Below are 63,011 nucleotides of genomic sequence, written 5' to 3' on the forward strand. Positions count from 1 at the left end.
GTACATCTTTATAGTCTAATTAAAATCAGACCTCTCTAGACCATTTCGACACCTACGCTTTCTCAGCTTAGGTTGCAAAGCGGTCTTGAGGGGTCGGAGTTTACTTTGATTGGCATCTTCACAGCCTTCTCCATTTGTACATGTCTCTGTGACATTTCTTCATTTACTATGAGATAAAAAGCACAAAGAAAATTGCAAGATTAACAAGAGGCCCATGGGCCTTAACGGTCACCTGATATATTTATACAGGTTCAGAGGATTTGGAGAAGAAGTCGAAAATGTAAATTGTTTACGGACGCACGACGGACGACGACGGACAAAAGGCGATCGCAATAGGTCACTTGAGACTTTGTCTCAGGTGACCTAAAAATCGAATTCCACTCCATTGCACACAAATTAGGGATTCCAAAATGCGAAGTCTTGGTGTCCTGAGCCACATAAACACTACGACTACTACTAATAATAATTCGAGGTTCTTACATAGGTTGTCTCAAAGCGGTTCACACAGTATTATCCATTGTTATAGGGCCTTTGCAACCAGCCAATACCTTTCTCAACTCCCTCGGGAGCATACAGGCCGGTGCTGCCATTTCGGTGCTCACAGCTAGCATTCAACAATTCTAGCACTGCCCAACCACGTACTCATTCATAGCTAAGTAGACTGGAACAAGCGGAGTAAAGTATCTTGCTCAAGGATACAACACAGTGCCGTGACGTGTCTCGAACCCGCAACCCTTCGGTCACGAGCCCGGCTATATACTAAAACATACACAGTAGAAACTGTCGATACCGTTTTATTCCAATACAAAACCATCACGATCAGCACAATAGTTAAACAGCATTAACACATTTCAATTAACAATTTTTGTTATTAAAACACAAGCTGTATCTAGATATCACAATAACACTTTGACTTAATCCAGGAATATGTAGTTCTGCTTGTGTTAAATTGAACCAGTACGCCCTATATATTAACTCATCTTTTCAACATCGTATACTCATTTTGTCATTCATACACATGAATATTTAAATAGTTTTATTCTTCAGAAAATTGTAATTTCCTTAACTCATCCACCCCTGAAATTTCATAATGAACTATTCCAACCTTTGAATTGGAAGAGTTTAAATATGTCTTCAGGGGTGAATGAGTAAATCTGATTTAAAGACTGCCACAGGAGTCCAAAAGTCTGTCAATAATTAATAATAATAGTAATTTAAAAATCCTACAATACTATTTTTGATATTACTATTACTATGAATTGACAAAATTTCAGACCACTGTAAAACTACAGATGAGTATGAAACTAATAAATAAATATATTTATTGAAATATCAAACATTTAGCCATTAATGGTATAATTCTATCAATACAATGGATCACTTTATTTACCAACTGTAGCCATGTCCAAGGTGACACAAATGCTAATTGATATTGCTGAACACCTAAATTGTATTATTCCATTTTCATCAATTCATGGTTTCTAATTATAAATGCTCACCACTTGTAAAATGTAAGTATCACATACGTTTTAAATTGTGAATGAAGAAACATAAGTCAAAGGGTGCTATGTTTAAGTTTGCACATTCCTCAGTTCAGGATTCGTTTTTAAAGTACCTGTACAGTAAAACCTCATTATAATGCCTTCATTTCATTTGAAACCTCGTTTACCGCTAACATATTTCCAACAAGAGTGAAAAATGCAAGTTGAAATAACTTGTTTCATAATTGTTGTAAAAATAAATAAAGTATATAAATATATTTCTTAAGAACTCCCACATGCATTTCCCTGAATTAACTGCCGAATCCCTTTATAACGCCAAAATGTCTCTGGACAAATGGTGGCAGTATAATGAGGTTTTACTGTAATGGAACCAGTTAGTCAACAGATTGTTCTCCAACTTCTCTGCCAATAAACAGATGGTGGGAGAGCTGGAACAACTTCTCTGCCAATAAATAGATGGTGCGAGAGCTGGAACAACTTCTCTGCCAATAAACAGATGGTGCGAGAGCTGGAACAACTTCTCTGCCAATAAACAGATGGTGCGAGAGCTGGAACAACTTCTCTGCCAATAAACTGATGGTGCGAGAGCTGGAACAACTTCTCTGCCAATAAACAGATGGTGCGAGAGCTGGAACAACTTCTCTGCCAATAAACAGATGGTGCGAGAGCTGGAACAACTTCTCTGCCAATAAACTGATGGTGCGAGAGCTGGAACAACTTCTCTGCCAATAAACAGATGGTGCGAGAGCTGGAACAACTTCTCTGCCAATAAACAGATGGTGCGAGAGCTGGAACAACTTCTCTGCCAATAAACAGATGGTGCGAGAGCTGGAACAACTTCTCTGCCAATAAACAGATGGTGCGAGAGCTGGAACAACTTCTCTGCCAATAAACAGATGGTGCGAGAGCTGGAACAACTTCTCTGCCAATAAACAGATGGTGCGAGAGCTGGAACAACTTCTCTGCCAATAAACAGATGGTGCGAGAGCTGGAACAACTTCTCTGCCAATAAACAGATGGTGCGAGAGCTGGAACAACTTCTCTGCCAATAAACAGATGGTGCGAGAGCTGGAACAACTTCTCTGCCAATAAACAGATGGTGCGAGAGCTGGAACAACTTCTCTGCCAATAAACTGATGGTGCGAGAGCTGGAACAACTTCTCTGCCAATAAACAGATGGTGCGAGAGCTGGAACAACTTCTCTGCCAATAAACAGATGGTGCGAGAGCTGGAACAACTTCTCTGCCAATAAACAGATGGTGCGAGAGCTGGAACAACTTCTCTGCCAATAAACAGATGGTGCGAGAGCTGGAACAACTTCTCTGCCAATAAACAGATGGTGCGAGAGCTGGAACAACTTCTCTGCCAATAAACTGATGGTGCGAGAGCTGGAACAACTTCTCTGCCAATAAACTGATGGTGCGAGAGCTGGAACAACTTCTCTGCCAATAAACAGATGGAAGGAGAGCTGGAACAACTTCTCTGCCAATAAACAGATGGTGCGAGAGCTAATAAACTGGGACCTTTCTAGTAGAAACAAAGTAACATATATACATGCAGACTGTTTGATGGAGCTTCACTATAGCTAACTACACTGAAAAAATAATATTGATGTCAAGCTGCTTCAACAATCGTTTTTATAAAGAATACACTGAATTGTAGACATAGCTCTATATTTTATAAGTGATAAAATCAACCTCAATATGTATCATATTTTGTTCCATTTTCCGGGGACAATTATTCTATAACAGAAACCCAGCATAAATTTTGTCCCATTTTCCCCAAGACAATTATTCTATAACAGAAACCCAGTATATGTTTTGTCCCATTTTCCTGGAACAATTATTCTATAACAGAAACACAGTATATATTTTGTCCCATTCCCAGGACTATTATTCTTATACATAAACACAGTAGATATTTTGTCCCATTCCCAGGACTATTATTCTTATACAGAAATTTAACACAGTATAAATTTTGCCCTGTTTCCAAGAACTATTATTCTATAATAGACAGACAGTATATATATATATTTCAGTCACAGCTCCACCGACAGTAGTCTGCAATGTTTGTAAACAAAAAACACATGTGGGGTATACATTACGTCATTCACTTTTGATGACGTCACAATTACCGATGAAGCATTTTAATGACGTCACAATTGAACACATGCTAATCGGCATGAGGCTATTTCCCCCTAGGGGGTGACAAGCTGATTATTCCCGACTAAAACGGGAGACACACCTGTGAAGGGTGGGAGAAAATGTCGTCGAACTTGATCATCTGATTTGATCATCAACAGTAACCTATATGACATAAACCTTTTAGTCAGCGTTACATGTATATTCAGCTGGTTAGATAACTTATCAGTTTACCTAACTCTGATGTACCTCTATCAGTACATTTGATAACCATCTAGACAATAACTTACTAGTTGGTATCAAAAAATTTAAATACAGCTTTACAATTCCATTTGGCTATTGTGATTACAAACGTATTGAGCTAGTCTTGCTCAGTTTGTCATTTATCAACTCAAATAACATTTATGTGATGGAACAACGTGTAGTTACCAAATGATGAAATGCTTTTCATTCATAACGTTTATACCTCATCTCCAAAATTCCAAAGGCTCCACTCCTGATATACCTGTCTTCTCTATATGAGCAGAACCCATGGATTTTGAAGATGAGGTTACTTACAATCCATCATTGTAACATATTTTCGAAGATTCTCTGGCCTCTAATACAGAACAAGAGGCCCAAGGGCCTTAGCGGTCACCTGAGTTATATCATAGATACTGGTAGCTTTATTTTATTGTTTAGATGTGATGTGGAAATCAGCATGTAAACTAAGTGAAATACAATACTTGTCATGTCATCAATGGATAAGAATTTGAAAATATTGGTAAATGTTCCCTTTGGGGCCCCGCTCTAGCCCCTGGGGATGGGGCAGGAATCCTAATTTTACAAAGTAAAACTCTCATTTACCCAAGATGATTCTGACTAAGTTTGAGCAATTTTCTGCTGAAAATGGATAAAATATATACCGAAAAGTGTTATTTCCCTATATAAACTATATTAAACGTTAACCCCTCCCCAAGGGAGAACGGATAGCTCGGGGTCCTGATATTTTCAATTTAAATAAAGCCCCTGATGATCTTTCTTTCCACGTAAAGAAAATCACTGTAGTACCTCTGAGTCTGGAGAAGAAGATTTTTGAAATATTGATTAATTTTCCCTTTGGGGCCCCGCCCTGGCCCCAGGGGTCGGGGTAGGAATCTCAATTTTACAATTTGAAACCATCTACCTCCAAGGATAATTCTCACCAAGTAAAAATAATTTCCTACAGAAAGTTGTCAAAATATACCCAAAAGTGTTATTTCCCTATATAAACTATAGTAAACTTTACCCCCTCCCCAAGGGAGAACGGATAGCTCGGGGGTCCTGAAATTTACAATTTAAGTAAAGCCCCTGATGATCTTTCTTTCCACGTAGAGAAAATCACTGTAGTACCTCTGAGTCTGGAGAAGAAGATTTTTGAAATATTGATTAATTTTCCCTTTGGGGCCCCGCCCTGGCCCCAGGGGTCGGGGTAGGAATCTCAATTTTACAATTTGAAACCATCTACCTCCAAGGATAATTCTCACCAAGTAAAAATAATTTCCTACAGAAAGTTGTCAAAATATACCCAAAAGTGTTATTTCCCTATATAAACTATAGTAAACTTTACCCCCTCCCCAAGGGAGAACGGATAGCTCGGGGGTCCTGAAATTTACAATTTAAGTAAAGCCCCTGATGATCTTTCTTTCCACGTAGAGAAAATCACTGTAGTACCTCTGAGTCTGGAGAAGAAGATTTTTGAAATATTGATTAATTTTCCCTTTGGGGCCCCGCCCTGGCCCCAGGGGTCGGGGTAGGAATCTCAATTTTACAATTTGAAACCATCTACCTCCAAGGATAATTCTCACCAAGTAAAAATAATTTCCTACAGAAAGTTGTCAAAATATACCCAAAAGTGTTATTTCCCTATATAAACTATAGTAAACTTTACCCCCTCCCCAAGGGAGAACGGATAGCTCGGGGGTCCTGAAATTTACAATTTAAGTAAAGCCCCTGATGATCTTTCTTTCCACGTAGAGAAAATCACTGTAGTACCTCTGAGTCTGGAGAAGAAGATTTTTGAAATATTGATTAATTTTCCCTTTGGGGCCCCGCCCTGGCCCCAGGGGTCGGGGTAGGAATCTCAATTTTACAATTTGAAACCATCTACCTCCAAGGATAATTCTCACCAAGTAAAAATAATTTCCTACAGAAAGTTGTCAAAATATACCCAAAAGTGTTATTTCCCTATATAAACTATAGTAAACTTTACCCCCTCCCCAAGGGAGAACGGATAGCTCGGGGGTCCTGAAATTTACAATTTAAGTAAAGCCCCTGATGATCTTTCTTTCCACGTAGAGAAAATCACTGTAGTACCTCTGAGTCTGGAGAAGAAGATTTTTGAAATATTGATTAATTTTCCCTTTGGGGCCCCGCCCTGGCCCCAGGGGTCGGGGTAGGAATCTCAATTTTACAATTTGAAACCATCTACCTCCAAGGATAATTCTCACCAAGTAAAAATAATTTCCTACAGAAAGTTGTCAAAATATACCCAAAAGTGTTATTTCCCTATATAAACTATAGTAAACTTTACCCCCTCCCCAAGGGAGAACGGATAGCTCGGGGGTCCTGAAATTTACAATTTAAGTAAAGCCCCTGATGATCTTTCTTTCCACGTAGAGAAAATCACTGTAGTACCTCTGAGTCTGGAGAAGAAGATTTTTGAAATATTGATTAATTTTCCCTTTGGGGCCCCGCCCTGGCCCCAGGGGTCGGGGTAGGAATCTCAATTTTACAATTTGAAACCATCTACCTCCAAGGATAATTCTCACCAAGTAAAAATAATTTCCTACAGAAAGTTGTCAAAATATACCCAAAAGTGTTATTTCCCTATATAAACTATAGTAAACTTTACCCCCTCCCCAAGGGAGAACGGATAGCTCGGGGGTCCTGAAATTTACAATTTAAGTAAAGCCCCTGATGATCTTTCTTTCCACGTAGAGAAAATCACTGTAGTACCTCTGAGTCTGGAGAAGAAGATTTTTGAAATATTGATTAATTTTCCCTTTGGGGCCCCGCCCTGGCCCCAGGGGTCGGGGTAGGAATCTCAATTTTACAATTTGAAACCATCTACCTCCAAGGATAATTCTCACCAAGTAAAAATAATTTCCTACAGAAAGTTGTCAAAATATACCCAAAAGTGTTATTTCCCTATATAAACTATAGTAAACTTTACCCCCTCCCCAAGGGAGAACGGATAGCTCGGGGGTCCTGAAATTTACAATTTAAGTAAAGCCCCTGATGATCTTTCTTTCCACGTAGAGAAAATCACTGTAGTACCTCTGAGTCTGGAGAAGAAGATTTTTGAAATATTGATTAATTTTCCCTTTGGGGCCCCGCCCTGGCCCCAGGGGTGGGGGTAGGAATCCCAATTTTACAATTTTGAAGCCTCATCTACCAAGGATGATTCTGACCAAGTTTGAAAAAAATCCATCCACTGGTTCTTGAGAAGAAGTTGAAAATGTAAAAGTTTACGCACGACGCACGACGGACGACGGACGACGATGGACGAAAAGCGATTGGAATAGGTCACTTGAGCAAAGCTCAGGTGACCTAAAAATACGCTAAAATTCTTTTTGGTCCTCAAATGTCCAGCAAAATGTTAAAAACTGATACAGTATTTTAACCAACAACTTTAATATTTTAACCAACAACTTTAATACTTAAACAATTCTAGTTAAGATATTCTGAAGCAATACAGAACATGATTTTCATAGCTCTCTTTCTATTGTATGGCACATTCTGAAATTAAGACAAGATAATTTGGCCCGAGGATGAAAAGAAAACTTCAAAATGTGTATTACACAGAACTACAACACATTGATTTCTGGCCCAAGGCGAGGTTGTTCAAAACAAATTTTCAAAAAGTTACTTTTACGATGTACACCTATTTGCAAATTTATGAACATTTTTGTATTCTATATGTCTTCACATGATCAATTTAAAATCCCTATGTAAATAGTTCAACTTTTAAACTTAATTTGTTTGAAATGATCAGCTTAACAAACTGTTGGATGAAGATTTTGAAATGAAATATTTCAGAAAAAAAAATCTAACCCCCCCCCCCCCCCCCCCCCCAGATAATATTATAAGTAGTAAAAACTGCATATTAAATCATAATTCTTACCGACGCATGCAAATTATAAAACTGCAGAAATGTTGTTTCAACCCTTTCATCACTGTAGATCATAATGGACACATCCAGATCAATGCATGGTAGAGTCTACTAAAGTTACATAGGGGTGAAAGGGTTAAATGGGTTTACATTCAGACCCAGTTGTATAAAGTACTTCTCAATGTCTGCGAAAATGATGATTATAGGTTGATTATTTAGAAATCAAGTAGGTGTGGTACGCTGTAGTCCACGAGTGTTGGACCTTGGTGTAGGTGTGGTACGCTGTAGTCCACGAGTGTTGGACCTTGGTGTAGGTGTGGTACGCTGTAGTCCACGAGTGTTGGACCTTGGTGTTGGTGTGGTACGCTGTAGTCCACGAGTGTTGGACCTTGGTGTTGGTGTGGTACGCTGTAGTCCACGAGTGTTGGACCTTGGTGTTGGTGTGGTACGCTGTAGTCCACGAGTGTTGGACCTTGGTGTTGGTGTGGTACGCTGTAGTCCACGAGTGTTGGACCTTGGTGTTGGTGTGGTACGCTGTAGTCCACGAGTGTTGGACCTTGGTGTTGGTGTGGTACGCTGTAGTCCACGAGTGTTGGACCTTGGTGTTGGTGTGGTACGCTGTAGTCCACGAGTGTTGGACCTTGGTGTTGGTGTGGTACGCTGTAGTCCACGAGTGTTGGACCTTGGTGTTGGTGTGGTACGCTGTAGTCCACGAGTGTTGGACCTTGGTGTTGGTGTGGTACGCTGTAGTCCACGAGTGTTGGACCTTGGTGTTGGTGTGGTACGCTGTAGTCCACGAGTGTTGGACCTTGGTGTTGGTGTGGTACGCTGTAGTCCACGAGTGTTGGACCTTGGTGTTGGTGTGGTACGCTGTAGTCCACGAGTGTTGGACCTTGGTGTTGGTGTGGTACGCTGTAGTCCACGAGTGTTGGACCTTGGTGTTGGTGTGGTACGCTGTAGTCCACGAGTGTTGGACCTTGGTGTAGGTGTGGTACGCTGTAGTCCACGAGTGTTGGACCTTGGTGTGGACTACATTACATTTATGATGGATACCAAGAGAAACAAAGTCATGTAACATAAATATATGCATGTACATTTGTCTTTTCATGATAGTAAATAGTACTGAAAAAACACTGTACCTTGTTATTATATTACCTACACGATGAATAACCATACGTCAATAGGCATAATGTATGACCAAATACCATACATATTTACACATGAATAAATGATGAATTTTCATAAATTTTACATATATACAATGACAGATAACCCATAAGGGTTTATGCATGCATGTTCATGCATGTTCATGCACAAATACACGGAAAAATTACCATTGACGTTTTAAAACATACATAATATCGGTATGGAGCTAAAAGCAAATTATAAACAAAGTCAACGAAGCAAAGAATATAGGTCACAGTGACCTTTTTTTTAAAATATATATATTGGTGTTATGGTTTAGACCGATTTGGATTTCCACCTTTTTGGCCCCAAGCATCACTGATGAATCAAAAAGATGAAACAGCTCCAATTCATTTATGGTATACTGTACCTATATACATGAATATCCAAATCGGTAATCATATCCAAATTTCTGAGGGTGCCATCACCTGTGTGTGTTAAATACTTCTCAATCCAGATGTATCAACATATAATGTTTGATTACATGTACCGTTCAACTTCTAGTATTGGAGTAATGGTGCTAAAAGCAAAGTCTAACCAAAGTCAGCAATGGAGAAGATATAGGTCACAGTGACCTACATTTGGTATATTGATGTAGTACCCAAGAATATGCATCTCAAAATGAACTTAAATAACTGTCTGACTTCTGGCATTAGAGAATGGAGCTAATGCAGTGTTTAACCGAGATATGTTACGGACGGACATAAGTACAGACCGAAGGAAAAGGTGAACCATCCATTATATGGTGAGAGCCTAAAAAGTCTGTCTGTGTGGTACCTTGATATGCATACAACAATACTATTCTTTACATATCGTATTTATATACAAGGAACTCCATGTTAATGTAACACGATTGGTATACAACAATAGTGTATACAATTTCATGAAGCAGATATACAAGGTACATAAATTGTTTTTAAGGACGCATAACATTGAAACAAGAAAAACCTATACACATAAAATTAATGCACTTTTCATTTAAATAAATCCAATATTGATTAGATATAATCATAAGAGCACTACATTTTGGATTTAACCCTTTCATCATAATATACTCATCCAGATCAATGCATGGTAGGGTCAATTGAAGTTACATAGGGTTGAAAGGGTTAATTTAGCTGGCTGTCATACAAGCACTAGTAGAGTGGGTATATGGTTAGACAGATGTACTCTTCTAAGAATATTCCCCCTCCCCACCGAACCAATACAGTGGAACCCCTTAACTTGGAAACTATTTTACCTGGAATAAACAAATATCACAATCACAGGGACTAGACACGATATAATATCATTCATTGTGTTGATTAAGAGCGCTATTAGAATTTAGGTGACTGGTATTAATAAATAGAAATCAGTTAAAAGATTATGGATAATAAAACAAATATTGAATTTGGTATCGTCAAACCCCATTTAAAATTTACATATCAAATTACCACGATGATAATCTATACATGATTTAATATGAAATATTAATATTTGGCTGTAGAGTCAATATCATTCAAACATCTTTCTTACACTCTGACCCACTAATAAATTACCAATGTTCAACAGACCATATTATCCTGACCAGAAAATGTAAAAAAAAAAAACCCCAAAAAAATAAAAAATATCGTGACAATTAAATGTCAATGGCACTAAACATTTAATATTTCTTTATATGATCCTGCATCTATTATAAAAAAATTTAAACTGTTTTCCATGACATCCCACAATATAAACAACGATCTGTCATACAAAATGGTTAGCTTAAGGAGTTGTTAATTAAAACATTTGGAGAAAATTAAAGTTTCTTTTTGTCTTCAAATGACAATACAAATTGCTAAAACAATTTAATTCAGTATTAAATTTCAATATATGTATTTTCCCTTAATTATTTCAAATAAAAAGTTTTGTGTTATTTTGTCTACAAGACAAATATTTTGTTTATTTCATCTTTATCATTTCTCTTAAATGTCCGGCATGGTATGGTTTTCTTTTTGGAAATGATTTATCAAAGCTATAATCATGCTGAAAAAAATTAGTTTCCAACACTTTGTGACAATTTTTGGCAGTGGTACGGGGATCCTATATATCAAATATATTTGGAAAAAAAATGAAGTTTAAATATTCATTATGACCAAAATGTATTATATTAGTAGCTACAACTACCTGCTATCTTCCAGTAAATTAAATATACAAGCTTACCGTTGTATTAACATAGCTTGTAGTAGTAAGTGTATGACACGTCACAGGCACAGAAGGGGTTAATACAGTGGATGTACAGTGGAATAAACAAAACAAATCTAAACTTGTCTGCCGTTTAGAAGTAACCTAAAGTATCGTCACAGATCCACCGGACAAAGCAATCTATTTTAACCCTTTCACCACTGTAGACCATAATGGACTCATCCATATCAATGCATGGTAGAGTCTACTAAAGTTACATAGGGGTGGGTGAAAGGGCTTAAGACAGTCATCCATTTGGTAAAAACATAAAGGATTTATTAAAGTTTTAAGGTTTTATAAGTTACAGTGGAATATCATCAACCTTTAGTTTTTCTTTTCTTTTTTTCTCAGAAACTCAATGTCTGGATTAATGGCCTTTCACCTAGCCAGAGTTTCCTCTGAATGAAAATGAAAATATCTTTTCTCTGGCCCCGACACCAGACTTAGTCATTTTGACAGATAGATGAAAATATCTTTTCTCTGGCCCCGACACCAGATTTAGACATTTTGACAGACAGATAAAAATATCTTTTCTCTGGCCCCGACACCAGACTTAGACATTTTGACAGACAGATAAAAATATCTTTTCTCTGGCCACGACACTAGATTTAGACATTTTGACCGATACCTAGATGAAAATATCTTTTCTCTGGCCCCGACACCAGATTTAGACATTTTGACAGATAGATAGAAATATCTTTTCTCTGGCCCCGACGCCAGACTTATACATTTTGACCGATACCTAGATGAAGATATCAAAGTCTGTTGTCAGGGCCAAAGGAAGCTTGGGCTACGTCCCACCATATTTGGAATGCATTGGTCGGTTATATAGCTTAAAGTACACTGAGACAGAACAATAATAATGCTTTATAGTTATGGCTGATAACAGGCCCTCTACTATGACTGTTGTCAATGTCTTTTAATTGACCCCAAAGTAATTAAATGGCCCCAGTACAGATCTCTTGGTCAGTGTTAAAGCGTAACCAGCACACATGAGACAGGCATTCTTTCCCAGCTTGATCTGGTACACATTTATACAATGTAGGGGAAGTAACACACACAGAACGTAACCTTAGACCTGTGTCCCACTCCTGTAGCCAGGTTGGAATGTGAAAAGTGGCGCAAAAAGCATTCCACGATAAACGAACTGTAAGAAGAGCTAAAACTGCACAATTTCGGATTTTTCTGCCAAATGATGAAAATAACACATCCTTTTTTCATGTGTCCACTAAATTATATAACGTACAGTATCATAAATTATACATGTGAATCAACTTTTATAAATAAACAATGCAAACTAACGATTGTCAGCTTTTTTTATGTTCCTTTTGGGGGTCATTTTGAATCCCTGTATATGTAAATTTATTTACAAATTTTAACATTTTTTGGACTGGATTGAAGTTATATTAAGTTGTTGTTACTGTAATCAGACTTTTAACTAAACTGGGCCCTCGCATAAACCATAGGAATGCTACAGTCTCTTATAAAGAATTCTCAGTGTTCATAATTTCAGAATGTTTTTCAGAGACAGAATTATTTCTCTTATGACTAACACACTACTTGATGTTTCAAATTATAAATGTGTTCTGATTATAAATAACTTTGTTACAATTCACTGTAGACCGGACATAAAGGATGATCATACACCTGTGTATAAACTTGTACAGTGACGTGGTGGTGGTGTTAAATCTAACTGCCGTCGTCATAACACTTTTTCATACTGCTGGAGTACAACAATCTGTAATGAAAAAATTAAATAAAAAATTTAGAAAATATTTGTAAAATATACATATTAATTTGTTCTGCTTTGATAGAGCTAAATGCAAAGTCTAACCAAAGAAATTAAGCTTAGAACAAAGTATGTCATAAGTCAGTAAAATAGCAAACATAAGTCACAGTGTGGTATATGTACTCCACATGTTGGTATTGATAATTTGTGGACTTAACAGTATAAAAGTCTAAGTTGCCATACAGACAGACATTAATACTAATACAGAAAACTCCCAACCCAAGGGGTAAGCTTCTTTAATGTCTAGCCAAAGGCTTTGTCGAGGACTAGACCTTTAATAATTTTACCCAATGGTTGAAATTTAGACCTTAAATAATCTTAACCCGAGAATTTCATGAAATGAAAATGCTGATTACATCATTTCCAGCAGATTGGAGTTATCTCTGGTGATCTGCTATTGTTGACATGACATCTTACATTCAATTGTTATGATATGGAAAGTCATAAAGTTATTTTTTGCTGCCGAGACAAAAAGTGGAAATAATCTTTAAACAAAAGCATTATTGTACATGTAATGTATATATATGGCAACATATATATAATAGATATATAGCAGCTAAACAAAAGCCTAAACATATCAGTGGTCTTCAATTTTCACCATTCATAAAATGTTGATTACTATGTAATAACGAATGTGTCTGTACATTTGAAAAATAATCAAGAATTGAGTTAAGAGATGCTTCTGTACTGACAGAGATATATTCACAAGAGGTGGTACACAGCTATCACAAGAGGTGGTACACCGCTATCACAAGAGGTGGTACACAATTATCACAAGAGGTGGTACACTGCTATCACAAGAGGTGGTACACAGTTATCACAAGAGGTGGTACACAGCTATCACGCGAGGTGGTACACAGCTATCACAAGAGGTGGTACACAGTTATCACAAGAGGTGGTACACAACTATCACATGGTACACTGCTATCACAAGAGGTGGTACACAGCTATCACGCGAGGTGGTACACCGCTATCACAAGAGGTGGTACACAGCTATCACAAGAGGTGGTACACTGCCATCACAAGAGGTGGTACACAGCGATTACAAAAGGTAGTACACCGCTATCTCAAGAGGTGGTACACAGCTATCACAAGAGGGGGTACACAGTTATCACAAGAGGTGGTGCACAGCTATCACAAGAGGTGGTACACTGTTATCATAAGAGGTGGTAGACTGCTATCATAAGAGGTGGTACACTGCTATCACAAGAGGGGGTACACTGCTATCACAAGAGGTGGAACACAGCTATCACGCGAGGTGGTACACCGCTATCACAAGAGGAGGTACACAGAGATTACAAAAGGTGGTACACCGCTATAACAAGAGGTGGTACACAGCTATCACGCGAGGTGGTACACAGCTATCACAAGAGGGGGTACACTGTTATCATAAGAGGTGGTACTCTGTTATCATAAGAGGTGGTCCACCGCTATCACAAGAGGTGGTACACAGCGATTACAAAAGGTAGTACACCGCTATCTCAAGAGGTGGTACACAATTATCACAAGAGGTAGTACACTGCTATCACAAGAGGTGGTACGCTGCTATCACAAGAGGTGGTACACTGCTATCACCAGAGGTGGTACACAGCTATCACGCGAGGTGGTACACAGCTATCACAAGAGGTGGGACACTGCTATCACAAGAGGTGGTACCCCGCTATCAGGAGAGGTGGTACACGGATATCACAAGAGGTGGTACACAGGTATCACGAGAGGTGGTACATCGCTATCACAAGAGGAGGTACACAGAGATTACAAAAGGTGGTACACCGCTATAACAAGAGGTGGTACACAGCTATCACAAGAGCTGATACACAGCTATCACAAGAGGTGGTAGATGCTTCTGTACTGACAGAGATATATTCACAAGAGGTGGTACACAGCTATCAAAAGAGGTGGTACACAGTTATCACGAGAGGTGGTACATCGCTATCACAAGAGGAGGTACACAGAGATTACAAAAGGTGGTACACCGCTATCACAAGAGGAGGTACACAGCTATCACAAGAGGTGGGACACTGCTATCACAAGAGGTGGTACGCTGCTATCACAAGAGGTGGTACACTGCCATCACAAGAGGTGGTACACAGCTATCAAAAGAGGTGGTACACAGTTATCACGAGAGGTGGTACATCGCTATCACAAGAGGAGGTACACAGCTATCACAAGAGGTGGGACACTGCTATCACAAGAGGTGGTACCCTGCTATCACAAGAGGTGGTACACGGCTATCACAAGAGGCACAAGAGGTGGTACACAGCTATCACGCGAGGTGGTACACCGGTATCACAAGAGGTGGTACACAGCTAACACAAGAGGTGGTACACAGTTATCACAAGAGGGGGTACACAGCTATCACAAGAGGTGGGACACTGCTATCACAAGAGGTGGTACCCCGCTATCAGGAGAGGTGGTACACGGATATCACAAGAGGTGGTACACAGTTATCACAAGAGGCGGTACACTGCTATCACAAGAGGTGGGACACTGCTATCACAAGAGGTGGTACACGGCTATCACAAGAGGCACAAGAGGTGGTACACAGCTATCAAAAGAGGTGGTACACAGTTATCACAAGAGGTGGTACACTGCTACCACCTCTTGTGATAGCAGTGTACTACCTCTTGTGATAATTGTGTACCACCTCTTGTGATAGCGGCGTACCACCTTTTGTGATAGCTGTGTACCACCTCTTATGATAGCCGTGTACCACCTCTTATGATAGCAGTGTCCCACCTCTTGTGATAGCAGTGTACCACAAGAGGTGGTACACTGCTATCATAAGAGGTGGTACACTGCTATCACAAGAGGCGGTACACCGCTATCACAAGAGGTGGGACACAGCTATCACAAGAGGTGGTACCCCGCTATCTCGAGAGGTGGTACACGGATATCACAAGAGGTGGTACACAGGTATCACGAGAGGTGGTACATCGCTATCACAAGAGGAGGTACACAGCTATCACAAGAGGTGGTAAACAGCTATCACAAGAGGTGGTCCACCGCTATCACAAGAGGTGGTACACTGCCATCACAAGAGGTGGTACACAGCGATTACAAACGGTGGTACACCGCTATCACAAGAGGTGGGACACAGCTATCACAAGAGGTGGTACACAGTTATCACAAGAGGTAGTACACAGCTAGACTACTGGTATAGGGTTTTGTCTCCTAAAAGTCACTTATCCTACTATGTTTGTAAAATGGTCATAATTGACACCAGGAAACTGTTGGCATTTAAATTAATACAATGTAATAAGTCTGAAAACCCCTGTTCTAAATACTGTATATGTGAAATGTTTTTGCCCCGTCAAATTTAGCTTTTCAACAGTAAAATCTGTTTATGCCTAATATTAAATTCACCTTTCACCTTTAATTACTACGTATATTATGTTGTTTACATATGGTTGCTATAACGATAAATTCGCCCTCATTAATTAAGGCTGACAAAATAGGCGGACATTTCTCAGTATACTGTTCTTAGTTTGTATGTAATGCCTACCTTATCTTTGAGTTGCTGGCACTTCTGGAGGGCAAGAGTAAACAACATCACCGCTTCATTTAACCACTGTATAGTACACTCAACCTGAAACATTTCATAAACCAACCGCATGAGGTTTAAGTTGATGATTAAGTTGGGGAATGATTATTTTTCTCCCACGTCCAACACAAGTGGTAGTTTCATAAAATGCAATTGTTTATTTCATAGTTTCAATTCCCCCTGTCTTTACCCTATAGAGTAAGACAGAGATATCTTTCCCTGACCGCAAGTGTGGATATCTCTGTCAAATGGGGAGAAAAGGCCTACCAAGGTACTTAAATGTTCAACACGATAGCACCATCGCCTGGGTGCAATAAAATAAAGTCTTGGCAAATGAGGACAGAAAAATCAGTGATCTACTGATGATACTGATGATTTGGTTTACATTTACATCACTGTAGTTTAAAACTTTGTAATATTTACATGACAAAACATTCCATCACGGAGAAAATCAGGGAAGTTGATGGGTGGTACATGATGGCGGATAGTGTACTCCAAGTAAGTCTCCTGGAGGACTGGACACTTGTGTCTGGAAAACTCACCTGATTCCTGGACGTGATGTCCATTCGCTGCTGACCGTTCAAATGAAGGTGATACAAAGCCAGGACCAACTTTGAGGAATGAACATAGAAACTAAGCGCTACATCACTTGGCACATGAGGGTACAACATTTGCTGAAACATAAAACAATCCATAACGGTTTTTCGTAATCCCATGGTCAATTTCACAGATCTAGTTTTCAATGGTTTCAGGTATTGAATGCAGCATCAGTTTCCTGGTTGAAAAGTGAACACCATAATTTTGTATCAAGCTTTCAGCAGTTCATATTTTTTTTTTACATATTAACTTAAATTATGTTCAACACTTTTCTTTTTCTTTTACTATATATGAAGCATATAATTTGTTATTTTCTTTTCATTTCAGAACATTTTTTGTATAGGTCTTTACATACAAAAGGAATTGGGCAACAGGCAAAGCCTATAAAAGCCCTCTCCTAAAATGTATAATTTGTTATTTCAACCTTAGGACATACTATACGTACTTACCATGTAATATATATGTGTTTCATACGTGTGGTTTTCATATTATTATTCAAGTTATATACCACTTACCATATTTACATTATTTACAAGCTCATCTATAGATTTTCGTTTGGGAAACGCTAAGCAGGATCGGCCCTGGGTAAGGTTCTTCATCACTTCATCCAGGATCTGCAAAAGTAACAAGCATTTTTGTCATATATACTGTCCAATATCCAACCTAATTGAAGAAGCAGAAAAAGCAGCAAGCAATGGTATGATGAAAACAGTATATGAAGTAACAAGAACAATTTGCAATGAAAAACGAAAACCACCTCAAGTCATCAAAGACAAGACAGGAAATCCATTATCTAGCCATGATGAGAAACAGGAAAGTTGGAAAGAACACTTTGAATAAGTTTTAAACAGACTGGACCAGACATTCCACTTGACATCAATCTTAACTATGAAATTGAAGAAAGACAGATAGATACTGGTCCTATCAGGAAAGAGGAAATTACAAAAGCATTGAAAAGATTAAAAAATGGGAAATCAGGAGGTGTAGATGGTATAACAGCTGAGATCCTAAAAGCAGATACAATAACAACTACCAAATATTTGCTTAAGTTTTTCAACATGATATGGATAGGAGAGGAAATACCAAAGGAGTGGAGTAAAGGTCTTATTGTTAAAATACTTAAGAAAGGAGATAGAACAGTATGTGACATAACACTACTATCTGTGCCTAGTAAGGTATTCACCAAAATCATCATACAAAGGACCCAGGAAGGAATAGATGAAGAGCTAAGACAAGAACAAGCTGGCTGCAGAAGGGGGAAGAGCAACTCTTCACTTTACGAAACATCATTGAACAATGTTCTGAATGGAATCATCCTTTATACATACATTTTGTAGACTTCGAGAAGGCGTTTGATTCCATCCACAGGGAAAGCTTATGGTCCACCATGAAAGCATATCACATCCCAGACAAACTCATCACAGTAATAAAACTCTTTTATGACACATTCAAATGTTCAGTCATAGACGAAGGGATACAATCTGATTGGTTCAAAGTTAAAACAGGAGTAAAGCAAGGCTGCACGTTGTCTGACTTCTTATTTCTGTTAGCCATTGACTATGTCATGAAGCAAACAATAAAAGAACATGAACAGGAAAACAATGGAAATTTATCACCAAATTAGAAGACCTTGATTTTGCAGATGATCTTGCACTACTATCTTCCAAATTCCAACATATACAGCTGAAACAAACAAACTTCAAGAAAATGCCAGCAAGATAGGATTGAAGGTAAATACTTCCAAGACTAAAGTAATGCTGATGAACACCACTGATAACAACCCAGTGAAGTTAAATGAAAAAGACCTAGAAGATGTTGATACCTTTACTTACCTAGGAGGAATAGTAACAACAAAAGGTGGCTGTGACAATGATATAGACAACAGGTTCAAGAAAGCGAAAGGCCAATTCAGGAGGTTAACCCTTTCACCCCTATGTAACTTTAGTAGACTCTACAATGCATTGATATGGAGGGGTCCATTATGGTCTACAGTGGTGAAAGGGTTAAGGAAAATATGGAGATCATCAGTACTGTCATTCAAAACAAAGGTCAGGCTATTTAACAGCCTGGTTATATCGGTTCTACTGTATGGATGTGAAACCTGGAAGACAACAGAACAAGACAAAAAGAAATTGAACACCTTCCAAACTAGATGTCTGACACAAATTTTGAAAATAAGATGGCCCAACATCATATCAAATGAAAACCTTCACATCAGAGCTGGAACAAAGAAACTTAGTGATGATATTATGGAACGTCGTTGGAGATGGATTGGCCATGTACTAAGAATGGACACTAACAGCATATGTTCAGTGGCACTGACATGGAAACCAGAGGGAAAAGGGAAGGTAGGACGTCCCAAAACCACCTGGAGACGGACTGTTGAGACAGAAAGAACAACACTTGGATGGAACAGCTGGGCTACAGCAAGGACAACAGCTAAAGACCGTGTCAAATGGAAAAAATGTAACAGGGCCTTAAATGCCGACCGGCATGAAGAGGATAGGTGAGGGGTGAGACTGTCCAATATCAACCAGAAATTATAAACTGCTTTGTTGAAAATATGTCTCTACTAGCTAAGAGAGTGAATTTGCATTCTTCCTCCTCCAATCGGTTGCATATTTATCAAGATATCTTTAATGGTTAACAAGAGGCCCAATGCATCGCTCACCTGGTATTAATCTCACACTTGTAACCTTAAAAGTGATCTAAAATAAAGCTAAAGGCAAAATATCAGTATTTATGACTATAAGTCATTCAAAAGAACCTTTTAAAAGATTTGAAAACATTTCACCTCTGTGACCTTGAAAAACAAATTTTATAGCTTCATCTCAGGTCTCAGGATACAACTTGCAAAATATCACCACCCTATCCTTTGTTTATTTAGATTATGTCATTTAAATGTTTATACATATTTGACCAAATGTGACCTTGAAAGTGTGCTAAGGTCATTCAAATGAAAAAGATTGATAACCCTTCATCCAGGCATGCCACTGGCTAAATATCAATATTCCTGGCCTCATGGTTATTCACAAGAAGGTTTTTTAAAGATTTTAAACAAATTTGAACCCTGTGACCTTGAATATAAGCCAAGGTCATTCACTTTAACAAACTTGGTAGCCCTTGATCTCATTATGCTTCTGACCAGATATCAACATGCTGTGCATTTTGGTTATTCAGAAGAAGTCATTTAAAGTAAAACTTTGATCTTGAGATGAATTACAGTATAATGCACATTGAGACTTGAAACTACTGTGAATATTTGTGCATTGTGCGCACTCGTGTAAAATGCGCAGGTTTTTTTTTGTGGGTGGGGGTGGGGGTGGGGGGAGTTTTTACGCTGAACTAAAAGCACCAACCAGGTAGGTAAGTAGAAGCATGAAACAAATAACCACCAACATCATCAATCATCAGTGAATTCTGTGTCTGATAATTTCAAAATAAAAATATGTCGAACTTTCTTCAGACATCATGGCCATCCAAGAGTGGTGCTATAATGATTGGATACGATTATTTGATTGGCAGAGACAGGTTTAGAGGTGAGCTACATAACTTATCTCCTCAATAGCATCTAGACCTTGTGATAGAAGTAGAGCTGGCATAAAGACAATGAGGCAGTAACTATCAATACCACTGGTCATCTAGACCTTACAGCTGGATCAGGGTTAGTGCTACAATAGAATGGTATGCAGTACTTTAACCTACCAATATCACTTCCTTGGCACTTTTGTATGTGTGGTCCCTATCTTGGCCCTCTACCTGTAGTCTGGCAGTGTACAGGAAGTTGCTGGCATCCTGGATCTGACAAATATGAAACATACACTAGTTTTAGAATCATTGCTACCATAGTTATATTATAGCTGAACCTAAACTTCATTGTCAATCACTCATCAACCATATATAAGTCCAATTGACAATACAATTCTTACTGACCATAACACAATCACTCACCTACAAAATATAATTCCCACAGACCGTACAATTCTAACTGACCACATCACAATCCTTACTTTAAGGAAACGACTGATATATAGGCTTAGCCTGTCGTCTCATCCCTTACATTTCTTGTTATCTGTTCATTTGTATAATTGTAATTTTAATGTATTACCAATAAGATATTTTGAATTGAATCCTTACTGGCCATCTCATTCCTCATTGACATACAGTCCACAATTCTCAGTGATAAATTTGGACTGTGATACTTCTGACTCACCTGTTGTAGTTTCCACACCCTCTCCTGTCCAAATCCTGTCCTAAACTGACTGTGATCTTTTCCTTGCTTGTGTTTGAAGGTTATATCCTAGTAAAAAAATCGTGATTTTTTACCATAGTGACAGTTGATCGAATATTTTTTTACACTTGGTACAATTTTGATTTCATAGTTATTCTGATATATTTTGCAAAAAACACACTATGCTGGGACAGACAAAGACATCTTGTGACCCCTGGCCATCACCTGCCATTTTTTTCTTTCCTTGTACTAACTGGTTCAATTTATACAGACTTTTAACCCTTTCACCCCTATGTAACTTTAGTAGACTTCACCATGCATTGATCTGGATGAGTCCATTATGGTCTACAGTGGTAAAAGGTTTAAATAAATATATTGTAGACCCCATTATTATCAAGTGCCTATACCCTCATATAGTCATATCTGGAATAGACTCAAAGTATAGTGATAGTTGATACTGGGTATGTTAAATTTTTGATTCATATATTTTGGTATATTAAAGCAAAAAATAATATTTCATTGTAAAAATAACACATTATTATTCACAGTAAATTGAATTTTCTATACAGTGAAAATAACAACAAACTAATGTGATGTGAATGGAAAAGTTGACATAATCAAATGATATGTCTCAATGTCGTTTGAGATATTACAGACAGTACAGATAATATTTTTGGTCCTTAAAACAATATTTCATTTTCATATCTCAGAATTCATTGTGCTTTGCATTTAAGAAGACAACAATTATTATTCCCTCTAAATGATGAAATATTTCTATTTTGTTGTTGTTGTTGTTGAAAATACTCAGGAATATACCCTAAAGTGTTTATTAAATTCAAACACATAAATAAAAAAAATCTGTGAGTATTTTTTATATGTTGTTGAATTCAATTTGAACAAGGTTGCTGATCTGTATACAGGTGAATTGTATGGTACGTATATACTTACTGCATCACATATACTGTCTCCGAGTAATGTTATCACACACTTCACCTGGTTGATGCCTCCACTGGAACAACACATTGTTAACAAAAAATATTAACTCTTAATATCGACATGAAAATGAAGCAAAATTTGATAAAGAACTGGGGATAACGATAAAAAAACATGTTTGTATAATTTCTTAAGTCTATATATATTGTCAAAATAAATTGTCTAATTTCCCAGGAATCTGACCCTTTATCAAGATTAAAGCATCAGGATAAAGCAGGTCTATATATACCTTGTCTTCCAGTTTCCAGTATAAAGCAGAAGACAGACAAGAAAACCCCTGATTCTGTAGGAGGCCCTACATTAGGCACTGCATTTAATCATGCAGTTCAATAGAGCAGGTCTATTCTTTCCCACAACCTGTACAGGTCTGGATTGGATAAATAAAAGGGCCCAAATACATCAATATGGACCTGATCATGTCTCCTCAATTTCTTTTTTCTTGCAAAGACTTGGTATAACTTACTTTGGACTTGACATGAGGATTCTCTGAGAATGAACCAGGCTGTGATCTCCTGTAACAAATTAAAGGTTAATAAATAAATTGGACCACCTCATTGCAGTCAGTTGATACATGTACATGTTATTAACAACATACCTCAATACAGGTCAATACACTGTACAATAACACTAGGACCAGACAACAACTGGCCATGGTAGATTATATACTAAAACAATGAAGTCCAGGGCCTGTATCCATGAAACCATTCTTATGCTCAAGCATGGATTCTGTGTTCAAGCCAACTTTCGTGTAACTTGCTTAAATTAGGTGTCATAATCAAAATCTCAAGTGTTACCATTGAAAACAGTATTTGGCTTGAGTCTCACCAAATTTCTTCCATATCATTGACAAAATGTGATTTTATCTATTTATTTTTCACATTAATAAGAAATTGAGTTTGATCATAGAATCTGAGTTCGAGCATGGAACGGTTTCTTGAATACGGGCCCTGGTTGTGAGATTCTTAGAAATCATGTTCCTGATGTTACTAAATATATATGTCAGAACACTTCTCTTCAGTAATAAATTGTCTTATGTTATTAAACCAGGGAAGAACGTACTTAGTCTAGTAGTTGTCCTGAATAATGATGTTCGATTACATTTTCTTTCTGCATTTTCCCCCCTAAATCAAAATGAGGTGGGAAGGGGTGGGGTTGGATCTCTGACACTTCTATGTTTAGATTTTCCTATGATGTATTGACGACTCAAACAATAATGCCGATCCATACATTTGGTATGATTGAACTAACATAAATTGATGCGGTTCATGCATGCATGGAAAAACATGGACGGATCATACAATGATGGAGAGAAGAACAGACAGCTAAATTGTTATACATATAGAGCTTGTTCTTCTTTAAAACTTTGGAACTGAGAAATACAAATTTGTTCAGAAATTCTGAAATTTTAAGTAAGAATAATATACATAACAAACAAGAGTCAACAATTGTATCGTCAACATAAGGCGTTTCAAAAAAATTGTTTAACAGTATATAAGCATTATATCTGAAAATAGCAGAAGATCCTTAGTAAACCCAATTTTTCTGATTTTGTTTTAGCTACCGTAACTAAAGGCAGAATAAAACAGAAAATCCTATCGCCCTCATTTTCGCGTTGATATGCAATTAGATTTTCAAATAATGACTTAAGATAATTAAGTTGGAAGTTTTACTTTCAGATTTGAATCATATTCATACAAAATAGTACAAAAAATGCACAGAAAGCAAAATCTGAAAAGTGAACAACAAAACAACAAACCCCAACATACAAAATTCTACGACCAAACAGATTTTTCTAAAAAATAAACACACAGAAAGCATTAAATTATAACTGTAAAGCACAATCCCGAAACAGCACAAAACTACACAATATCAGAGGAAAACAGAAACATTTCCATCAGTGAGGTCTCTTCATGTACAGGTATGAAAACAAACAGCTAGGGTAAAAAAAGAAATGTGCAAAACTCATTCCCATATCCCTAGTTTATGAAAATGTTCTCAGGTGACCACAAAATGAACTTTCATGATTATTTAGATCTAGTTATAATATATAATTTCGAAATAGTGCTGATGAAAAAAATCTCAAATATTAAAAAGCATACAATTCAACATAGCCCTCATTTTCTCGCACCTCAGACAGGGATATCCCACGTGATACCCAGTGATATATTTTCTATTTCCTCGGATCTGTCTGGCATCGTTACATGACATTTCGCGGAATTTTCACAAAGCAATGTATTCATTCGCGCAATAAAGGGTTGAAATTGACAATCCACGTTATTGATATTCTGTTATATGTATTATTTTGATGTTGTAAGATTCCTGTTGTTGTAGAAAAAATATAATCTTCACTGTGAAATATATGTACGTTAATGTCTTATTTGCAAAGACAGACTTAATTTTAACGCAGAAGCATTCAGATGTATCTTTAGTAGTGAATAGGGCATACTTATTTGAGGCCCCAGACAAGATTCTTGTTGACTTCAGCAAAATTGAAAAGTTTTTCAAACTAAATGGTGCGAGAAAAAACACAATTACTTGTAACTGAGCAAGATCAGGTTATCTCAGTCTCTGGCTAAGATTCTGTAACATCCCAACCTCGGCTTACGCCTCAGTTGGGATTATGTTAAAGAATTTAAGCCCTCAACTGAGATAACCCGATCTCGCTCAGTTACAGGTAATTGATTTTATAATTCTTTGCCACCATGCTTAGGTTTGGAATACAAAGACGAAGAAAAACACCCAGCATAGACCTTGCTAATAACATTACCAGTGGTTTCATTAATGTTGTTTTTCTAACAAAATAAGTAAGCAAAAATACAATTTTGTTACATATTCCTATGTACATGTGTAACCAAATTAACCATTTCTTTGAGACGCCACTTTTCAAAAGGCTGCTATATAGCTATCACTGATTACAATTATTACCCTGTCTAATCTGACACCTTGTGGAACACAGTATATTGGTCAACTTAGACAGGTTTTCAAAATACACAGGTCTTACTTGGTAGTTTTCATAAGAAATGGGAATAACATTATATATCAGAATAATCAGGAGTCAGATATAACAGTATGTCAGAATACTCAGGGGTCAAATCAGACAGGTTTCACTTTATAACAATTTTACAACATTAAAGGAAACCTACCACTTATATAATTTCAGCACCTTATTTAGTGAATCCAAGTACAGCGGAATTTTCTAATGTTTTGTCTGGGAGCCAGGGAGCCATAAGTGTGAGTAAGTCTTAAGCCTCTTACGTTTCCAAATATGTTTTTAAAATCAATTTTGCATAATCAGAAAACCTGTGAAAAGCAGACATTCAACTGCATGCTAGTGATTTACATATAAACTGAACATCCATCTATATAGGTCTATCTGCAAAAGTTTCAGTGTAAAATAAACATGTGTTTTCTAAAAAACCTGTTTCTAAATGTAAAGTAATATAAACTTTATTTATTTTACAACAATTATGAAACAAGTTATTTCAACTTATATTATTCGCCCTTGTTGTAAAGAATGTTAGGGCGTGGGGGTCTGAATGTGGGAGGAAACCGGAGTACCCGGAGAAAACCACATTTGCGGGCAGGTGACACTATACCTTTTCACGTAATCAGGGAATCGAACCCTGGTCGCCTTAGTGAAAGGCAAGTGCTTTATCCACTGCGCCACCCGATCACATAAAAATAAAGTATTGGCTGTAAGTGTGTTCTGCTTGGACAGGGTCGTATGTGGGAAATTTGACATACAAAGGTGCATTCCAATATAATAGTGGGATGTATGAAAGTACAACAAAATATGTGGGCGGTGAGATGAATGGTGATATCACATCTGTGTCAGGAGTACAACGATACCGGATACTTATTTACTAAGTGTAGTGTATATGGGTGCAGGCAATAATCAATGTACAAAAGAAATTGTTATATTTTGTTGAAATTGGCTATCATTCTTGGAATGGTATAAAGGAGGAGGATTTTTTTTCTGAGGATTTCTTTTAAATTCTTTTCATATTTTTCATTTAATGGTGGGTACTTGGAAGTCTTGGAAAAAAGAGAATGGAAATATAAATGGGAGGATAAACATAACAACATTAAAAAAATAAATAAAAAATGTCAGACTCGCAAAATAAATAGGCACAATAGGTGAGGCAGTACAGTAGAGATGAAAGTAAAGATTTTACCACCATCTTGTTGATTTCGAGTTATCTGCTCCTGATTCTCAAACGAAAAATCTGCATGAATTCATATAAAAAAAATCTGTAGCGATGATATTTTAATCAATGAATAAGAACATAAATGAATCCATTACACTTTACGGTAAACCCAACACCACACAGTAACTTAGAAAGGTTTGTGTAGGTTTGCTAAACAATGTTACAACTTTAAATACAATGTTCTTGACTTGACATGACTTGACGTGCCCAATAAAATAAGTACAGTAATCAAATATATGAATTTGCTTATAATATATACTTAAAAAAAAAACCACCCAGCAACTATCCATCTCTGATCTAGCTGTCAAATTCATGAGAAAACATACATGTGTATAAAATGTATATATATATATACAAAAACCTCTTATGATAAAATCTGTTAGTCAAGAATATATGTAGTTATTAATATCAATTTAATAAATTAACATTTTTTTTTTAAATATAAAGACATCATACCTGGACTTGCTTTTATCAGAAACCTTCGACAGCATTCCTAGAAAAAAATAATATATAAAAATATAACTAATTTGAATTTGTGAAATTAATGATAATTAGTTTAGTTTACATCATCTTGTAAAAAATAGCTTTTTCTACAAAAATCATGAAAAAGGAAATATCTAAATAGTACCTGTATATATGCAGAAAGTATATGGCAGAAAGTATATATATATACGTAACAAGCTGACAAACAATTTTTACAAGCAGCAGCATTTGTCTGGAAGTATGCTGTATATCAATGATTAAATAATATTTTGAAAAGCATCTGATTTTTTTTTTAGATGATCACATATTTTGGAAAAGTATGAACAGCATGAACCATTAACTTGTGTTAATAGTGATGTCATTTTCAACGAACTTCCAGGTATTAACCTCCCCTTAAAAAAAATCAATGTACTGGTAAACAAATCAAAAATACTTCTAGTTCCTAATTTTCTAAAATATCTGATAAAACATTCTTTTGATTTAAAACACATACAACAGAAAGTGGATCATCCAAACTTCAAACTTTCAAATTATTTGAACCAGAGTTGTTTTTCATGATAATATCTTGTGCTTCAACACTATATGACTGGTTATGTGGATCATCCGAACTTCAAACTTTCAAATTATTTGAACCAGGGTTGTTTTTCATGATAATATCTTGTGCTTCAACACTGTGACTGGTTATGTCAACGACTGCTTATCTCGACCTTTTTCTAGTTTTGGATAGTCAACTTTCTGTTGTATATATATTTCACATCTCTGAATATTAAAATAACAATATTCTCACCACAAGTGTCTCGTGAACTTCCTCCAGAACTTGATGCACCTGCTCTTGGAGGAGCCATTCCAGTTCTTTTCTCTGAAACAAGTCAATACCACCTATGATTGTCACTAATAAATATTCAAATAGAGGTAATCATTAATATACAATGAACAACAGTAATTAACCAAGTGTCCAAGGATCAATATTTACTCGCTATACATATATATAAGGGTCAGATACAAGTTGATGTATCAGATATGGTTCCAACTGGCTGTAATGCACAGATGATGTCATTGTCTAGCTGAGTTTAATGTTGTTGGATTATAAAATAATATTCTGACATAATGTATGTTTAAATTTTTATTCTGGGTAAATTGACAATGCAATTATTCCATTGGACTGGAGTCTGCAGTACGATTTCTTTTAATTGGCTTATGAGTATTGACGTCATCAGAAATTTTGTCATTGTTTCGTGTCGCGATAATTCTAGTTATCAAGCTCTGATCCGTACAAAATTTCTTATATTGACCATCATCCTTTTGGCAAGTTAGAGTATTTGTAGGTGATAATTTCACCTTAAACAGGGTGTATACTTTCATTCGGAAAATGATGTTCTATGTGAATTGGTATATATATATCAGAATTAATTAACTCATTGTGCAGCCAGCTTTAATCAATTTCTTGTACAATGCTCTATTAGATCCTCTTGGAACATGTCGAGTCAAATAAATTAAGGAATATGTCATATAAAATTCTGTAGATTAAACAATAGCTAATGAGCACTTGCAAAAACACTGTACATGTAAATATTTTTGAAGTCTGAAATTCTGTCAAAAATTAATAATAACTAATTAATATGCTTAATCTATTTTTTAAGCATGTTATAGTCTTTTTATGCTTTTACTGTTATTATTATTTTTTTACAGATTTTCAGACTCCTGTGGTATTTATAATCTAATTCTGTGGTTTAATCACATTTAAACTAGCAGTGAATGCAACTTTTGAAAGGAACTGAGAAAAGAATTGTTACTATTCATCAAGTTATTTGTTTTGAAAATTATGTTCTGTTATCAGTTAAAAGTTATTGTAACAGGAGAAAGAGAAATGCAACAGCCACACTGGGGTTCAAACCCCTAACCATCTAAACTCTAGACGGACACTCTAACCAATTTATATAAGCTTCCTGGTCGCCGGTGATCGACCCAGTCCAGTTCCGCTACATTCCTCCTCCTTCAACAAATTCTTTGATCCTGAAGACACACAAGACCCTATTACCACCCTCCGTGGGTATATTTTGTTTGGCGCCAAATTTGTTACAGGAGAAAGGGAAATGCAACGGCAAGACCAGGGTTCGAACCCGGGGCCCTCCGAACTCGAGACAACCGCTCTAACCAATTGAGCTTCATTGTACCTGGTAGGCGGGGATTGACCCAGTCCAGTTACGCTATGTAGTTATAACAGAAATCAATGTCACCAGAAAATAATAATTCCTTACACACTAGAATTATTGCTAGATCAATATAACCACGGAATTATCTAAGTCCGTGATATAACCTTTTTTTTTTTTAAATGGTATTTTATCAGAAAGACAATCAATCAGTTATATTATAATTTTTGTTAACACGCATCAGAGAGATACATATCGATTCACTAAATAAAATACCTGTCTGATATTAAGTGAGTTGACAATGAGTGAATGACGGAATGTGATGACATGTAGATCTACTGTACACATGTACAATAAATACACATGTAAATAGCAGGTGCGTGTCGTGTCATATGATTAAATAAAGGTTTCGAGTTTCTTAGGTACGGAAATACGCCTACCAATACACATACAATAAAAATGGTTTTCAATTTATTGAATGATACAAAGACGTTCACAAATATCAACTTACCAGCACCTCGATTTCTTCAGCATTTTCTTCCATCTCAAAATTTCATGTTTTCGTCTACAATTTTTTTTCTATTTTCCGGGTAAAAGAGTTCCAAAGTTTGAATTATTTCCCTTATTCCAAGATGGCTGCGCCCATGGAAAGCACACCGACTGTTGTCAAAGCTAGTGTTAATAGGAAGATTATCAAAGGTTTGTCACACTTTGGCTTGTTTTGTATCAATATTCTCAAATTTCATTTGATTAAAGATCGACCCATAGCTCTAGGACATCATTTTGTTTCACCTCTCTTTGATATCAATGTTTGCTTCAACCTGTCAACAATCTAACAGCTGTACACAGTACAGTATTAATATTTGGCTATGCCAATTAACAAAACATATTTGGTGTTTCCGGTAACCCAACCTACCATTACTTTTTGTGCCTACCTTAACTTTTGAAGGCAATTTTCAAAGAAGCACTGTTAAAGTCTAGAGCTCTTGTTTTTTTTACCTACCTATACCTTCCTACCCTAAATTTTCCCATCATGTTACAGGAAACACTATATTTTATGTTTTCTGACCCTACCTATCTATAGATCCTTAGTCTGGGCTGCTTTCGTTTATTGTGATCCAAACAGTTGATCTGGTTGGACCAGAGTTGTTCGTTTATGAAATAAGGTCCTAAAGTAATATTATGCTGTTTTCAGGCAAGCCTTGACAAAGCCTTGCAAGGTTGCATAAACATTCCATGTCTGCCAGAATTTATACACAGAAATGTTATGTTTAAATACAGACGAACCAATTGTTCCACATTAAATCAGATAAAAATATTACACACAAAAATGCATTTAATTAATTGAACTTGTGCATTACAATTTGTATGAAATAATGAAAAATGTATGGCATCAACAATTGAGAAAAAGATATTTGATATTTTGTATTATGAACTGCCATTAATTTGTTTCCAAAGATGAAAATCCTTAACAGAATTTCTCAAAAACAGGTATTTTCATCTCAATCAGTGAATGTTTTTGATGCATTATTTTTAACTACACCTTAGGAGAATTCTAATATTAATAAGTAGTTATAATAATATGGTATAAAAAATTGCTGAGAAATAACTAAGGTTATGAATAGCAAGTGAAAGTGTACAGTCTCACTAACAGCATACAGTGTATTATACCTATAATGGCAAAGTTTTTTTGTAAGAACAGTATGAAGTTAAAACGGTGTTGTGTCTAACCTTATTATGGTGGACACAGTTTATGAAAGTGTTGATGGATATTTTTCCAGGCTGTCAGATTGCTGTTAATCAAATATTGTTTTAAACATTTACATGTGTTTGTATAATATATATATATATTTGGGGGATGATCCTACCTATCTTCTGCCCTTCTTCTTGCTGCTTTCCTTCTCTCACTGTTTCTACTATAAGATCGGATAAAGTTAATTCACTGCCATCCATAATGTATTTAAACAACATGATGTATTAAGGAGAGGGTGTTACTAAGCTGGCAAAACTTGTGCTCAAACCTAGTTGTCCTTATTTACAATAATAAAAATATGTTTAAACAAACCGTATTATCAAAATACAAGTACATTGTATGTCCAATGAATTATGTATTTATTATATTCAATACTCGAAGGACATACAGTAATTATATATCAGCAAACAGGCTTGGATAAAATGTGTGCAGCAACTTGGAATAAGACTGCATAGTAGGTAAATTAGTGTCTTCTGAGACTCGACAAAATGAACGCATATATATAATTTTTGGTGGAAAAAACCCCATTTTGTTTTTTGTTAAGAAGCATAATGGTTTCAGCTGTTGTCTTACAAGACCAAAAAACCCCAACACAAATAAAATCACTGATCTTGCAGACACCATATATATTTATACCTATAATGTCCCAGATTATAACTTCTGTTGATGGTTTAATTCATGGTGCCATATTTTTGTACCAATTTTATTTAGGCACCGTTTAAATCATATTATTTGCTTCATTAATTCCATGTAAAAAACATTGTGGAAAATGAAATAGATAATCTGGTTGAATAATAAGAATTTATCTTCTTACTTAAGCAGCTGTACTTTTTTTCAGGGCGGTTACGTATTTAGGCTAAACTTTCAGAGAAACAATCAAAAGGTAAAACAAAAAATAGTGTGTTCCTGTAACATGTTCGAAAAATTCAGAGTAAGAAGGAAACTATCTTTTTTTTTTAGAAATAATTGTATGTGTTTTATATTGGCAATTGATCTTAACTTTAATAGTGCTTCTTTAAAGAATTACATGAACAATTTGGGGTATAGGCGCAGAAGGTTAAGGTAGGTATAGGGTTACTGGAAGCACAACATGTTTTTTATTTGGCCTGATTTAAATACATGTATGGAAATTAATTATGATTGCAGGAGCTGGTCCAAGACGTGCTGCCCACCAGATTCCTGAGGATATTCTCAATGATGTAAAGCTACAAGAAGCTATCAAACAGGTACACCCTTGTACAGTCTCTTGCTTTTTCACTATTTCTGAATACATTCTGGGCTACATTTGCATTAGATTTATAGTTGAAAATAAATTTGAAAGTATAAACATGTTATGTGAAATGAATATATAAAAAAATAATTAAATCTAGACAGAGAAAATCCTTTAATGTGTGTATGTACTTGAAAGATGAATGCATTATTCTTTAAAATTTACAATTATAATTTGTAATATTGGGTAATATATAAATGTTATCGCTGTGATATAACAATACCTAGCACTGTATTGTACATTTGTATAAATATATTGTGATAGGCATGCATGACCAGGGTTTACTGATAGAATAAAAAGTTCTGGTCTAAGGGACAGGGTCCATTCCCTTCACTATAATTTATCAAATTGTACATAATTTTTTTTATTTTTTTTAAAGTTTGGAAAATTCGGCATCATTCATATTTTCCTAAATTGATGCCCCCACAGGGCATTTATTACGTCATATATTGCATGTTCAATTTATACTGTAAGTTTATAACAAAAAAAAGGTCTCTATCTTGTGAATGTTTCGATATGTTATTAATATGTTATTATATATTACAGCTACCAGATAACTACAATTTTGAGATATTTAAGACGATATGGAGGGTACGGACAACACAAGCCAAGAGAGGTGATTATTTAAAGATATATATACATGTATGTACCAAATTAGCTGCGATAACGTAGCTTTGGACGACGGACGGACGAATTCTGATAGATGGTCGTACGGAGCGGAGAGTAGGCAGGGTATGAGTATTCGTTCTAGTGCAAAATGAGTATACCTGTGCTGGAAAGGTGATCGGTGACGAGATTTATAGTTGGTTAGAATGGCTGCCTAAAGACTTGGTCTAGCGCCATTGCAATTTTCAAATAGTACCAAATTATATTTGACACCAAACTCATTATACCCACGGAGGATGGTACAAAATGTATAGGAATTCCTAGGTATAACAGTCTCGGAGGGCAAAGACGTTGTTGAAGAAAAGAGGAATGTAAGTGCAACTTGATTGGGTTAGATTGACAGAGAGTTAGGCTTCAAATACTAGTATGGCCATCGCGGTCTTCCACTCTTTTTTTACTTATACATGTCATATATTACAAATTATTGTTACACATTATTGTTTATGAAACTGCCTCTAGTGAATTTCGTAAGTTAAGATTGGGTAGTTTATTTGATGGTATTAATACATTCGATAATTTACATTGTAGAACAGCTGGACTATATATATATGATCAAACACTTTCCCTAAACAAAGTATGTAATTTGCCTACCTATGTAATTTGCGCAGGTACTTATTTTAGACTGAAAATGCTGAAAAAAACTTTTTCTTATGAGTTTTGCGTATGAATGGTTTCCAGAATGAAACTTTGAAACAAATATGTGCTTTCTTATGTCATTAATTAATTAAATGTATTACTTGTTTTTCAATTTACCGAGTTTAGCTCTTTTGTGGATTGACAGCTATTTTAAAGAAAAAATAGCGCTTGTGAAAAATATGCATATACCTGTAAATCGAGGTACCTTGGTATATGATGTACATATTTCATATACTTTTTGTTGGAATCTGGATTATTGAGGTTCTCATGTACTGTACCCGTTATTATATTTACAGTTGCACTCCAGTTTCCCGAGGGATTGTTACTGTTTGCCTGTACTATTGCTGACATCATTGAGGAGTAAGTATGATTATATGGACAAATGCAGGGAAATGTTGTTTTTGTGTGAAACAGGATTTTCACATTGGTTTTAAGGGTCCCCGTACCACTGCCATAAACTTAAACTAAGTGATGGAAACTGTTTTTTTCCCTGGATGACTACCTGCTACCTGGTTAACGGAAGTGTTCCGGCCCAACTGTGCTACAGTTATATTCAAACGGAAGTTAAGGGGATGTTACTGTAAATAAATATATATATGTACGAAAAATGACAGTGCAGTGGGACAGGGATCTTTAATATAACCATTGAATGAGAAGGAAATTGAACATAGGGAAAAAATCAATCATGTGTTTTATATTTAATTAACACTCTGTTGAATATACAAGGTTACGCACATTACATTTTCTGCACCCCTGGAATATATTATGACGAAATTGAAGGCTCTGTATGCACTAGTTTGAGCCCTCATATATAGATATACATTAAAAGAATCTCGTAGTCCGATAATGGTAAAATGGACAGGCTTTGAAATCGGGTGTCGCTCCTCTGTAGTCTTCAAAGGACATGTATCAGACTTGTGATTGGTCAGTTTTTTTCTCCAAAAATCTCGGTCTTTGTGTTCATGTTCAGAAAAATCTACTTATGTTATACAGATTCACAGAGGCGGACACACTAATCATGGGTGATGTGACATATGGAGCCTGCTGTGTCGATGACTTCACTGCCAGGGCTTTAGGGGCGGAGCTTATGATTCATTATGGACACAGTTGTCTAGGTAAAGTTAAAATACTGCCTGAATTTCAAACAAAATAAAAATCTTACCAGTACAGATAACAATTACTTTGCTTTGTTTGTCAATAGACACAATATTTCTGTTAGATTCTAAACAATTCCAATCTGACAGGGAAAGATCTAAATTTTTGTCTGTTCAGTGTTGGAGCAAACTCTTCTTTATGTTCTCTTTATGAACAAATATAACATTATTTATCTGAATTTATCATTTCCCGTTATATGGCAAGTCAATCACAAGGTAAAATATCTTGTGAATTTTCATTAAAACTCATTCAAACAAGAGTTACACAGTGTAGCCTCATTAGCTAAGTCACCACATATGTGATTGTCCCACTAAGCTATCCAGCCAGTGTTTCAGGGGACAGTGGTATGCCACTACATATGAATGAGCCACTGAAAAACAAAACAGACCCATAACAAGTTGAAAACCTATACAACCTCCAGTTCACACACACAGAATCGTCCATGTGGAGGTTCAAAGGGGAATCATGTAGTTAGTACTTTATGAAAGACTGCTCCCATACGCTTCCGGTTATGTTGAATATGGATGGATTGTCCTTGACCCTTGTTGTTTGTTACTATAAATAGTTCCGATAGACAGGACTGAAGGGATACAGATGCTGTATGTCTTCGTGGACATCAAAATTGACACAGCTCACTTCTTGGACACACTCCATCACAACTTCTCACCTGGTTCTCACCTAGCCCTCGTCAGTACCATTCAGTTTGTGGCAGCTTTACAGGTAAAAAACTCACCTTATCTGACCTGTCCTTTGTCAGAATTGTACAGATTTTGATTGCTTTACATTTAAATTTTCATTTTCTTTCTGTATCAGCTGTCTTTTGTCAGAACTATACAGCTCTGATGTATTTTTTCCATGATAATTAATGCATCCATTTTTTTGTCAAGAGTTGCCATTTTGTGGTTTTTACTAATGATGTTGAACAGAGTTATACTTGTTATCACATAAACAAAATGTCGTCTGAGTTGATATCACTTACTATAATTGTATTTTCATTATTCAGTCTGCAGCTAACGAGCTAAAGACTGAGTTCCAGGTCACTATTCCACAGTCCAAACCGTTGTCACCAGGAGAAATTCTGGGGTGTACATCTCCCAAACTGTCACCAGATGTCACTGCTCTAATGTAAGTATTTTTGTTGAAGTATGTTTTATCCCACCATCATCAGTTGGTGAGCTTTTCTCAAGAAGTACTGGACAGATCTTTTCTAAAATGTCTTATAGAGGTTCCCCTTGGTCCGTAGTTGTGTATTTTTAATTTTTTAAGAGGGTGGATCTGCAATGTCATTTTATTGTTCATTTTAATTCATCATGATGTCACATTTGTCAGGATGTGAAAGGAGGTGAAAGAGAAATCTTGAGCAAGTAAAACAAGCGACAACTCTGTGTTTGGTTGGAGAGACTTTGTTGTGACCCCCATCACCCAAATTTCTTTCACTTCTATTCTCCAAAGACATTTTCAACATTTATTTTAGAACCCACCGCCACTTAGTATTAATAATAGTGCCTCCCTGCCCCTGCCCTTGCCCCCTATTATTCAAGTCTTGAATAATACATATCTTCTTTTTTTAACTCACAGTTACCTAGGAGACGGCAGGTTTCATCTTGAGAGCGTCATGATCAGTAATCCACAGATTCCTGCCTACAGGTATATATATAGACCTATGTTTATATGTTTATAATATGACATATGGACTAACATAGGAATGACCCATACAGTATTTAGTAGGACCCTACAGGAAACAGGTACCTCTCCTTTAAAATACCTACCTGGGGATGCATGACACCTTCAGCATAATATTCCCCAGAAAAGTCTCTTAGTGAATACAAAATATTATGCATCATTAGTAGCAGTTTGTTTTAAATCAACACTTAACTTGTAGCAGAAATTAAATGAATATCAGCTCTCATCTTTTAAACAAACTTTAATATAAACAAACTTTAATATATAATGCTCTGCTGCATTGTTTGTTCGAAGTAATTAACAGGAACATTTATCCCTGTAGGTATGATCCATACAGCAAGATATTCTCAAGAGAGTATTATGAGACGGAAAAGATGCATACTGTACGGAAGCAGGCCATATCTCGTGCAGCTCAGAGTGGAAAGTTTGGTGTGATACTTGGCACACTGGGGCGTCAAGGATCGCCAAAGATTTTACAGGTAAGTTTTTTTCCGCATCACTGATTAATAAGTGAGTAATTTTCCTTTGTGTGGTTATAACTTGTGTCAAGGTGTGGAACAGGAAATATTAAATCAATATTATTTTCAATTGAAATATAGAGGCAGAACTGAGATTTTAGGTTGAGGTGTTGGATATAAAAAGATGAGGGAAAACTATTTGACGATTTTATCAATATCTCCCTCTCACCGTCCAAACCCTTTGGACAGTTTTAAGAAAGGCCATTGTTAAACTATGTCTATCTTCACATTGTCTTCTTACTGAATTGGGCAGATACAGAATTGTTCCACGTCAGCTGCAAACTGGCCCTGTGTGTCTTAATAATGTCTAAATAAAGGACAAGTATCATTTCATTTTAAAATGCCCCCTGTATAACAATCTGAGAAACAAATATATAAAGCTGTATTATCAAATAAATTCTTCTGTCTTAAAAGAAGTTATATTCTAAAAGTAGGAAGGAATTTTGGAATTTAGGAACATTTGTCTCGCACACAAACATATTAGAAGCAAATCATTTAGTACATGTAGATAAATAAATGTTGTATTAACGGAATGGCCCGCAGATAATTATTGTAATTAAGTTTAATGTACATGTTGTATCTATGAACTGGATTATTTTATTACCAATAAAGAATTACGTTTTAAAGAAAAGGTATTTCAGCAGTACATTTGTAATGTCAACTTCATTATTAAATACAAGTTTTATGTTATTTCATAGTTAATATTTAATAAAAAATGAGTTAGTTATTGTTAAGTTTATAATTTACATATCAATGTTTGGTTTACAGTCTATTCAGCAGAAGCTAAAGGAAAACGGGAAAGAAACCATTTTGGTGTTGTTGTCAGAAATATTCCCGCAGAAGTTACAGCTCTTTCAAGGAGTGGATGCGTGAGTTTCTGAATCTTGTATCTGTTCTTGCGTGAAAAGGAGATACAATATTAATTAATTGTAATATTTCAAAATTTCGATCATAGAAATCCTTTTTTTTAAAGCATATGTTTTTTTTTATAATAACCAAGTAATGAAGTAACATTTTACAAATGCCTCTTCATTGACTATAAATCATTTGCTTGAAGAAATGCTTATGTATGTTTTTGGTATATTTTTAAGCAGTTTTATAAATCATGTATATATAGTAAATTTTTTTTTAGAATATATGACTTTAAATGCATACTTTATATTAAAGACATTAAATACTTTGATTTCAATGATGAACCGATTATATCGATTATGGAAATTGTAATTGATAATCGAAATCGGAAAGGAAAAACCAATTGATTTTCAATTAAAATCAATCATCAGCCCATCATTAGTACACGTAAGAATAAAATTTGGATTAGGTTGGTAGAGAAGTGCCCCTGTAGACTGCTACTGTCCTTGTGTGATATCAAGACTATGATGGGTGTCACCTTTACAGGCTGAGTTTGTTTTGAACACAAACAGGGATTGAAAATTAAATTTGGGAGCATTTCGAAAACGTCTGTTCCCTTTGTCAAGCAAAGAGTGTAAATGATTGGTGTCTCGACTCTTAATTGCTGAAAACAACTCACTAAGCCATAGTGGGCCAAATCAGTAAAGTCAGCTGTCAAAAATTATAGAGACATTTCGCCATATTGCACTCTAATACTGCAGGCAGTCAGGGGGACGGGTAACATGTTTACCCAATCATTCCGCCCCTTATTTGATGTTAAATGTGGCTTAGTGAGGTTTTTTTCAGTGGTTTAGAGTCGAGAGTTACTTACACTCTTTGCTTGACAAAGGAAACGTTTTCGAAAGCTCGCAAAATAAGTTTTCAATTCCTGTTTGTGTTCACAACAAACTTAGCTTTTATTTTTTATCCCAAACTGATGAATCTTATTCCTAATATGTTACCATTATGTATGATGAGACATTCTCAATCTAATGAAACCAGATCTCTCATGTACTTCGTAATGGAGAACTGTCAGTGCCAAGTGTGAACCTCAAAGTGGCATGAATTTGTGTCAAATTGTCTAAAACAGTGTTGTGGTGTAAATGATGATATTGGAGACTCTTTGCATCTTTTCTTTTCACTTAGGTTCTTTCCAACAAAGCATTTTTGCGAAAAAGTTGTGACTGCAAAAAATGTGGCAGTATATATTTGATTGGTTAATAAAGAAATGACCAAGTGTCAGTGAACACTTATGGAGCTCCATCATACATGTATATCTATATGAAAAGAGTTGTATTAACCCATTCACCCTAAAAGCACATTTGAACTTTACCAAATCATAGACTGGGCAAGTCCAGTTTAGATATGTAGGGGTGAATGAGTTTATAAGATGTTTGGTTTATTGTAGATGGGTACAGGTGGCCTGTCCTAGGTTATCCATTGACTGGGGATTAGCCTTCAAGAAACCTTTATTGACACCATATGAGGTAAGGTTCTGAAGCATTGTTTTCAGTCTAAAAAAAATCTACTTACTCTAGCAATATGTCAGCCTATTTCTTCCCCCTATCCTTCACAAATTTATTGTCCATTTCAGTCTTGATTGATTTCTCATTCAACATCTGGGGTTAAGAGGAGAAATGCATGTTACTGACCTCACAGTGAAAACAATGGAATGACATCTAATTTTTTACTTGGATGATCATGATGCCAAAGTAGTGGGAATGGTCACAAAATTGTTTTTCAAAACAATTACTTCAGGATGGAGAATTGCAATATTGAAAACACTTGAATTATATCACATTTGTCATGAGATGACATCATATTATAGCTGGGTATTTGAGGCAGAAGTCTTTCTTTATTGCCATGACATTTACTGATATTTTAAATCTTTTAATTTGTTTTGTTAAAAGTTTTTTTTTGTCTTGCAAATAAAGTTTTCCAATTAATGTGAGGTTCTTCAACAAAGTATTATTTGACCTATCTTAAATGTAGTATTATTTTTCACTGAAAATAATATTTGCTTTAAATTAATCACCAACAATTATTTAAAAAATGAAGATTTATTTAAGTCAATTGATTTTTTTTGAGCTTTAACAATATTTCTTTTTTTTTCATATTTGGTCACCTAGTTGTCTGTTGCTATGGATTCCATAAAGTGGCAGCCAACATACCCCATGGACTTCTACGCAAATGACAGCCTGGGACCGTGGACAGTTAACAATGAACTGCATCGTCCTATCAGACAGAAACCACGATCCACTAAACAAACGGTTAACAAAATTACGAAACCAGCTTCCAGTGGTTTGAGTGATTCTCTTATGAAACAAGGACAGCTAACTCCTGCTGCTTGTGGGTGTTCTGGACTAAGTGACAATGTGCCTGACAGTGAACACACTTGCTGTAGGTTACAGGGTCAGGCAGGTCATTGCTGTAATTTACAGGGTCAGAGTTCACAGTTGGACAGCAAAGAAAGCAGTGATACAGGAACATAACTTGTGTGAAAATAACTGATCCACTTTTGAAATGTGATAAATAATAAATAAATGAATAAATTATTAACAAATTTTGTTGTTGATTAATTCATGATAACACAGATACAGTAAAATAAATAATAGGGGAAAGCTGTTAAAAGCAAGATTAACGTAATGATTCATTACAACTCATGTTCAAAACACCCTATGTTTAGAAATATTGAAAATTTCCATTTTTTTTGCAGTTAACCTGGCACAAAGTGCCTGTAGACTTATATGGTATAGTGGTAGCTTGCATCTGTTTTTTGTCATCAGACATGAATTGATTATTTTGTTAATAAATCAGAAATGAAAACATTTTTGTTTTACACCAGTGCTTTTAATAAGCATATTATACCACATAGGCTTTAAAATACATTTGCAAGTTATACTGAAAGATTTTTCAGGCAAGGCAGAACATACTTCTGTCCATTGGAAGCTTAAGGATGTACTCTTCAGAGGTTTCAGTCACGTTCAAGTCTCGTTTTGATCTGGTGTAACAGGTTTTTGTAATATTTAACAAACTATGATAGGTATAATAGCAATTATTTTATATTTTTTACCCCCCATTTTTGTGGCTGTTTTAGAAAGAGAAACACATTTTCTTTTGATTCATTGAATACTAAAAAAAGTTTAATACAGGATTTTTTTTATATCAAGTGTTTAGTCTGCAAAAAATGGTGAAAAATGTGCATTTTTTCATTAAAAAATAAGGGGTAGGGGTAACTAAAATCGCATTTCTGAGTAAAAAGAACAAGATTAAGCAATTTTACTTCCATAGTGTCAAAGAAAATAATATTTTTATCAATTCTACAAACATTCATACATATCTGATATCACACTTGGAAGAAATTGTATGAATTTGTTCTGCAAATGGTCAAAACCCGAAAATTCACCTAAAATCACATTTTGTGTTAAATTGGTATCTTTGACCGATCATAGCACAAAAACGAGCACACGGACATATATCTTTTTATGCATTTTCTACTTTGCCATTATCTCCTTTTTCAAAAAATCCATATAAGAAAAAAAATTTAATACAGGAATATTTTGACTTCTCAGAGGTGTACATCCTTAACTGCTAGTTATTGATGTGCTTCCTCACACATGTATTCGATAGAATCTAGTCGGAGGAGGATGCTGAACATCAGTTAGGGTATATTGTTAGTCAGGCCTACATCTGTAGTATTTTATTAAGAGAGGTTCCTGCAGAGGTAGCTTAGCTGTACTGTCGAATAGATGTTGCATTTGTTTCAACATCTTGTTTCTAATTTTCTCTCGTCTGATATTTTGCAGTATTGGGTTTCAAGGCCATTAAGTATTCTGTGAACAACGAATGTGGTTCAGACGTGTTCTTTGATAACGGGATCTAGTCCCGTTTTCCATGTAGTCCTGCACCAAGAAAGAAATAGGCAGTTCTTCGTCGGAGGATTGTCTGCGGTTCTTTGTTCACTCTATATTTCTGGTGAATAGTGTTGCGTTGGCATAAAACGGTTTTCTGGATTTCGAAGATTTTCTAGATATAACATGTCAACATTGTGGGAGAAAAAAGGTCCCCAAACTCGTAATGGTTGATTACTCTCGCTGGTCTTTATACACCATGAAAATTAACTCGAGTTAGATAAACATGATAACCAGCCACCACATGTTTAGGAACCTCTGGTTACCCAACTGTCTAAGGAAACAGGTAGTGCATGACCAGTTGAGAACAAGCGAGTATCGAAAATTTATTTATTGGTATCTTGTGGCAGGCACAGTGAATGTAGGATTATACAGTGGCAGATCCAGAGGTTTTTTTTGAGCTTCAGGAAACTCCCCACCCTGAGAATTTTCTTTAAAATTCATGTATTTTCACCACTTTCCTTAATATTTCGGGCAGATTGGTCGAGAGGTTAACACTTCAGCCTTCCACGCAGACGGCCGGGGCTCGATTCTTNTCACCTAAAATCACATTTTGTGTTAAATTGGTATCTTTGACCGATCATAGCACAAAAACGAGCACACGGACATATATCTTTTTATGCATTTTCTACTTTGCCATTATCTCCTTTTTCAAAAAATCCATATAAGAAAAAAAATTTAATACAGGAATATTTTGACTTCTCAGAGGTGTACATCCTTAACTGCTAGTTATTGATGTGCTTCCTCACACATGTATTCGATAGAATCTAGTCGGAGGAGGATGCTGAACATCAGTTAGGGTATATTGTTAGTCAGGCCTACATCTGTAGTATTTTATTAAGAGAGGTTCCTGCAGAGGTAGCTTAGCTGTACTGTCGAATAGATGTTGCATTTGTTTCAACATCTTGTTTCTAATTTTCTCTCGTCTGATATTTTGCAGTATTGGGTTTCAAGGCCATTAAGTATTCTGTGAACAACGAATGTGGTTCAGACGTGTTCTTTGATAACGGGATCTAGTCCCGTTTTCCATGTAGTCCTGCACCAAGAAAGAAATAGGCAGTTCTTCGTCGGAGGATTGTCTGCGGTTCTTTGTTCACTCTATATTTCTGGTGAATAGTGTTGCGTTGGCATAAAACGGTTTTCTGGATTTCGAAGATTTTCTAGATATAACATGTCAACATTGTGGGAGAAAAAAGGTCCCCAAACTCGTAATGGTTGATTACTCTCGCTGGTCTTTATACACCATGAAAATTAACTCGAGTTAGATAAACATGATAACCAGCCACCACATGTTTAGGAACCTCTGGTTACCCAACTGTCTAAGGAAACAGGTAGTGCATGACCAGTTGAGAACAAGCGAGTATCGAAAATTTATTTATTGGTATCTTGTGGCAGGCACAGTGAATGTAGGATTATACAGTGGCAGATCCAGAGGTTTTTTTTGAGCTTCAGGAAACTCCCCACCCTGAGAATTTTCTTTAAAATTCATGTATTTTCACCACTTTCCTTAATATTTCGGGCAGATTGGTCGAGAGGTTAACACTTCAGCCTTCCACGCAGACGGCCGGGGCTCGATTCTTGAAGTCGTCGTACGCATGGAATATCAGAGAAAGTGTTTTTCTCCTGCCCACACAACTCCAACAACCCAGTGGAGTATAAAATGGTCTGGGGTGGATGTTGCGGTATCTGTGCTGTGTCATTCAAGTGAGGTGGCACTATAAAAAAGATGCCGTTGGAAGCACGGTCCCACTACAAAACAGAACACAATACATCTCCGGCACACACGCAGGCATACACACATAGTGAGATATTAGCCAGGTGGCATGGGACTAGTAGTTAGCGCCTGATAAGGCAGCTCCTGCGAATTCCTCAAAATTGAATTAATTAATGTATATGCTAATTGTATTAATTGTATATCTATGTACTGTAAAGGGCTTTAGAGTGGCTTATGTTAGCTTGATAGGGCGCTATATCAAATGTTGTTGTATATTATTATAAATATTTCCCCATTTGGAAACCCCCCTTGGACATTTGGAAGTAGGGTACTGTTGACAAGGGTGATATTTTGGTTCAATAAATAATCTCGAAAATATTATAATGGACCTTGGGTGTTTCATAAGGAATGCTGTAGTTAACACAAACTAATGAATACCGAGTTTGTTTGAGTTAAACTATTGTCATTTAGGGCCAAAGCAGTCTTTGATATGAGGCGACCATTTGAGGATTCTAAATGAACAAAAACCTCGTATATTTAATAATATCAGCAACAGAATGTGCATAAAAAGTTACAACAGTTTATCAAACAGATCAATGTCTTTGATTAAGTTGAATAATGCATCCAAGTCTACGGAAATGAAAACGGTTTTCATGTTCGTGACATGGAAGTATTTATCACAAATGTAATCTCAAATCTGACCATTCTGTTAAAATGTTATCAACTGTCAATGGGGGCACGTATGCGTGACATGTAAGTGGACATCCCCTATTAAAAATGAGTGAGATAAGTATTACCAGTACGGAGCCGAGAAAGGACAACATTCTCTCTACGGTCTCTCCGACTTGGCAGACACGGTTTTATTTTGATTTCACTTTAAAAAAAATATGTCGGTCTCGAGAGACCATCGTTGCTGAATCGCTTTGGCTAATCGTATAATGGGTTTAAAATCTTAATATCGCAGTTTGATATTGGTTTGGTGGGAGTGTTATGCATTTCAGCTGCTCTGTCAGCATTTTCATTACTTTTATGCCGATGTGACTCGGAATGAATAGAAGAATTATTTTTCGTTTCTTTTTGAGATACAAGATATGAGGAATAAGAGATTTGGTATAAGAGTGTTTTTCGGATCTCGTAACTGCAGACTTTTAAGGTCTGATGGAGAGTCTGAACAAACGATTGCGTTTCAATTAACGCAGTGTTCATCGAGATAGTCAATGACCAAATTCATACCGGTTGATACCTCATAATTAACATACTACATCTATTTTATATCATCGTAAAATAGGTTGTACGGAATCAGCCAGTCCATCTTCATTTTCGACCTAATCATAAAATCAAACACTGTGTTTATGAGTTGTAAATATCATGCTACAATATATTACGTCATCGAAATGATTAAATTTGTGTAAATATATGTATAGGTTATAACCTATAAATATTTTTACACGCGTATTCGTGTTGTTGTAACAACACGAATACGTGTTATACTTGTAATCCTTATCACCAGTACGAGGCACAGCTGTCATTTGATTTATTACTCATTTTATCGATTTAGGTTTACATTTGGATTTCGATTGGCTAAATGCCTAGACATCACTGTTAGTTTGCATTAAAAATTAAATGTATCGGCATCTGAGAAAAGGTTCTGTTAAGAAATATGTTCGTGATGAGAATGTATTCGTTTGTGATTTTGTGATTTTACGGATTAAGCTTAAGTGATACATAAGGATTTTAAACGTACAAAGATTTTTTTTATTCAATAAAAGTAGCCAATTTAATACTGTTTTAACTATAAATGAACTGTGATGGTGATTTTGTCTTTAAGACAAAGTGTGATATATTTTAAACCTCCAATATATGTATATACAGGTACCATGGTTTTAATAGGTCATCACGCTTTATAGTTATTTTTTACTTTTTTTCATTAAAGGATACTGCAATTTGTCACTCGATTTCATTACTTTTATGCCGATGTGACTCGGAATGAATAGAAGAATTATTTTTCGTTTCTTTTTGAGATACAAGATATGAGGAATAAGAGATTTGGTATAAGAGTGTTTTTAGGATCTCGTAACTGCAGACTTTTAAGGTCTGATGGAGAGTCTGAACAAACGATTGCGTTTCAACGCAGTGTTCATCGAGATAGTCAATGACCAAATTCATACCGGTTGATACCTCATAAATAACATACTACATCTATTTTATATCATCGTAAAATAGGTTGTACGGAATCAGCCAGTTCATCTTCATTTTCGACCTTATCATAAAATCAAACACTGTGTTTATGAGTTGTAAATATCATGCTACAATATATTACGTCATCGAAATGATTAAATTTGTGTAAATATATGTATAGGTTATAACCTATAAATATTTTTACACGCGTATTCGTGTTGATGTAACAACACGAATACGTGATATACTTGTATCCTTATCACCAGTACGAGGCACAGCTGTCATTTGATTTATTACTCATTTTGTCGATTTAGGTTTACATTTGGATTTCGATTGGCTAAATGCCTAGACATCACTGTTAGTTTGCATTAAAAATTAAATGTATCGGCATCTGAGAAAAGGTTCTGTTAAGAAATATGTTCGTGATGAGAATGTATTCGTTTGTGATTTTGTGATTTTACGGATTAAGCTTAAGTGATACATAAGGATTTTAAACGTACAAAGATTTTTTTTATTCAATAAAAGTAGCCAATTTAATACTGTTTTAACTATAAATGAACTGTGATGGTGATTTTGTCTTTAAGACAAAGTGTGATATATTTTAAACCTCCAATATATGTATATACAGGTACCATGGTTTTAATAGGTCATCACGCTTTATAGTTATTTTTCACTTTTTTCATTAAAGGATACTGCAATTTGTCACTCGATTTTTTCAAGATTAAATACATAAGCGTGCAAACTGTTGAAGCTCTGGGATTAACCGAGATAAATGGCGGGTTTATACTTCAGGAAGACAACGACTGAGGATTACGATGACGTCATATCTATTCGCGAACACTTATATGATGGTGAGGACTACATTCCCAGTCGATATCATAAACTTTTAGAAACCAACACAGGATTTGCAGGCTTTATCAACAATAGGATGGTGAGTTTTACTCTCAGTTATAAAATGGTTTGATAAGTCTGATATTGGACACAAATATCGTTGAATGAAAAACAAGTTGAGATCACCGACCCATTGATGATATATAAGCTTCGTCATCGGTAAGTTCTTGGTCATTTTGAAAATCTTGATAGCGGTGTTCTTGTAAATCTTGTAATCTCTATAAAAAAGATATAAAGTTAAACTTAAATTTTGAAAAAAAGTTAGATAAAATGAAAGACTTTGAAGCGAACAAAATATCAAGTTTCATATTTCATTTATAAGAACATTAGGTAAATCAGCACAAGCGATACTCGCCCTCTCTCAATAATGTATGTAATTCAATTGATATAATACGGATATAATTATGATGTCAGTCTATATATTAATAATACTATTAACAAGGCTTATATCAGTTAATTGATTTTGGAGGGTTTTTAGAAATCGAATTTGCCAAAATCGTACGCACAAGGCGTGGAATGCGTGCATGAAATGGTGCTTTCAGGCGAATAAAACATGTAACGGTGTTACATCAAACGGGACCAGTGTTTGTAACCACTTGAACCTGAACACTGATAATCTCATCCAGTTGGTCACCACTAATGGTATGTCTGCCTCGCACACTTTGTTGCATGGATATACTGCACCTACAGAAGTAGTGTGCATTCTCGTTGCGATACTTCCACGCGGATTCCGACATCATCAGTATTGTAAGGGAATAAACATGACATCAATCAAACAACAGCCAGTCAGTGTGCGTCAGTCTTTCTTCTGAACTTGGTGTCCTTAAACTGTCGCTCGGTGAAGAATACGTTAATGTCCATCGGAGATTTTGTAATATCTCAGGACATTGATATTCTTGCATTAACAGACACCTGGTGAGGTTCAGAGAAAAATGACCAGGAACTAGCTGAGCTGATACCAACAGGCTATGAATTCTTATAGATATCATTATCACGAGTGACCTAAATGTTCACTTAGACGATCTTTCTAATGATGATGTTCGTCAGTCGATTCCAGGGGTCTGATACAACATGTGACAAAAGCTACACACACCCATTAACACTCACTCGAGATGGTAATTACAAGGGAATATAACTCGGTAATTCATGGAGCAATTTCAGTGATGGATCCATGTCTAAGTGATGGTAAGGGAAACCAATTCGGCGATCACCTTACTGTCCAAGCAATACTGAATTGTAGTAAGCCGGATCGTGCAAGGAAGGAGGTGAGATTCCGAAAATTCCGCGAATTTTCCATACCATATTTCGTCAATGACATTCAGTCTTCTGCCCTTCAATCTACTGCAGGTTGGGTTTATGATCTTGTTGAATCATACCCATCTGGTATAGAAGCCCTTGTAGTGCAACATTCACCTTTACAGACTAAGGTTATAATTATGAGAACAAATGCCCCGTTGTGTAATGACAATCTCCGCATGGAAAAACAGAACCGCAGAAAAGCGGAGAGACGGTGGTGAAAGGACTTAAAAACTGTTTACCAGTTCACCTAAAGGCAGCTTTTTAAACTTACCAAAAACCTAACGGGCCAGAAATCTGAAATCATCCTACCAAGCTGTACTTCTGAGAAAGAGCTGTTAACAAATTCAGTGACTATTTCTGAATAAAATCAACACGATCAGGAAAAATATTGGCAAAGTGGACTCTACTACTGACAATGATATCTCTATTATGAATGACATTGAATTTGGAAGAGAACCGCTGACAAAGCTCTAACCAAAAACCCAGGACGAGTTGCACAATATCATTATGACCTCGCAATCGAAGTCCTGTGAATCACAGACCTATCAAAGCAATGTTTGAAGCAATTCTTCATTTGATTTCAAAAGTCAAAGGTTCCATTGTGTTTCAAGAAGGCACATGTTAGATCACTGTTGAAGAATTCTGGAATGGTCAAGACTGACTTGAAGAACTATCGCCCAGGATCAATCCTACCTCCTCTATCTAAGATCTCTGTGAAGATTGTGTCCCGGCGTCTAGAGGTTCATTTCCGTGCAAACAGTCTTCATGACAACCTTCAATCGGCCTACCGCATGGGACACTCTACTGAGACGGCCTTCATACGTGAACATAATGACATACCTGCTGTATTGTTTAACAAATGAAGAGCGGTGCTTGTCATGCTTTACTCGTCAGCTGTATGTGACGTTATCGAATCATACTTTTCAAACGTCTAGAGTACTCTTATGGAATGACTGATGACATACTTTGATGGATACAGTCCTATTTGAGTGAACGACAATAGTGTGTTGCCACATCACTGGACAAAATACTAGATTTCGGGGTTCCTCAATGGTCGGTGTTAGGACCCCGAAAATATTGCCTATTAAAAACCGATCGGAGAGATTTGTCATCGCCATATCCTTCGCTATCATTGCTATGCTGACGACACACCAATTTACATGGTCATCAAACCACAGGACAGTTGGTATACCATATAAGAAAATATGTAAGCTCGTTTGACAAACATCAGTACCTGGATGAAAGCCAACAAACTGAAGCTTAAACCGAAAAAGAGCTAATCGTCTTTTCCCTCGAAATGTTGGTAAACAATGGCTCCAGCTCAAGGTCGGCGCAAAATCTGTTTATACTGTCCTAGCTGTAAGAAACCGAGCGATCTTCTTTGGTAATTCTATTTCTATTTACTTCGATTTCTGGCTCCAGAGTTCTTAATGGATTTTACATATATAATTTATAATGCATGGAATGCATGTTTTAGTAGTGCGATAATATTATACAGTATCATACAATAAAAATCTTGTTTACTGAAAGACTGAAAGTGTTAGTTTTGTTAATAGATATGTGATGGTTAGTTCACAAATATGTAGTTATATAAGATAACGTCATATATCATCTCTTTACAACATGTTAATTAATATGTATATATGTTTTTTCTTGGTTTTTGTTTGTTTAAAAAACAAATCAGTTATATAGGAATTCCGCGAATATCTTTATTATTCTTTAATCTAGTTGCCATGATTTCGACAGCGATAAAAAAATTAAAGCTGAAAAAGGACATCCTTGTCGGACTCCACGACTTATTGTGATAGCCACCCATTGTTTGGTATATACCCCGAAATACTTTTGTAAAGAGTTTTTATCCACCTAGGAAAAGATTCAGTAAAATCAAATTTGATCATGGCTTCTAGCATAAAAGTCCATTCTAGTGAATCGAGCGCCTTCGAGAAATCTAAAAAATGTAATGCACCGCTAATTTGTATTTTGTTCGTATAGTCAATCATGTCTTGGATTTGTCTTATATTAAGGCCAATGTATCTATTTTTATGTATCCCATTTGATCAGTATGGATGATGCTTGGTAGAACTAGTTTAAGACGTTGGGCTAATGTTTTCACGACTACTTTTTAGTCCACATTCAACGCGGTGATCGGGTCGCCAGTTCTCTAATAGCAGGGGATCTCCCTTTTTGAATATTAATGATAACACACCTTGTTTATGCGACTGTGAGAGCTCTTCATTGTCATATCTGCTATCTAAAGAGTCTACTACCGTGTATTATTACCAACACTTTACACTACATTGTCTATTTCTACTTTTTATTGCAGAAATCGAACGTCTTCATTTTGTGCCGTTGTTTCCATTTATATTTTACTTTTGTTTTAGCAAGATTGAAACCCCTCTACTATTCCGAAATTATGGAACATATCTTCCCACCATTCTGGTTCAAAAAACGGTTCTAACTCGGCGATAACATGCGTTTCTTGTAATAATATGACATTAGCTTTTTGTTTTTTTATATCCATTCATAGAGCCTTTTTCTCTTTTGTTTGTCTTGTAGACCTTGTACGTTTAATGATATAAAGAGGAAGTTCATTTTAATATTTTTTTTATTATTTGTTTTTCGGCTCCTGCTCGACGCTACACACAGGCGCGCGAATCCATGAGAGACTCCAATCTGTGTACATAACAATGTGCTCGCTTTGTCTGAGATATGGATATTTGTAGATATTGTAGATGTTATGGTTCAATGCAATATTTGTTTAAATATATATGTTTCTAATTCTACATTGATCAAGCATGATTAAACATCATTAAATAGTTCTATAGTTCTATTTGATTCAATATATATCTCTAAACATATATATCATATACATCTTTTACATTTTAATTGTCTCCCTCGTCTTTTGTCATTGTCCGTGATTCGGTTCGTTTTGTAAGGTTTTGTCCTTCTTGTCATTAAGGATCTATGTCTGGTTACATTGTAAGCCTCGCCATGTTCCGCCTCTTTTTCTCAGGTTTATGAATATGATTTTTAATCACATTTATTCACAATCCACACAATTGACACATTATACATAAACAAGCACATTGACATATTGGAAACCTTATTCATATTTATTCAGAGGACTTACTATATGCTAGTTCACGTACATTCAATACTCACATAATGTATTTAACACGCACATTAACATTTTGAAACACGCACATTCACACATTAACATATTGACATTCGAATATTGTACTCGAACTTTATTATTGACTATTATTCACGCTCTTTAATATGTTGAATTCGCACATTAACAAGTTAAGCTCTGAATTACATATTACATACTGACCTACTGTTGATCGGAAATTAATACATATGTTGCACTCGTACCTTTGACATACTGAACGCATAATTAACAAAAACATAGGACTCACTCTTTCATGTATTAAGCTCGTACATTAACATGTTGAACCCGCACATAAAAAAGCATGAACCTCTCGCTAAAACATATTGAAACTTACACTATAACATATTGAACACACAATAACTATAACGTATTGAACTCACATATTTAACATATTGACTTGTTTATGAAATAAATAATAATATATACATATTTAGTATTCGGTTATGTACAATACATGATCTTCTGCATTGAGGATTTCTGATGGGGTAGGTGGGGAATGGAACATACTTACACGGCGGGGTGTAATATCCTCCCCTTTCTTGCCTGTTTTTTGTCGTAACGGTGTTGTTTGGGTCATCCTTCGTTGACCAGCTACAAACGACACAGCTTGACCTTTTGGTTTCGCTACTGAGCTGTTGTCTAGCTATTCATCGGTAGTGACATCTTGGCTGGGTTCCTGATCTTTCTGTTGGGTCGTAGCCTCCTCGATTATGGGGGTGTCTATAGGCTCCCTATAGACATTCACTGTCGGAAGCAGTGAGCCTGTGAAGATATCTACCCTTAACCCCTCCCTGTACAGTTGCAGTATATTGCAACCTCCAATGGTAAGCTCCTTGTGTATCTAACCATCATCGGTCGACAGGGGTACGTGTTTTACTCGGATAGCTGGGGTGTCACGGCTATATTGATTACGGGAGTTTTGGCTGTTGAACATAATATGTTTTTGTCCAAGTTTTATACCGGAGGCAAGTAGTGTTGCCCGATATTCAAGATTATCGAGGTATATTTTCCATATACCGCCCTATGTCCTCTGAAGGGTGTATTTGGTTACCAATTGCTTTGTAAATTTCAACATTTGTTAACCATGAAGTTTCATTCGAAACTTGTTGACGTGGGAATAATGTCCTTTTCCGTAATGAAAATACAGTGTGTGGGTTTAACCAAGTTCAGACAAGCTGTTACCTGGGCGAAGGTGTCGGCCATTGTGCTCTTACCTGCATTGACCCTGCTTTCATCTTTACGATAAGTTTTCGCCATATTATGATGGAAATTTTCAACCGTATAAAGCATGTACACTGTTCACAATTACCTGTTTCACCTTGCTGCTCAGTCGACTCCTTTTTTCAGAGCTGAGAAATCCCGTATACCTAGCTTGGGTAGAAGGGCGATAACTTCCTAACTTTGGTAATTCACTGAAAATGGAGAAACACTTTTGTGAACGCTATTATCAAATCATATTACTAACTGATCAGGAACATCGATTGTATCCGGCATTTTATAAGTAAGAGAGAGAGCACATCACACTTGTGCTACATTCATTGCATCTGGCTATCTTTACGATACAGGACGCAGTTGGTGTACACATACAAGGCACTGAATGGACAAGTTCCCCAGTATCTACAGTGACCTATGTAAGATGAACCGGTGCTTTGGGAGGGTTTCGCGGCCACGTTTTGGGAAAGCTTACCATATGCTATTAGGAAATCAGAAACCCTTGCTAAATTCCAGATTGATATAAAGACCCATCCTTTCACGTTTGCATTTTAGGCTCTATATAAATGTTGTATATTATGATTATTCATTACATTTACATGCATTATTACATTTTATTAGAAATAAAACTAAAGAGTATTTGACATCGATTTTTGTAAAGTTCTTAACAAAAACTGAATAGAATTTATAATATGTCTTGGACACAAACCGGCACTGACTGACAGGTCTAAACAGAAAGATGGAACTGTTTATTGTCCGCGTAACAAGTTTTTTTAAACATCATTTGAGTTGTAATACGATAATTTATTGGTCATTCGAAACAATATCCGAGTGTAAAACCACGATCACCGCGCGCAAATTCAAATTCGCATTTGCATGTGAAGCAGGATGATAGGGATAACCCTTCTGTCGCCAGTAAAACTCCATTTGCGACAATATCATCACGATATATTCCCTCAAATCTCAAGATACAGAACGATTTCTCCTAAGTAACGATACAAAGCGCTGTATGGACACACTATTTTGTAATGTAAAGCTGCTGATTATTGAAATTAGATATTGTTGTTATCGGGCAATGATTAATCAACAGTATTCACTATGATAAATGACATGTTTGAAATATTTTGTTTTTGTTTCAGGTCAGTTTCATGTTTGCAGCGGTTATCGACGATGGTAAAAGTATTCTCGCACAATCAGTACGTGTCCGTAAAGAATACGAAGGTCAGGGAATTTATACACGGATGAGAAAGTTCTGCGTGACGAGTCTTTCGCAAAAGACAGACAAATGTGTCTTTATAACCGACTCATTGCAACTCAGCGAGAAGCTTTTTCAAAAATCAGCAAAACTTATATTCAAACGGGTAAGCATCAAACATGATTTTTTTCAATTTTAAAAAAGTAAACTACTTTTTTTTTCAAACGAAATGCCAACTAAAGCAATAGTGCGCTTTTTACCATTATACGTAACCTATCAGACATGCAATTTACGAAAAAATAAAATCACAAAGTAGTTTCTTACTTACTTCAATATTTCTCTCACTTACATGTAAATACACACCATTAGTAAATGTTTATTAAAAATGAAAAAGTAACAGGACATCTAGGAATATGATGGGAAATGATGACTAGAAACACCAGCCTTGTTCACGAATTCTGTTGAAGTGCGTTTTTATTGGAAAATATTCTATTTCTTTTAGTCATATGAATATCGACTTTGTTTTATCATTCTGATAAGTGTGCTTTTTTGGTGTTGTTTTAACTTACCTGGTTCTCACTTTATGGACAATATTAGTAGTTGACTTAGATTTGTATGCCAGTTACTGATGATGCAGAGAGATGCTCAACCTTCCTGATCGCATGGTCCTGTTCTATTTGTGTATTTTAAATGGTCTCAGCGTAAATCTTACTTTTAGTGCCATATATTCTTTGATTTTAATTTCGAATTCCAGTTTTGTTACACTTTGGTGTTCTCTTGTCGTTTTCAGTGATTCGACCAAAACACAAAAATATCACACTACACAACAATATGGTTCTTAAATAACTAAAGACTTACAAAATGTTATTCTAAATGAAACTGCCTTGTGTTAGGAAAATATGAAAACCAATCAACAATACGAATTGAAATATATGTGTTCTACAAAGGGACTTATTTTAACCAAGCTGTTTAAACTAAGCAGATATATCAATAAAAGTAAGCAAAATCTAATGCCATATTGAACGTTGATAGAATGTTGACCGAAATGAATGCACCTGTCAACTTCTATAACTATTAATCGTTATCAGACCAATGATATCAAAACAGAAATATTTGGCATTAGAATGTATACTACTCATTCCAACTTTTTATTGTATTATACAAATAGTTCAAATCTAAACAAGTCATAATCAATATGTCTATATTTCAATAAAATCTTTTAATACGACAGTACTGAATTAAACACTACAATTAGTTGCTACATATAGTGTAAAACATATGCAAATAAATGGAAATTGTGTTCCTTAATTCAATTTCAATTCGGTTTCTTTATTTTATTTTGTAGAATGTTTTGAAATTCACAACTACTAAGAAGTCCTTTCTGTCTTTGTCTTCGCCCAGCCAAATGTCCACATCGCTGAAACAAATCGATGCAGTATATTTAGAAAAGATAATTCTATTCGATTCTGCAAGGCTATTCTTGTTTCCAGATAACAGAGTCGTCTTGTATAACGTTTTGTACGATTTGATGTTGACGAGTGTCGAAAGCATACTTTCGCGTTCTGTAATGGTTGCAACAAACGTGAATGGCAAACAAGATCAGTTTGATATGAATCATTCGCTCACGGTGTCTGCCTGCACCCACGATCAATGCGAATGTGGTACTGTAGTCTGTGTTGACTTGTTCGGGAATATTGATGACGAGAATACTGTTTATGATCATATGAATACACAGTTATCTCGGTGTTTGAAAAGTTGTGATACCAATATTGTTCTGTATGTAACATATAGCACACATCATGACACCACTGCTCTACAAAATGTATTGTTCAAGGTCGGGTGGAGGAAGATTGGCAAAGAAATCTTTATTGGTATAGAGATGCCAGTGTAAATACTCTGCAATAAGCAAATACTAATTAGAAATGTGAAGCAATCGAGGAATATAATATAACAAGAGATCTGAGGTACATGTACTATTACAAATATTAACATCATAACAAATGTAAGAATAATGTAAAATAAGTCATAAAGTACATTTAAAATCAAACATGCTGACATAATAAAGCAAGCTTGTAGCTAAGAATTGTAAGTCACCTTCAGGCCGGTGACATGTACTAGTCAGAAAATGGAAATGCCTATACAAGATGTGGTTGCTGCTCACTAAGTACGAAATGGTGGAATCAAAGGCGGTTTTTTAATAAAAGGTTGGTGCAAAACTAGCAGTAGAGATATGTTATTACGGTATGGAATGTGAAAGAGAATATGGACCCTAAGTAAAGGAATCGGTGACGATCAGGAATACGCTAGCAATAAACATTAGGGTACTGTGGACATGTGTGATATTTTGATTCAATAAAAAACCTTGAAAATATTACAGTGGACCATGAATGTTTCAGATTTTTGAAGACAAACAAGGTGTCGTTGGTATGATTTTACAAAATTTGCCATTCATGAATATACAAAAATATTTACGATTTAGATATTAAAGGTATACTTTACTCTTCCCAGATGTCGCATCCAATAATATCTATATGACATATGTAGATTTCATCTATACGTAAAAATCATGTCAGCTTACAATCAGACATTAAAACATGTAAAAACAGCATTGATTAATAAAGCACGCGTAATATCTGCAGATTCATTATTTACATCATTAGTTACTTACATTATCAGTTATAATTTAGGGAAAATATTTATTCTGCCCAGATGTCGCATCTATATATTGATTTAACCAACATGCAGATAATTTAAACTCAGGGCATGATCAACTTACATTCAGAAATTAAAAAAAATTGTTAAAGTTACGCTCGTTACAATAAAACACGCGAAATGTCTACAACTATTTTATTTAAAATCATAATTAAACAACATTTATCTAGGATTCCTATCTAATCTCGAGTTAATTACTCGAGCATATAGTTTTTAATTGAGTCCACGTACGTACATACATACTGGGTATATAATTATAATAACTAAGTGGTGTTGGAGCTGCCCTGTTTACATGTAGTACCTCCCCATTTGTGCGGTGGTATAGGTAATCTACTTGATATATATCTGTATTTCCAAAAAACTCATTTAAAGTGTCATACAAAATAAAAAGAATAGCACGAAAACCTGCAATACCAAATCGGAACCTAACGCCAAAGAAGGATGTTGCACTTGAGGAACAAGAATTTGTTGCGGGAACTACGGCAAGTTTTCGAAAAAACCTACGATGACGACCAGAAATGAGCTAGCAATATACAATAGGGTAATATGGACATATGTGATATTGTGGTTCAATAAATGACCTCGAAAATATTACAGTGGACCATGGATGTTTCATATTTGTTTAAGAAAAACAAGGTGAAGTTACAAAATTTGCCATTCATGAATATGTATATATGTCGCTTGCTGTTTCCCGCACAAAATCAAAGTTATCATATCTAATTTCATTAAAATGTTAGAAAAGTTTTAAATATTGTTTTAAACACTTTTCTCTGAGCGAATAGTCACGCAATGGTACGTGTAGCAGTTTTTCTTAAACGATATATTCATACATTGCAAATACCAGTTTAAGGTATAATCTCATAATAAATCTGTTTATATAATGGATAGTGAAGGGTACAAAATGCAATACCAAATGAAAACATAAACATTGTAAACATACGAGTAGGTAAGTTGTGCAGGATGGATTTGCTTTACACTGTGAATATCGGTTATGTCCTATATTTAACGGATCGTCAATTTTGACTGTATACTGCGATTAAATTAAAAATCCACCATTAAGTCCGCGGCAACAATTTTTTTTGATATCGCAATTCTAAATCTATCTTGAATCTGTTAATAACGGAAGAGAATTAGTACCATGTAGAAAGAAAAATTAATTTTGTTTTTTCGTGTTAATAACTCGAAATTTCAAGATAATCATTCGAAATTTCAAGATATTAACTCGAAATTTCGACTTACTAACCGTGGATGTTTCATATTTAAAAAAAACCAAGGTGTCGTTGATATGATTTTACAAAATACCAGTTTTAGTTATAATCTCATACAGATCCTCTTCATAGAACTTATATTGAAGGGTATTGTCACACGAAATGAAAGCGCGTAAACACTATATATATATTAGTAGGTGTGTTATGTAGGATAGATATGCTAACACTGTGAATATCGGTTATGTCCTATATTTTTAGGATTTGCCATTTTAACTGCATACTGCTGTTAAATTAAATATCCAGCAGTAAGTCCTCAACAACAAACCTATTTAATATCGTTATTCGAAATAGAACCTTTAATCTGTTTTGCAACAGCTGAAGGTATATGACAAACCTATTATTAAGGCCATGAAAATGTATCAAACATATTAGATCACCAATATCAAACCCATTTTATCAACATAGCAAATAAAAACTGTTATCTGTTTTGCATAAACTGACAATATATGATGTGAATCTGTAACCAAATTTATTAAAAAATGCATCTATATTGAACCCAACATCTCTTTTTATAACCATACCATGTAAGTGTACCTATTAAATTTATCCAAATTGCTGCATTAAAATGCAAATATTGAAGACAGATGCAGATCTATGACACTGTATGTCTGAACTTTGCAACAAGGACTTGTACACCGAAATATCGTGCATTGCTTTTGATTGATAAACATTTCAAGGTAGCATCGCAGACTCAGTTGTCAGAATCATCTCGTCCGTCTCTAATGTCTACCTGATGATACAATCAAACCCTGTGTTAATGAGTTGTTGATATCCAGAATATCCCCATTCCAACACACTGAAATGATAAATATCACTTGCATATATTAAGGAAACGGAATAGTTTATTTCGTTACAACTAAATGGGTAATCTTGGGAAATAACTTTTGTCACCTTGTTCTAATGATGTGTCTGTCCTCAGCAACCATTTAAGTTTTTTTTTATTCAACTGTAGGCAATTTGACCCTATTTATTCTCGACGTATCATGTGATGAGTGGAAAATATGTGAAGATCCCAAACGTCATATTATGAACGAGTTTTATACATTTTAGATTTACATTTTGATTTAGATTGATTAGATTCTTACAATTTATTCTTAGTAAACATTATAACCTGCATGTATCGACATCTTTGATTATATGTTGTTAAGAAATAGGTTGATGCTGTGCAAACCCATACGACATTAATATTCTTGAGTGAGGACTGTTTCATTTGTGGGTTTGGGATTTACCGAATTAAGCTTTAGTAATACAATAGGATTAGGTACGTAGAGTAAATTCTTACATCTATATATTTATTAAATAAAAGCTGTCAATTTGTCTCTCAATTTGGTCAAGTTAAACTTCACGGTCCTTAATGCAGCTTGCTACGACTGTCAAGTTTCTAAAAAAAAAAATCAGGTCGGTAAGAATGGAAAATAAAAATTATCTTGTTACACAACCAATAAGTGTTTCTATGTGACGTTTCGAGGACTAGTACGTACCGTATGTAATCTGGCTGTACTGTCAAGTTGTTTGGTTAGAAAAATGTTTTGCCCAAATGCGGTGGGCGGGACTAAACAATATTGAATCAGGATTCTATCGCAGGTAATATCATGTTCCGTATCCAATGAAAGCACGCGTTTAAGAATTTTTACATAAAAGGAAGCTTTTCATAAGCATATAAACTGTTGAGGCTCTGGTATTAAGCGGGACAAATGGCGGGTTTATACTTCAGAAAGACAACTGCTGAGGATTACGATGACGTCATATCTATACGCGAACACATATATGATGGTTTGGATTACATTCCCAGTCGATATCATAAGCTTCTTGAAACCAATACAGGATTGGCTGGTTTTATTGACAATAGGATGGTGAGTTTTACATTTACCTACATGTATATAATTGTTTGATAACCCGAATATCGAGAATAATAAGTTTGCAAGAATGAAGAGTTGAGAAACCGACTTTGTATCCCCGTGCTAACATGATAATGAATGGAACGATGCAAATATTTTGTAATTTAAGAGTGCTGATTAATCTATTCAGATACAAATGTAGGAGTTTTATTGGGAGATAATTTTTCGAAAGAACAATTGATTTAAAACAAAAAACAGTTTTGAATTAAGATTTGTTTTGTTGCAGATCAGTTTCATGTTTGCAGAAGTCATCGATGACGGCAACAGTATTCTTCTACAATCAGTTCGTGTCCGGAAAGAATACGAAGGTCAAGGAATCTTTACACGGATGAGAAAGTTCTGCATGACGTGGCTTTCGCAAAAGACAGACAGAAGTGTCTTTGTTATAAAGTCATTAGATGTATGCGAGAAGCTTCTGCGAAAATCAGCAAAACTAATATTCAAGCGGGTAAGAATCAAACAGGAACTTTTCAATTTAAACAAGCACTACTTTTCTCTAAACTGAAGCATAGTTTACTTCTTACCATGAAACGTTACCTATCAGACATGTTATTTTCAAAATTATACAACACGATGAAGAAGTTGCCCATTTTTTTCTATATTTCTCGCACTTAAATAAGTACTTACTAGTAAATGTTTTTTTGGCAAAATGCGAATACCTCGAGGAACATCATGGAAAAATTACTAAAATACCAGTCTTGTGTACGACATTCTGTTAAATAGTTTTAAAAATAGTCAATTGGACTAAAGTGTAATTGATATGTCTTTATGTCATTGATCATCATTAAACATAGAATCACACTTCTTACACTCACAATTCGCTACAAAGGTACATGCGCAATACTTCATATTTTGTATAGCACAGTATTATAGTTTATTTTATTCAAGTTCAACAGAAACTGCAATCTTTTACCTTAAGTAGAAACTGAATGCTTAATATACATTGTGCACTTAATCACAAAAGGTTAGGTGCATGTAATAAAAACAATATTTTCCCCTGCATTTCCAATTCAATTGGGTTCTTTAATTATTTATTTTTCAGAATATATTGACTTTTAAAACTACTAAGACGTCCTTCCAGTCTTTACATGGTTCAAGCCAAATCTCCTCATCGCTGAAACAAGTTGACGGAGCATCTTTAGAACTGATGATTTCGTCTGTTTCTGAAAGACAATTTTTGTTTCCAGAAAACAGAGTCGTCTTGTATAATGTCTTGTACGAGTTTATGTTGACGAATGTAGAAAAAATACTTACGCGTTCTGAAATGGTTGCAACAAACATGAATGCCAATCAAGATCGGTTTGATAAAAATCATCCGCTCACGGTGTCTGCTTGCACTTACGATAAATGCGAATGGGGCACTTTAGTTTATTTTGACTTGTTCGGGAATGTTGATGACGAGAATACTGTATATGATCATATTAATGCACAGTTATCCCGGTGTTTGAAAAGTTGTCATACCAATATTGTTCTGCGTGTAACATATAGCATAAATCATGACACCACTGCTCTACAAAATGTATTGTTCAAGCTAGGGTGGAGGAAGATTGGTGGAGAAGTCTTGTTTGGTATAGAGATGCCAGTGTAAATACTCTGCAATAAGCAAATACTAATTAGAAATTTGAAGCAATTGAAAAATCTCATATAAAAGATTTAACGCACTATCAACATATTTGCATTATTCAGAACAACGAAAAAAATCACAACACACAAGACGTTTTAAATGAAACAGGCTTACATATACATGTAGTTGAAGAAGTTTCTGTACCTATAGCCTGGTATCAGCTCAGCTAAATGCGAATGACTATGCAGATATGTGGCAGCTACCCAATAACTACAATATGATGGTGTTTACTCATCTCATGATATCGGATAATATAGAATAAAGATAGGATTACCTTTGTAAGTTCAACCATATACCAGCCCTCAAGGTAGATTGTTATTGTACCAGTGTTCATCATGTAATATAGGATGTTACAGCTTTTCAAGTAGATTGGGATGACAGTGTTATTATTCAACAGACTCATATATCTTTGGGAAGTTAGCTTTTTATGTGCTCATACAGTATACGGTTATATGCATCGAGATGTCAACAGAAACTGCTTCCAAGTATTACGGGACTTTAAACGATTGTTTTTGGACACTAGATATGTATCCCAGTGTATTCGTTTTGCTTTTCATCGTTTGATAGAAAAAGAAGAAATAAAGTACTTCTTCATTAACGGTTTGTAATTTTCTGCTTTATTCAATATATCTTAATAGGAGATATATACGAATTAGCTTGCGTTACACAAGGGTTAGATTTTCTAAATCAATTAAAATTTTGCCTAGGACAGGGATTTTTTCAACAGAAAATACAACTGTAAAATACAGCTCATACAATTTTATGCGTTTGCAAGTTTCAAGAAATGTTTCAATATGCGAACATAAATCGTGCTTCGATAATTTTCGATTAACACACAGCGTAAGGTTCTAATACGGTATTGGAAAGCAAGCACTCGCATTTCCTGATAGTTGTTTTAGTTAGAAATACAGTAAAGTCATTTTCAAGTTTGACTCAAAATAAAAAAGCATCACTATTTACAGTCATAAACATTTCAAGGTATCAATTTTATTCTATCGCAAACTAAGTTTTACGGTATCATCCCGTCCGTCTCTTTTTCTACTTTGCCGTATAATCAAATTCTGAATTGATTAGTTGTTGATATCATGCTACAATATACAACGTCATCAAATTGTTTAAAGCTGTCTAAAAATGTTAATGGGTAACAATAACACGAACACATGTTATACTTGTATCACCATTACTGTTACGATGCACTGCTGTCATTTGAATTTAAACTCATATACCTTATCTTTTCCTTTTACTGCGAAATATTTGTAAAGTAGAATAATAATTCTGCATACAATGAATAGCAGACAAACCGAACGTTTTCCCGTGATCATCGTATACCAAAACTATTTAAACTCATATCAAAATAATAAGTCTCGGATGACTGGATGTGCTCTTCACAATATGAATAAACCAATGATAATGGCGCTTACAGCAACCAGTCAGAACATTGTGCGTTGTTTTAAGCGACATTGCTTGCGATTATAACTTGAAAACTGGTTTGTACTACTCGATAATGAAAGATCGGAATGTAAAACTAAAATCATACAGGTCTCGAGTGCAAACCCAGTTCCATGTCCTAATCTCAAGCATATCCCCATTCTAACACTCAAATGATAAATATTACGTGCTTCTTTTTAGTAAATGTAATAGTTCATTTCGATTCAAGGAAGCTGTTAATCGTAGTCAGGACTTGTGATGGCCTGTTCTTTTGATGTGTAACTCCACAGCAAACTGACTATTCATATTATTTTATTCAACAGTGGACCAGTTAACCCAAATAATTCTCCACCTGTTTGGTAATTCGCTTTTAACACCTAGGGAAACCCCAACTCGTTACCAAGGAAGTACATTTTTAAATGTCGGCGCTTCCTTAGATACGTCAGCCGAAAGAGATAGTCACTGTGGAAAATTTAAATAAACAAAAAAACAAAACCAAAAAATCTCAATTGAAAGCTTTTTAACATGCACTGTCAGCTTTAAAGACTTTCAGTTAAGTTGAAATGAAGAAACAAAAACCCCGAGAAACTGTTAAATGTTGCTGACACAGCCTTCCAAATGGTCCCAAAGCAGAAAAGGAAATAATCATAAAAAATGTCATATCATTTATTTGCATGCTTCCAGCTTGGTTCCGTTCCTATGAAAGATGATCAGAAATAACGACCTGAATATGATTTAAAAAATATAATTCCTTTCCAGTCGGGTTCCCCCCCCCCC

At 35.6% G+C, this 63,011-nt stretch overlaps 3 protein-coding genes across 4 annotated transcripts; 1 reads left to right on the forward strand and 2 right to left on the reverse strand.

Moving 5' to 3' along the window:
- Nucleotides 1-785: 785 nt before the first annotated feature.
- Nucleotides 786-3,785, reverse strand: LOC110461306. The gene is made up of 3 exons (XM_021514730.1): nucleotides 3,747-3,785; nucleotides 2,996-3,063; nucleotides 786-2,915 (listed from the first exon to the last, which is right to left on the reverse strand). The coding sequence occupies exons 1-3, from the start codon at nucleotides 3,783-3,785 to the stop codon at nucleotides 1,877-1,879; spliced, it is 1,146 nt and encodes a 381-aa protein (XP_021370405.1). The 3' UTR covers nucleotides 786-1,876.
- Nucleotides 3,786-12,467: 8,682 nt separating this feature from the next.
- Nucleotides 12,468-29,759, reverse strand: LOC110461374 (protein rogdi-like). 2 transcript variants are annotated; one of them, XM_021514823.1, is made up of 12 exons: nucleotides 29,672-29,759; nucleotides 27,798-27,869; nucleotides 26,984-27,020; nucleotides 26,495-26,545; nucleotides 22,783-22,831; nucleotides 22,275-22,335; nucleotides 21,309-21,395; nucleotides 20,801-20,896; nucleotides 17,611-17,709; nucleotides 17,041-17,172; nucleotides 16,460-16,543; nucleotides 12,468-12,903 (listed from the first exon to the last, which is right to left on the reverse strand). In XM_021514823.1, exons 1-12 carry the CDS (start codon nucleotides 29,702-29,704, stop codon nucleotides 12,868-12,870), a joined length of 837 nt encoding a protein of 278 aa, XP_021370498.1. In that variant the 5' UTR covers nucleotides 29,705-29,759; the 3' UTR covers nucleotides 12,468-12,867. The 2 variants fall into 2 exon arrangements, with proteins under 2 accessions (XP_021370498.1, XP_021370499.1); XM_021514824.1 differs by lacking the exon at nucleotides 26,495-26,545.
- Nucleotides 29,758-40,277, forward strand: LOC110461373 (2-(3-amino-3-carboxypropyl)histidine synthase subunit 1-like). The gene is made up of 12 exons (XM_021514822.1): nucleotides 29,758-29,859; nucleotides 32,060-32,139; nucleotides 32,730-32,799; nucleotides 33,782-33,845; nucleotides 34,479-34,600; nucleotides 35,206-35,360; nucleotides 35,644-35,765; nucleotides 36,219-36,287; nucleotides 36,646-36,802; nucleotides 37,610-37,710; nucleotides 39,141-39,219; nucleotides 39,862-40,277. Exons 1-12 carry the CDS (start codon nucleotides 29,793-29,795, stop codon nucleotides 40,222-40,224), a joined length of 1,449 nt encoding a protein of 482 aa, XP_021370497.1. The 5' UTR covers nucleotides 29,758-29,792; the 3' UTR covers nucleotides 40,225-40,277.
- Nucleotides 40,278-63,011: the final 22,734 nt, after the last annotated feature.

The sequence above is a fragment of the Mizuhopecten yessoensis genome, unplaced genomic scaffold, assembly GCF_002113885.1.
Source record: "Mizuhopecten yessoensis strain PY_sf001 unplaced genomic scaffold, ASM211388v2 scaffold10603, whole genome shotgun sequence".
Lineage (NCBI taxonomy): Eukaryota > Metazoa > Mollusca > Bivalvia > Pectinida > Pectinidae > Mizuhopecten > Mizuhopecten yessoensis.

Bases quoted from the DNA above. Each gene is read 5' to 3' on its own strand.
- LOC110461374 (XM_021514823.1), bottom strand. From the start codon at position 29,704: ATGGAAGAAAATGCTGAAGAAATCGAGGTGCTG. The intron at 26,546-26,983 runs GTATGATGTCTT...GAATTCATGCAG, and splicing joins TCTGATAAAAGCAAGTCCAG to ATTTTTCGTTTGAGAATCAG. The intron at 21,396-22,274 runs GTAAGTATATAC...TTTTTTTACTAG, and splicing joins GAGACAGTATATGTGATGCA to GATATAACCTTCAAACACAA.
- LOC110461306 (XM_021514730.1), bottom strand. From the start codon at position 3,785: ATGATCAAGTTCGACGACATTTTCTCCCACCCTTCACAG. The intron at 3,064-3,746 runs GTGTGTCTCCCG...TCCATCAAACAG, and splicing joins TTTTCTCCCACCCTTCACAG to TCTGCATGTATATATGTTAC. The intron at 2,916-2,995 runs TTTATTGGCAGA...TCGCACCATCAG, and splicing joins ATTAGCTCTCGCACCATCTG to TTTATTGGCAGAGAAGTTGT.
- LOC110461373 (XM_021514822.1), top strand. From the start codon at position 29,793: ATGGCTGCGCCCATGGAAAGCACACCGACTGTTGTCAAAGCTAGTGTT. The intron at 32,800-33,781 runs GTGATTATTTAA...TTATATTTACAG, and splicing joins GACAACACAAGCCAAGAGAG to TTGCACTCCAGTTTCCCGAG. The intron at 36,288-36,645 runs GTATATATATAG...TTATCCCTGTAG, and splicing joins CCACAGATTCCTGCCTACAG to GTATGATCCATACAGCAAGA.